At 42.2% G+C, this 72089-nt stretch overlaps 1 protein-coding gene across 2 annotated transcripts; it reads right to left on the bottom strand.

Moving 5' to 3' along the window:
- Nucleotides 1–55934: 55934 nt before the first annotated feature.
- Nucleotides 55935–71571, bottom strand: DYRK2 (dual specificity tyrosine phosphorylation regulated kinase 2). Of its 2 annotated transcripts, XM_068935021.1 has the most exons (4): nucleotides 71450–71571; nucleotides 71109–71165; nucleotides 70229–70365; nucleotides 55935–61757 (listed from the first exon to the last, which is right to left on the bottom strand). In XM_068935021.1, the coding sequence occupies exons 2-4, from the start codon at nucleotides 71158–71160 to the stop codon at nucleotides 60156–60158; spliced, it is 1791 nt and encodes a 596-aa protein (XP_068791122.1). In that variant the 5' UTR covers nucleotides 71161–71165; nucleotides 71450–71571; the 3' UTR covers nucleotides 55935–60155. The 2 variants fall into 2 exon arrangements, with proteins under 2 accessions (XP_068791122.1, XP_068791115.1); XM_068935014.1 differs by lacking the exon at nucleotides 71450–71571 and having other exon boundaries at nucleotides 71109–71415.
- Between the last annotated feature and the right edge of the window lie 518 nt (nucleotides 71572–72089).

Here is a 72089-nt window from a genome sequence, read left to right as displayed (position 1 = left end):
GGGAGCTTAAAAGCTGCTCTCTGTGTGGCTTACATACCCACGTACCTGATTCTCCTTTTTCCCTCCTTGCAACGGCAGCAATGGCTTCTGTGAGCTCTGTGTCTGAGGTCCCACTGCCTGACCACACTCGACAGACTGACTGGGACCATCAGCTCATCCCAGGTTATTATTCTTCCCCAGAAGTACTGTGCACCTCAATTGCTATCGATGAGTAATTGCCAGGACCACTGATAGATGGGCGGTGGTGAGTTTTACAGCCACTGCCAAGCATTACAGTGGGTAAGAATACTAAGAGCCGTTATTTTCTTTTTAATAGCTTGCTCAATATTTTATCACAATGAAAAGGTTCACCACTGAGCAATAATAAGATATAATTAACTCTTGTTACCACCATAATACAGATTGTAAATAGTATGTGACATCCACACATTTCTACGCAACAAGCACATTTAGAAATTTGAGCTGGATGAAGTACTGTTTCTATATGTGATAGCATTAGCCAGAAGTCCTGGGAGATGTATTCCAGATGTGTTACGCTAATAAGATTATTTTATAAGAGTGCAGGCAGATTTTAGGAGCAACACCCTGGTTAAGCAGTTTGCAATCCCTATGAGGCTTCTTTTTTTTTTTTCTTTCCATTTGAATTAGTGGTTCTTTGATCTTAAAGTTAGTTTCTCCCAGTTGTCATAGATCACAAGAGAGAGATCGTTTACTGGCAAGTGACCATTTACTCATTTAGATTCCCAGGTCTCTTAATGCATTCATGCTGGTTCAAAGGAATCTTAGAAGACTCAATGTAGATTATTTATAGGTTAACATAGGGGTCATTGCTGTTTATACAGACTCCTAAATGTCATGCATACACGTACACAGACATACATGAAGTGCATAATTTTGTATGTTTGTTGTTTAGATGTGTGTGAATGTCTACACACCAGTATTACACATGCTAATATTAAAAAGGTATAATAAAGTTGAAGAATGTAAAGGCTAATAAGTCTTGTTTATATTTCATTTTGAAGCTGATGGGTGGATGAGCATGACTTTTCCTTTTAGTTTGTATTTATCCCCAAAGCATATTAAAGAGACAGTTTCCCTTCAATTCCACTTTGAATGTGTCTAGTGCCCTCAAGTGAAATCACTGACTCATACTCCTTCAAAAGCCTCAGGTGATCTTTAATTCAAGAAACTAGATGTAAAAGAAAATACTTGGCTTTGCTCTCTTGGAGCAAGTTAAAATAAAAATCCTTTGCCATAGGACTGTCTTCTCGTAACACAGTCCAAGAACTGACTTTCTTTTTATTTGGCTGGCCTGCAATATTGTGTTGCTGAGTGTTTTTCTCTACATCTACTTCATGGAATTAGAGAAAAGCTGCTGTATGTTACAGACCATGTCAAACGCACCTCGGATGTGGCTTCTACAAAGCACTTCTGCAGGAAAGCCAGACAGACCATATCTTCCAAGTCATACTTGATCTCTTTGATTTCCATCACTCATTTTCCTGACCTTTGTCAGAACTGGAAAGTTGAATTATGCCTTTAATATTCCAAGAGAATACTCTAAGAGAAAAATAATTGACAAGAGTTGAAAAAATACATTATTATTTTTCCAACAATTAAAATAATTTATTCATTTCCTATTTTTACACCAGTTGCAACAACACAGTGGTTTTAGCGTTACAGTGACCTGTGGTTCCCAGTTTGTATTGCTCTCTTGTGTATGAGAAAGAGAGATAAACAAGGAACTACCAAGAATTATCCCTTATTCAAAGTTGTTGCCCATCATTCTGATGGAACTCTTGTTTCAGTGCTAAAACCAGGATTTTCCATGCAAATACTACATCACTTTTCACTTAATGGGGGCAGCAGCATCTTTCCATCTCCTACTTAGACCAGTAATATAGAGGGGCCAATTAAAAAGACTTCCCCTCCTAAGACTAAAGCAGCCTGAACATCGCATCTCATGTATTATCTCATGAAAGTTTGTTAAAAAGACTTAAATTTAGATTCTAAAAAAAGGTTTGAATTTTTTATTTTGTTTTTCTTTTCTAAGGGGTTTTCTTTACATGTATCTCTTTACTACCTAGACAGCCGTCCATATATGGATTGATGCTTTACGGAGAGCCAGTAGAAAACTCAGTATTTTAGCTCATTATTTTTAATTCAATTAATAGAAACCAGATACGAGGTTTGCATTATTTCTCCTGCCTTTCATCATGAAGACAAATGTCTTAAACAGAGATTGGCCATTATACTTTTCCTATGCATGGACAGGAATGCCTAAAAATAGCGTCAGCAGAGAAACATCCTTTTAAAAGCTTGTTTCTTCCAGGCTATGTTTGTTTATTGGATAACAACCCTCTCTGCAGAGTAGCTTGCTGAAATAAAATATACAGATTCCGTGAGCCCTAAAAGAAGACCAACAAAAATGAGTCTCTGTTGGTTCTGCCAGTGTATAAACACAGCAGTGTGCAGCCTGTGCCCTAAAACTTACAGCTTAAATATTCACTAAAGACATAGAATTCCAGAGTGTCAATATAGAAATATAGAGTGTAAAAATAGAATAATCAGCACGATCATGGGAAACATGTTAATTCCAATTTCTTTTGTGCATGTACTGTTTCTACTCAAATAGTACCTTCATTTTCTTTCTTTTCTTTCCCCTGTCAAGATGTAGTGCTGAGAAAACCTAGGGTTTTGTCTTAAAACACTGCGCATGGGAATTATGTTGCCTAACTTCAGACACTGATAATCAAGATATCGACAGCTAGTCACTGCAGCTCCCTTAGTGCTCAAGGGATGGAAACAGGCACACTTCAGGGAGCAATTCATTAGCCTTATTTTAAGCATTAGCTTTAGAGTGAGTGAATCAGACGTTCACATCAGTGAGTTTTTCTCCAGAGGGAACCGAGATGACTAGTTCAGATGGGGACGCCTATATTGAATTTGGTTATTTTTCTCTGTAGGTATCTGCTGCTGCGAAAATCCCCAGGCAGGAGTCCAGGGTGGAGGGACCTTTGATGTGACGCAAAATGGTGATGCCTATATTCTGGGTAGCTCCTACCTTTCCTGCCTACTCTAAAACATTGGCAACCTGTAGTCCACTCCTGGGCAGGCAGCACAGGCATGGGCTCACCCAGAGGCACAGCTGACTGCACTGGCTGTTTTTCTATTTTCTGCCAGCTAATGATTTGGGGTGAGAGGATTAGCTAAAAAGGGAGACAGCAAAGGCACAGGAGGGAGAGGAAGAGTATGGGAGAAACAAGTTACTAGTGTCAACCTTCCCCTAGAGATTCAGACCTGTCATATTTGTCTCCCTAGGCAGAAGTGCCTTGAACATTAGTGCAGAAATTACAAAAAAATACTAAAACAATTGGAATCGTCTATGAAACAGCTGCAATGACAACAGTGGAAAAGAGCTGTTTGGGAAATGCAATGGAAAACCTTGCATTACACTGCCAAATCAAGGGGAACATTTCTGCGGAGACTAAAGCCCTGATAACTCACCCTCGTCACATAATCACATCCTTTCCTTCACTTACTCTTATTACAGAAGGGTATGAATTTGATTATTCTGTCAGCAAATACCCTACATCCTTGAAATAGATGAGTATGACATGTTTTGAAAGATGGAAAATGCCGATAGGTTAAACATAATTCACCTAAAGCTAATAAAAAGAACCAAAATAATTTACATATTAATCACAGAGTTCTAACCTGCCAGAAGACAGCAGGGAGATTGATCTCTCACAAGTCCTTACTGAGAAAGTAGGCTGAAGACTGAACTGAACTGAACTCAAAGACAAGATATGGCATGGCTTTCATCATATGCAGCCTGAATTTAAAAGCTACCAACTTGGTAGGGAGAAATGCATTAGCCACAGTGCATCAGCCCTTGCCCAGTACAAGGAGATTCCATAGCGGCCATGAAGAAATTTTCATTGTCCAGGACAATGAGCTGCTTATAAGCCGATATCTATAATAAATCCCATATAACTTCAGTGAGACTGACTCAAGCTACAGTCATTTTGAAAATGAACAGATAAATTATAGGGTGAGAAGTTAAAGTGCAATTCAGAAATACTAGTTTATCTTGTTCTTGAACTTAATGGTGATTGTACAGTTTATTATAAATGCTCTCAAAATCGTTGTCAACAGCTCTGGCGTTGGACGTTATACTGGACCCTGGACACTGTATTTGTGCATGTGTGTGCATATGTGTGTACATACAGTGGAAAAAGGATGAGCTTAAATTAATGACTGCTTCTGGAATTAAGATTACCAGAGAGGTTAATTACGGCATCCCGTTACTAGGAAGCAGGTATAACGCATGGAGGCATACACAGAAATGTTATTAATTCACCAAAATAAAATATTATATGCAGTGCACACCTCTTCAGGTTATTTAGGCTTGACAGCAGGGAGAGTCTGTCTGTTGGCAGAATATTAATTATGTCACCATTTCAGAAGAAAGGAGGAGTCCTTGACACAAAAGGCAAAATCTGAAAAGTTGGTCATGGCACCTTCCCTCCATCCGTTCACCCAATGCCAACTTTTTTCAGCCAATTCCTACCTTGGAAAATCATTCATGTAAATAAAGTTTCTAAATGCTCTGCAGCATTAAGTCACGTGCTCTAGTTTATAAAACTTGCTTGAGCCTTTAACTGAAGTTTTCCATGTGGATTCAGAGTCTCAAACTACCTGGCTACTTGTTTTTTGAGTTCTATCGAGAGTAGGCTGGCTGTTTCTGAGGGTGGATAAAATAGGGATATTTACTTATTTCAGGGGGAAAAAAGAGATTATGATGATTTCTTTAAAGTGGTTCCATGCTGTATAGGAGACTGAAATTAGCACAGCAATAAGAATTAGCACAGCATCTAATTTTAAGGCTGACCTTTTCTATATGATATACTTTTGACAGAAGTATAACTCCAGTCATCTTTGAAAAGAAACAACCTTAACAAAGTCAGCCAAGGAAAAGCAAGTCTAGTCTACCTTTTTTTCCCTTTGCCTAAGCATGCGCTAGATGAATCAGTGCTATTGAAGGAGCTGCAGTCACTACAGAGAGAAGCAAAGGTGATGCTTAGAAGAGGCAAACCTTACAACAAATCCAATATCCTTAGCGTTAATGTATAGTCCCCCTAGTATAGACAATGCACAGAGATAGAAAGCAGAGCTCTCACTTTATCCTGACTAATATTACCAGTCATGTGTTATCCATCTCAGAGACTTAGCAGCCCACAGAGCTGGCCTTTTCATGCGAATGCCAACCATTCATGGTCATGACCTATGACACATGCAACATACATTTTAATTTCAAATACAGTTTTGAGGCACATCTAACATTGCTCCAGGTCTTTTCATAGTAATGAAGAGACATTTGAAAACAGTTTTTAAAACAGAAACACAACCTCAATGACTGCTTTCTTCCTGGTACTGCTTCACCTGATCAAAGAACAAGGAAGGGGAGAAGGCAGTCTGGAAGGTTGATATAGCTGTTATCACATGCAGGAGTAGGCTGGGACCCCACATACAAAGGAATTGGATTTTATAAGCTGTACAGACATCAACACATACACATGGGCTAGAAAATAACATGTATTTCTTTTGTTACTTGCAGAATGCATAAGCAAGCGTATGCATTGGCAGAGTGAGAAGGTCAAAAGGGACTACTTCAGACCCACTTGTTCTGTGATGGCATGTAGTTTGCAGGAAGGGACTAAATTAAAGATCTCCAGGTTTATTAAGGACTCCTCTTGCTGAGGAGTGTCACACTCCTGCCTCCCTCTGTGGCCTTTAATTTGGAACTATAATACCGATAGGTCAAGGTCCTTGTGTAGTTGCCGTAATGAGAATAGCCATTGCTTCAGGCACTGGTGACATAGACCACTATGGGCCAGGATGTGCTTCGTTTAGTCAAATTATGTTTGGCTGTTTGGCTGCATGAAATTCCACTGAAACAATTTACTGAGCATGAGCCAGGTCAGTGACTTTGGCTAAAAGCGTATAAGAACGTAACGGTGGGAAGGAACAAAGTTCATCAAACGCAGCAGTTTCCAACAGTCTCCAGCACTGGTTGTTTGTGGATACTTAGGAAAGGGCTAAAAACATGGCCTGGAAAGGGTGTTCCTTCTCCTGGAACATCCTCTGGGCTTAACAGTCAGCTACTTCTTGAGCCAATATAAGGTGCAATGATGGAGGGCCAAAGTTTACATTGCACTGCATTTGCGTTGTCTAAAAAAGATCAGTGTTATTCTAAAAAGCTGGACCCGGTTCTGCAGACATTCAAATATCTACCTTTCACTAACATCTGCTGGAGTTACCCACTTAATTCACCTTTAAGGACTGGGGCTCCAGTAGGATTTTGTACTACTCCCAAGCTAAGTCCCTAAAGTAGATTCTGTTATCACCTAGAGCAATTGAAAAGGAGTTTTAAATAATTACAAAATCTAAGTCCTCAGCCCCTCAGAAGATCTGAGGGCGGGAAAAGGAAAGAAGTGTAATTGAAATCAGAAAGTATGTTGAACTCCCATAATTTTGAGGAGTTTGCACAAGCATTGACATAACCTACAGACTGATGAACACTGTCCTTTATTGTCCTGAAGCCCATGTTTGATTGACGCTTAAGACTGTCTAGCATCAGCCATGCTAAAGCAGCCTTGGCAGATTGGAAAACAAAAAGAGCCAACAAGGGGACACAGGAGTTTTATGCAGATTGCCCAGCTCTCTAGAAGACTACTTGATTTCCTCCCACTTCCGAGTCTAAGGAGTGCAAATTGGCCCCTCCATCATGGCTGTCAGTGGAAATTGCACGGCACTGCTCTCTGGGTCCTCGGTTCTCCCTGTTTCCTTGGGGAATGGGGAAGCTGGCCCAAAGCCTCAGTGGTGTCCGTGTCACCCAATGTGTCTGTAAGAGATCTAGTGTCTCCATGCAAGAGACATCAGCTGGGCTTTGAGTGTAGAAGAAAGAGCTGGTGGTGAGAAGGCAGCAAGAGGGATGGAAGCACTCCGCGTATCTCTGGGAAGAGCCGAAGTAAAAAGCAGCAGCTTGTATCCACAGTTTATAATATCTAATCCTGTATCTGTTTATGTGCTGTCTGAGACCAGAAAAGTATTCTGGACAGAGCATTTGGCATGTAAATTAGCGCAGCCCTCAGATGGTGTTGGCCAAGGCAAATTCTGTTTCTGGAAATGAGAAAACGAGCACTTGGCCTCTCCAAACATTTGTCTACAGCTGTCACTCACGGTGGAGGGAAGGAGCCAAGCTGCATCATAGCACATTTTTTGAATAGTTTCTATGCTGTCAACAGCTGGTGACTTCTGTTCGTAGTCTATGGACTGTTGGAGCTGGTCTATTTTGGGTCTGTATTTCTCCCCAGTCAGATCCTGATGGACGTGTAGTCAAGGGCTCAGTTCTGCACACAAGTCTTTGGAGTGAGGATGAATTTGTTTCCAAACAATCCAAGAAAAGGAGGAAGCAGTCAAATAGAATAATCTTCCCTGTGTGCATTTTAGCTCCCTGGGAAAAAAAAACCTTATTCTTCTCCAGAATCAGCCACCTAAGAGCCCTGTTCTTTTATGTTTTCAGGGGCTGTGCTAGGAGCTTTTGTTTGTTCATACCTGAGTGTTCAACTGAAATTTAGGTCTTCTAAGCTTTACCCCAGGGAGTGAAACAGAAAATAGAGGCTTGGCTGAATGAAATTCACCTTATTTTCCACCTGGGTCTGCAGGTGAAGGCTTCTCACTCCCTGTGCTTGTACATGGGCTTTAGCTGTCAATAATGACATTGAGCAGACTCTGCAGAGCCTGTCTATTCAGAGAAGAGTCTTGGATGGAGTAGCACTGCAGCGTGCCCTGCATTATAAAATAATGAGATTTTCTTTTAGAGTCACTTTGCCCATGGGAGAAGTTTGGAAACCTTCCCTCCAGCCTTCCACAGTCACATAACTATGTTATTCTTTCAGGAACAAGAGACTTTCCTATTTTGGCCACCTGGGGACATATACCAGACAGAAGGGACACGCCTCACTACTGAGCCACAAACCGCCCAGCTACTGGAAAGGCGTGAAGCTCAGTCCTGTAAAAAAGAAGCCAGTTAGGCGTTTATGAAGAAGGCAAAGCACCTTTCTCAGGTGACTGTTTACTTTGAGCCCTGTTTCTGATGTGAAGCCTGGTCTTCACCCTTCAGCTCTGCATGACCCACACTCATGAATTTCTAATAAGACCTTGCACACAGCAAGCCCATGCACACAGCAGAGAACTGCAACTTGCTTCGGCCAGATGAGTCCCCAAAAATCTGTGAGGGAAATATGAAATAAGTTTTGAGCAGCATGCACATATTTTCCCATATAAACTGTGATGACTCACTTCCATATGAGACTGTTGAGAGCAGAATAGGTTTAATCTGATTTGACAAGGCTCTTTCCAATGTGAGAGGCTTCATCCCGCTAAACTTAACAGAATGAGACCAGTAAAGAGTTTCCCTGTACTGTGTTTTTCTGAGAACATCTGGGCCTTTATTTCGATAGTGCTTCCTTACTGCACAAGAGTCTATGTTCTGCAACCAGAGACAGTAAATATGGGAGCTTTGGCCTAGGAGATAATGGCTTGGAAGTGCTAAAGCCTCACCTCAGCCTAGTGGAGGTGCAAGGGAGCTGTGAATTCCTTCTGCCACCCCACATGTCAGGAGTGCTCAGGGCAGCGGGGGATGAGGGGGGGCTATGGGGGCTGCAGGACAGAGCTCCAGTTCCTCTCCCCTTAGCTGTCATTGGTGGCCGTAAGAAATACAGACTGTGCCCATGCCAGGGCTGGGGTGATGCAGAGCAGTCCACAACAAGAGAGAGCTGTATATGAGTCTCAGGTGGCCCTTTTCTGTCCTGTCCTGAGCAGGATTCAGCTACAGGTTGACGTTGGGCTTTGTCCCCAGGGACTAGCATTTTGATTTGGAATCTGTGACGTGAAAAGTGTTACATGAAAGACAGTATAGTACTGTGGGAAGCTTTTAACCTAGGGCAAGAACACTTACCCTTATTCTGTCTCTATTCAGTCAACACAACATCACCTATGGATTGCATAGGCGATAAGGTTATGGCACATCATATTTCACATCTGCTTGCTATTCTTGAACCTGACAACTTTCTCTCTGACCAGCACATCTCAGAGCAGATGTGGCTGTGACTTTGCAGGTGCAGTGACCAAGCAGACTCCTGCCTCCAAAGATGACAAACAAGGAAGAGCACATACCAGGTGAGGGACCTGCAAAGATGACAAAATGGCTGGTATCTGCCTGCTCCACTAGGCCTTTCAATGTGTCCCTACCGCTTGAACAGCTAAGATGGCATTAAATCATCTTGCTTGTTACCTTGTCATTTTCCTAGTTATTGGTACCAAAGAGCGTGAGAACCCATCTCTGTTGTTTTGTCAGGACCTCTGGAGAAGCAGACTACAGCTGTGACTTTCAGAAATGCAGATGGACTTTGCTATTTAATCCACATGATAAGATGAAGAAAACGATATCTGATTTAAAAGGCTGTGAGGCTCCTCCATCTTTGCAAATCTCAGCAAGCTTACCTTCCCTCAAGGCCAGATTTGCCCCCAGGGCTAGGTGGCCCTCTGTCAGACAGGGAGGCTGCAGACACAAGCAGCCACAGCCCCCAGGACACCAAAGAGGAGGTGTTTGGGGAGCTGGAAGGAGGAGCTTGGTGTGGGGATCGCCACATTTTGGTAGACAGGGGGATCCAGAAAGAGGACTCCACTGCTGTCTTCCTTTGGGAGGATATGCAGGAAACTCCTGGTCATTCTCCAGGCTGACCTTGTCAGGTCCTTCTGCAGGTGGTGACAGCCTTTAAAAACAAATTGTTCTAATTAGGAACATAGGTATACTTAAAAGCATGCAAGATCTGGCAACATTGCCTGCATATTTCTCTTAAAACTAAATTAAAATTACCAAGAGAATTTCAGTGTATCAACTGAAAAACCTGACTTAGTCCCATCTGGTATATGAAAGCAACATCTCCCGGTATTTTCTCTGGCTTTTGGATATAGGTCTTCCTCAGGACTGCTCCTCTCACTTGGAGCAGTCCTACTGTGGCAGTGGTGGAGCGCTGCATGACATGCAGAGCGGCACCGCTCCCCATGTCCTCCGAGCAAGACAGAGATGCTGACAAGCAGCCAGCCACCTCCTCATTTGTTGCTAAGGGAACATAGGAAGACGTGCTATAATTATACCAATAAAGTGTGAGAGACAGCCAGCAAGAGATGTGGAATGGGCATTCGTGACAGTTCCTTCTTTATTTTTATTTCATTTATTGCTTTATAAATCACCCACAGAAGGCATCCAAAACATTTCACGTGTCGTCAAATAACTGAAATGTGAGTGGGACCTTTTGTGCACAACAATCAGCTGCTTCCTAAAAACAATGCAGTGACAAAAAACAATAAAATATAAAACTTATCACAGACACCACCACCTCCCCACGTGAAACACAAAGAATCCGAAAAGGGGGGAGAAGGAAGGGAGCATTCATGGAATATGAAATTCTTTAGGGCTAGACTGTACCCTAGTCTGCAGAGTGGCCTGAAAAAGGAAAATCTCCTACTTTTATAGCCACCTGGTGTAGCTTTTGCCAAGGGAATGACACTGTTTCAGCCAGGGGTTTCCTAGGGAACTGTCCCTAACTTGGGAGAGTAAAACAGCCTCAAAATGCTAGTGCACCAGAGAGGCAGGGGCAGCAGTGTGCAGGAATAACATGGAAGAAAAGTACTGACATGTTGCTGTCTGATCTCAACAAGGGGAAACAGGTAGGAGCAGCCTCTGAAGCCAGCCCTCAGCGAGCACGTCTGCCGGCCCCCCCTTATGCCGTGAGGTCTGCACGTCTCAGCATTAGGCCCCATTTGGTGCAGGCAACCCCTCCGTTCTGACTGTGGGAGCCCAAGGGTATTTCCCACAGCGGCCCCGGTTGCAGCTTAGGCTACAGGAGAAGGAGAGCAATCATACCGCAGCGCCTCGACCTGTTGCGATATCACCAGGGAATCCAGAGCAGCCTTCTGTTTTATTGAATAAACAATTAATTTCCCAATGCTATTAATCACTATTCAACACTCTTTACAACAGTGTGCTTATCCTCTGATCTTAAACACATCCTTTACAGAAGAATACCATCTATTACTGTAATACCTACCCTTCTGAGCCACTTAACGCAAGTTACAGGGCGACACTGAACCTGGGAACAATCTGAGTCACTCTCACACAGATAGGTGCCTGGATTAGTAGGACTGTAGCAAAGAATGTGCTAAAAGGAAAAAAAAAAAAAAAGGACAGAGAGTTTAGAAGATAATTACAGACATTTAACAATTAGCGGGTTAAATAGGAGCGGCTTTATACCTCACAAAAGGTACAGCTCACAGAAGGCATTATACCTCACAAAAGCAGCGGTTCGATTTGCACTGCGATAGGAACAAAGAACACTTTCAGCATTTGAAAGTCAAGCACAATCCTCTGCTGCGAGGGAATAAATCACCACCATGATTATTACTTGCATTCAGAATTGGGGTAAGAGTAGGTGATGCCATTCACACAGTCTGAGCTCGGCTGCAGCCCTGACTGTGCTCAGCGGCAGCCTTCAAAGCCGGGATACTCTTCTCTGAGCAGCAATGGGCAATGTACACTGGGATCTATTGGACCGATAAACTGGCATACACATTTTTAACACAAGCTACCTGTTTCCTCCACATTAATGAAATGAATATACCGTGCCGCGCAATCCTCCGATGTCATCACGAGGACTGCGGTCCTCACGGAAGGGCTCCAGAAGGAGTTTGAGAGGGTGTGGATGGCCGCAGGAGGAAGGAGCGACAAGATTTTGATGGTTGGGAAAGAGTCCCCTATGATAATCTCGGCTGCCCTGGAAGGTGACGAGGCGAGGTCCGAATGGCAAATACCATCTCCCAGGGTCATCTATTCCTATTCCTAGCAGATGGAGGAAAAAGGAATTAGAGAACTGGGCCAACCTAACATCACAAGGCCGCGGCATTAAAAACTTTGAAAACGGTAACATCAGTAATAATGATTGGTTGGTTCACTACCGGGGCATTCCTCATAGGAAGTTATTAACAGCAATACAACTGTGTGCCAACGTCTATCCCACGCGGGAGTATTTGGCACGTGGACTGGGAGAGGGAGTTCCAAAGGGGTGCAGGCATTGTCCTGCAGAATGGGAAACTTGTTCTCATAGTATCACATATTGCCCTGCTGTTCAGGACGCCAGGATTAAGAGGCACAATATCTTGTGTAGCATGCTGGCTGAGGAGGCTAAAAGACTGGGGTGGGAGGTGTATATTGAGCCCCATCTCAGAGGAAATAACAACGAACCCTTTAAGCCAGATTTGATTGTAGTTAAAGAGGGTCGGGCGAAGGTGGTGGACGTTACTGTCCACTATGAAAGTAACTTGTCATCTTTATGTGATGCAACAGAGGAAAAAGTCCAAAAACATCAACATCTGGAGGAACAAGTGAGAAGTCTGACGAGAGCTGGTGAGATCGAGTTCCTGGGGTTCCCACCTGGAGCAAGAGGGAAGTGGTATAATGGCAATGATAGACTCCTCGCCAACCTTGGACTCTCTGTTAGCCGCATGAAGAAGGTAGCGAGGCTCTTCTCATGAAAAGCCTATCTCCTATCTTCTGCTGACATTTTGCACATCTTTACTAGCAAAGGTAAGATGCTGCAATTTTAATTGTTATATTACTTATTGTGATCTAGTCACAAAGTCCTTCTTTGGAAGGCAAAAGTAAAATTCTTCGCACAGATGACGTGAGCTTGCTCTATCTTCTGTACCGTTGAATTTTGCTCTTGCCCAGCTCCCTTGTGGTCGAGCTGTTTACTTTTGGGACGTGGGATCTTGTCCCCTTATGACTCACTATTATGACACGGACAGACAGGCTGCCTGAAATGCAACCTGGAAAAGGTGCCATAGTTCACTATGGTTCGTTCAAAAGCTACCTGTTTCCTCTATATTAATGAAATGAATATACTACATCAATACCATTCTGATGCTGCTGTGGAGGGGGCAAAGTCAGGATAGTCTGGAAAAAAAAAGACAAAAAATAAACCTCTGTCCTCAGAACAATAATATCTACTGACTATTTGGTCAGACGAAATCTGAGGTCACCAGGTAGAGCCCTGCTATTCTTGCTGAAGTTGTAGATGGCCCACCAGTCTTGCACTATGGCTGTGTTTTCTACCCATGCATATATGTCTGTTATTATTACAGGAAATGAAAGAGGTCAAATTCATCTCTGCTCTAACTCTGCCAAGGCCAAGCAGCACTGCAGTAAAGAAACACAACTCCTTTGGGAGTGAACGTACTTGCTACTGTCCATTTCTCTTATTGTCGAAACACGTATATATGTATACGCACACTACTTAATTACTGGCTTTACTGAAACATGTCAGCACAATGTAGTTCTCCCAAATTCCTTTTAACTTACCCATGCTGAATGCTTGGGGTGAAGCTATTATAAATAGTGTGCATAATTTCATGTGTGCCGTTCCCAGGAAACACTGTGCATTTTAAACAGTGTGAATTGGACCAGAGAGCTGATGAAGTTAAGCAAGGCTGGCAAATGATAAAGGGATGGACATGATTTGGCAGAAATGTCCTGAAAGGACAATATTTATGATGGCAGAAAATCTGCTGCATGTACTGTGGGGAACCTTTCTGCAAACAGATGACTCTGGCTGGCTCTCAGGATTCCAACTACTAATCAAGCCTCTCAAGAAAAGACTTTCCACCACGGACCACCCCTCTACACTTTAAACCTTAGTGTATTGGGGGAGTTCAGATAAGATATGGATACAGTGCGGAAAAATCACATTCGCCAGTGTGATGCCAACAGCCACACCTGAAGGCCGGTGAAAATAATATAGTCATTTCCTTGCTTTTGTAGATTTTTTAAAAATATATGGCCAGCAATAACATCTCATAGGCTCACATTTTCTCAGCAACTTCTTCTACTATCTCTCTTCCCAATTATAAACACAATTCAATATGGTAAAAACTGTCCTGAAGCACCCTGGGCCATTTTGAGCAAAGCAAGTTAACATTGGTTGAAATGAGTCATGGAAGAGAAGAGATTAGTTATATACAATTATTTCAGAGCTCAGACATTTTTCAAATCCCTGCCTGAGTAGGAAACAACTACTATCCAGAATTGCCCTTTCCAAGAGGTCTTCAGGTTGTAGTTATCAAACAGAAGGAGAAATTTTAGATATTGTTTCCTTGGGAGAGAAACAGAAACTGTAATTGCATTTATTCATTTATCTGTGGGGAGAGATCAGATACCAATAGCGATGAAAGTGATACAGGAACCTAGACAAATTAGAGACAGAGATCACACAGAGGAGCAGTGGGACAGCTGACACAAGCAAACACTTCCGAACAAGACAATTTCTGATCCTTTTACTCAATACCCTCAGGAAAGGACAACCGAACAGTGACACGGGAAAGAAACATCCCTAACCTCTCCTTCATATCTCCCTGATTAAGGTTTCTGAAATCCAGGAAATCACTGTGTGCCAGATTAAGGGTTTTCCTGCTCTGGAAGATTTTAGGCCTCTGTTCAGTCTAGTGGATTGAAAGCCAGCTTAACGCACTTGACTGCTAGAAAGTGTTGTCAATGAATTTGCATTTCCAGATACAGGCAATCAACAGATATATGACAACAACTTATTATGAGCTAAGCAGTGTGACTTTGTGTCAAAGGAGAACAGAAAGATACTTGCCATTAGTGTTCCCCTACACAAAGCGATTCTCTCATTGTACATATGCAATTCTAAGCATTTTTTCTTATATAGATTAATTGCTGCAATCAAACATTATTTTCCAATTCATCTGCAACGCAGAAGAGGTGAATAGAAGGGGCTGCTTTTATAAATCTGTGCTTCACTGCTCTAAATATAGCTGCATTAATCCTCCATGTGGCATTGTATTGTGGTAGGGAGGTCTTATGCCTAAAAAGGTATTCGGGATCCATCCATGTTCCCAAATGTGGTGATACCAAATGGTGAGCTGTCACTTTGGTTAGGCGGCTTTTGAGCAGGAGTGATTGTGTCACACAGTGTGCAAGCATATTTCTGTGACCCACCCATAGACTTGAGCTACTCATTATTTCTAGACCTCAAGGACACGGCCTGTAGATTGTTAGCATGACTAACCACCCTTGTCCACCCACTTCCTACCCCTGCAGTATATTTATTTTAGAGGTCTCACTGCTAACAACTGTGTTTAATACTTGCTAAGGTGCTGCAAACTAAAGCTTAAACACCCACTTGCCCTTCGTGACAAATGGGTTAGAAACCCACAGATGGAGATGGACATTTACTGTGTGCTTGAGTGTGTCACAACTTCCATTGTGAGACAGGGCAGTTCAGCTCCCTCAGCTTTCCAGTGTCAGACAATGCTGCATTTGTCACAGACAGACGCACATAAAATTGGCAGCAGTTAGGAAAATTTCAGGACAAGCTCTGGGTATATATTGTATATTTACAGACTGTACTGATGATTGTTTATCTACACACACAGTACATATCCCGTTACAGAGCACAGCATGCATCTGGCAAAGAAGCTAATTTTTGGAACAAAGAATTATTTTCTTTTCTATTTCTCTCCACAGCAGCTTAGAAAGAAGGAAAGTGGACAAGTTGCTAGTAAGGAAAATGAAGCAATCCTTCTTACATGCTTCTTTTTAAAACTGGTTAAAGGTTCTGACTTATGCCAAGCCAATTGCTGGTATTTGATCACTCCTTTTGAAGCTCTGATGTGTCCTCATTGTGTTGCTAAAATTATCTCCAGCTTTTCAGAAACCCTCTATGCTAATATAGCAGTACACCTGTGAAGTGCCATGTAAATAGTGGCGGAAGCCAGAGAAAGGAATTTACAGTAGAAACTTAGCTTTCCCTCAGAAAGCTGGAGCATCTGTCATAGCTAAGAGAGTGTGTGTCCAAGAAAAAAAACCGAAAACTTCTCCTGTGGAGGTACTGTACCTGGTAGTTAAATATTGCACTTCCAAGTGTGGATGAGAATTACCATCATTTCCTGTCATTACTAAATGATTACAATTCTATATGCCTCAGGACGAAACAGGTTTTCATGCATTGCCTAACTTGGGCTGCACACTTTTGCCCACAGCAAGCAGAGTAGGAGCGCTTCTTGGCATCCCAGGCTTGGGACCACTATGTCCTCAAGGAAGTATTGCTCTTGCAATATTGCTATCAAATCATATGCTCATTAAGAGGTACTGCTTGTTACTGAAGAATGAAAAAAAATACAAAAATAGGCAAATTTCACCAAAGGGCATTTGTGGTTATAAAGCAAGTACATAGAGAGGAGCGTATGTGTTTGTATACCATCAAGAAAGTGCAACTACATTGGAATATCACTAAATAAGAACTAAACAAAGGCAGCCTGTCTTTTATGGAGAAAAAAAAAAAATCCAGTCATGTTCACATGGAGAGAGAAGCTGACCAGCCCTGAGAGGAAAACAAGGAATATTGCCTTGAGCTGCACTAAGTTTTCTGGTCTTTTTGCCACTTCTTGCCCTAACCAGATGTTTGCCATGCATGTTGCATATGGGGCTGGAAAGTGAAGCCTTGGTAAATGGGTATAACATTGCTCTGCTGCTGAGAGGCAAAGCCATGGGTCAGAGCATTCGAGCCCCAGAAAAGGAACACAGGTCTCTCTAGAACTTCATTTTTTGCTAGTTACAGGTAAAAATCATCAACTCCTTTTTGGATCATTAAGGGCAAGCTTCTCCCTCTCTCTCCTCTGAGTGTTTTGAGGAAATCTCCATGAGGGACTTTCAACAGAATTTCCCTCCTCAGCCTTCTTCATGGTGATTTGGCCCCACATGCTTTTCCTAGAGATTATCTAGTCGAGTGACTCGCAAATGAGTGGGAGCTAGGGGAATCCTGGTTCTAATTTCAGCTCCTGACTCAGTACCAGACCTTGGAGGAGTCACTTGACCTTCATGGAGAGTACTCAGCTCAGGTGGAAAATGAGGAAAGAAAAAGGCTGAAGAGTGGTCTTGCTGAAAACCGGACTCTGCTTTCCTGGATCCAGAACAGCTGTAGGTAGATATTTGCGTTAAAACGAAGTACGGTTCATCAGATGCATTTGACTGCTGTCACACTAAACCCTTTATTGATTTATTCACTTAGGAGACTTTCTCTTGTTTTACAGTCACTTGATTTGAGGGATTTTGTCTGTTTATAGAAAGGCAAACGCATGCTGATTACAAATGAAAGTCCACCAGCTTCTGACATCACATTCTCACTTTCATATTGGAACTTTTAAAACATAAGGTGCATCTTTCTCTTTTTTCCAAGTAACACTCCATAAAAATAAGAGAACAAAAACACAACAAAATTATTGTTCACATTATAATGGCTACCTTAATTGCATTTAAATGCAATACACATTTGCTGATTAGTTTGCATGCAGCTGAAACATGAGGGTAAATAAACACTTAATGAGGGCTTTATTTTGCTGTGCAGTAATTGCTGTTCATCAGAACTATTGTGGTCGAGGTATACGTCAGCTGAATTGCTTTTCTTTTTATTGCAAAAATAGGAAAACGTAATTAATTTCTGTACAAGACCCTCTAAAGATAGTGCGGCACACAATCTGAGTGCTTCCATCAAGAGTCAAGTGGATTCAAACACATTTCTGCATTCCAGCACCCCCCCCACACACACATACACATTTAAGCTGCTATTCCCATGTGCCCATTGCTAAATATAGCAGCAGCTCTTCAGATTGACAGGAAAGTTCCCGATCCTGGCTTCTGATCTTTGCTTCGTACACTCCTAATATGGAAGAGCACTGCAGCCAAGAGAGTGTCTGGGGAGGATTCGCGAGGGTGAACAGGGTCTGTGGGATCACCCCTCCCGTGCGCACTCCTACCCCCTGCTCCCCGCCCCGAGTTAACCATGCCATGGGAAAGGAGCAGCAACAGCCTTGGAGAAGTTGTGTCATAACCTTTTGGTGTCTTGGCACCGCATCAGCTGTCAGCGAGGCTGACTGACTTCTCACGAAAGTGCACAACTGTGCAATACCAAATGACGCCAACGTCAAGTTGACACGAGCATCGAGTATTCCCACTTGTCCTCTATCTCTCACAGTCACAAAACAGGATACAGAAACGTCTGGTTAGGGCAAGAAGGGACAAAATGCTGACAGTGTTTGCTATGAATATGTTTTAGGCTCATAAATGGAAATGTAAAGCAACAAGAGGGTCATTTTAATCACCCTCCCCTTACTAGTTTCATGAGCAAGACAAATGTTGTACGCAGTGCTGGCTTGCATATCTCTACTGGGCATTAAGCTGTGCCACGGAGGCAGAGCCTGAGAGATTATTGCAAAGAGCAATAGCTGATTTCATCCACAACTATTCACCAATGTTTTTATTACTTATTTTAAAATCTTTCCTGTATGACTGCATTAGTTTAGCAGGAGTCCCTGAAGCCACAAATCCTGGAACTCAAACAACAGAGCTGCAAGGAAGAAATCTGAAATCTGCCTTTGTGCAGAGGGCTTGCTTGAAAAAAGCTATAAACATAGCACAGGCCTTCTGCTGCCCCTGTCCCTCACAATGAGCATTTCCACTCTAGCACCCACTCTCCAAAGTGTTGAGCATCTCTAGCGCATTAGCTGTCTCTGCTCCCTTCAACACACATCTGCAGGCACCAGAGTGAGCTCTACATATACCATTTGGGGCTTGCAGCCCAGGGCACTGGTTACCCAGCCCCTAAAAGCATGTTCCAGGTGTGCAACCGAAGTACTTCCAGCCCTTTTGGGGTTTATAAGGAAATATGCTTCAGAAGTCTATATTGCACAAAATCCAGTTTAAACAGAATGCATGGTGGAAAAGGCATAGAGAAGGCAAGTTTAAACCAGTAGCAAAGTTTGACCAGTCACCAGTATAAAATGGGGCAAGGAGAAGGAGGAAAAATTTATTTGGCACAAAATTTATTCTGTATATGCTTATGATTTATAGCACATTGCATCCACTCTTAAGAGGTCACGAGTACCATTCATTTCACTTTATTGATGGGGCGGGAGGAGGAAATCACGCACAGATAATTGAAGAAATTAACTCAGACTGCAAGGTAGGAGACCAAACACCCCAAATTCTAAAATCTTTCACTAAAGAACCACTCAGTAAGTCTAGTTCTAGTCAGCTCTAATATTTAGGAAAACACTTACATCTTAAAAACATTTCTGTCTTTGTGGGTGTTGTGGGTGGATAAGCTCTTTTAACTCTGGTAGGTAAAGGCACATGGGAACTTCCTGCAGGTACATCTTGCAGTATGTGAGAGCACCATTGAAGCTTATGGCAGAGTTTTCATACTCTCTTTTTAAATCATTTCCACTATCTGTGATGCATGAAGGAAGCTAAAGCTGCTCATAAATAGAAGTTTCCTGTTGCTCAGGTTCCCTCAGCACTAAAAGTGACAAAATACACATTACTTACAGTCAAAATACAGCAGTAGTTATTGCATGTGTTTCTATCGCTGTAAACTAAATAGATTGCTCTACATCACCTGATTAAGCCCCACTGCAGCAAACTCCTCTCTACATATTGATCAACATATCAGCCAGTGTTCATCAATAATAAATCAAATGCATGATCTAAAATATCTGTCTTCTGAAGGCAAACTGAAGTGGGCCACCAGGAAAAAGGTATAGATTAGGTGTATCACTCTGAAACAAAACGCTCTGTCAGTGGCTCTGGAAAATGCACGCCTAGGGAAGATAACCACATCATGTGCTTTAGGGTAATCTAGGTATCCAGTTAGGCAATTCAGAGCATCTAAGTTAGGCAATGCCACTGTCCTCTCACACAAGAGTTTTTTGTTGATCACTGCTTCAGTAAACTTCACCCATTGTGCTGTATGCCGCTAAGGACTTATCTCCTTTTAAATCAAAATGGCTATTTACTCAGGATTACTAGAAAGTTAGAAAAGCCTAACTTTATACCTACATAGCCATACACATAGACACACACACACACACACATATATATATATATATAATATATATATATATAAACTGTATATTTATATATAGTTTCATGTCAGATGCAATGTTTTGTTGGGTTTTGAGGGTTTATCCTCTTTAGAGAAGATCTACATAGATATGAAAAATCAGCTCAAACTATTTTGAGAATGTTGAAGTAGAAACTCTGAGCTTTCCAAGTGTTTCTTTTCATTCTTGCTTCCCCAAAAGAAAAGTTAGACAAAAAAAAGCAAAAAACAAACAAACAAACAAAACCCAAAAGCAAAACCCCAGACCAAAAAAAGATGAAATAAGATGATGTTGCCGAATCCAAGCTTTCCACAGAAAAGTCTAACTTAAACTTCAGCCAGCTCTGTTTGTTTCCAGACCCCAGACTTGGGAAAGTTCGGTCTGGAAAGTTCATTATGTGGGAACGTGAGAGCTGGTAGACTCTGGAAATACTCATGAATGGCCAAGCTCACTGGCAAGGGTGGCACAATCAGGCCGTCATGGTGCAGTCCGAACTTGCAACTGCATCTTAGCTTGCTCCTCTTTGCCAGTCTTCTTGTACCTCAAACAGTCTCTTGTCAGATTCTTTGCCAGCTGATTATCATTCAGACCTCTGTCTTGGCCAGGTTCAGGAAAAGTAAGGAAATTACACCATCTGGATCTGATGAAAAAAGACACAGAGCAGAATGTCACCAGCATACTGATGGAGCAGCAGCCAAACCGCAGCTGCCACGCAAAAATACTCAGCAGGAGCTGTGACAGAGCGAGTCTGGTGGGACGCACCTCTGAGTTTACTGACAAGGGAAAAACTGAGATAATGATTGAATCTTGCCAGAGCCTGTCAGTAAAGGCACTAGGACTCTCTGATCAGCTTCATCCAAAGTTGTTGGCAGAGGAAGTAAAGTCAGCATTGCTGTTTTTGCTTAAACCATCCTTTGTAGCAAGGAGAGTTGCTCAAAGAGCACGGGCACCTCTCTGTTTCAGACATGATTCTGGGAAGACAGAAGAAGCAGATGAACCCTGAGCAGTGCTGCGGTGACCTTCTAGCCTCTCTTGAGCAGGAAGCCTGGAATTGAAGTGGTAATTAGAGCAAGATCAGGACATATTAAGCAAAGGCATAAATAGTGCTTGTTTAACATTTACCTTTCTCATTCACAACAGACACAAGGTGTTCCCAGTTATTTCTTTCTTCTTACAAGGAAAATGCGCTCACCTTGCAGCCGCTGATTCTTCTCACGTCTTTAGTGCTGTAGGTTTAACCTAGCACATCCCAGTGTCAGTGTGGCCACAGACACACACAGATTGGCAGAAGCTAGCCACCAGATGATTTAGCCACCTTCCCAAGTGTAAGCATGCTGCTGCAGCAGAGCCACCCAGCATGTGAGCCTGCCAGATAAAGGCCGAACTGGGCAGCTCTACACAGGGCTACTGCAAAAGAGACAAGCACTGGGCCCTCGTTTGTGAAGTGGCTGAACATTTTGACCCTTTAATTTTATTTCGTTGTTACAGCTGAGGTATAAAAGGCATTCTGTGCTGAAGAGTCCCTAGTGGAGTGAATATTTATATACACACACTCCCATATTCTTACGTTTGGATGTACTGGATGGCTTTTTCCATGCTAGAGACAGGCTGTCCTTGAAAATTAAGGTGATTCATCTCAATTCAATCTATAGTAAGGCACTTTAAAACCACTCATTTACCCTGCATCATACAGACACTTAGCATAGGCACACTATTATTCTTTGTAAGATACAGCGCTCCTTGATTCTTACAGGCCTCCTGGCTTCACTCCTAGAAGTTTTATGTTTTCTAATGGTAGAAGCCTAATGTATTTGTCTCATTTTTCTTTTAAACCCTGAACCCTCAATTGGAGCAATATAACCTAAATCAAAAAAGGGATTTGTATGGACTTTCTTATACTGTGACACAGAAAGCACTCATTGGCCAGTCTTGGATGTAGCAAACAGCCCTACCAGAAAGATGTGGAGCCTGACAGGTAGCTTTCATGCATCCTAGTCCCCACATATTGTAGAAACCTCCCAAACCCAGAAGGTTTCGAGTTGCCAAATGCTCCTTCTACCCCTTCAAATTAACTGAGACTTTTACAGCATTGAAAAAGCATGCAAATACTGTGTTAAAAATGACAGCTCATTTCTGAGGCTACTGTGACCCCTGTGACAGACCTCATCACAGCTCAGATCTCTCCTGCCGTAGCGTGGAGGGCCATAGTGTGTGAGGAAGGCCATGCATGCCCTGCATATGCCTAAGGCAGAGGCCAAGCTCTTTGTGCAGTAGCCCATATGAGAGGCTCACTCTCAGGACACAAGACATGCTTGGCCTGGCATGCTGAGACGCCACACCAGCACCAGCAACACTGTGGAGGAGGGAGCACGCAAGACCCACAGGGACAGCTGACGCTAGGGCCCTACAGGAGGAGTCAGACTTCACAGCTGCCACAAGAAAAGCTGAGCTTTGATTCAGCAGAGATGACTTCCCTTTCTCTCTGGAGCTGCATCCCAAGATCTGCGTTCCTGAAATATCAAGGTTAAGTATATTTTTTAACAAATTGGGCAATTACGCTGACTACAGGAAATGCAGATGCTGTCAGCCAGCTTGAACGTTTTGCGAACAAAGAATGAAGCTCCCAGATGCATTATTTATAACCTTAAGGCTGTAGTGAAAGGCTGTTCAGTCTGAGCAGTGGAAGACATGGAGAAATCCAGTAACAGACCTGGATAGATGAGTTCAGGTACAGATTTACGAGCAGCAAGGGAGCAGAAAGAAGAGGGAATGGTGGCTAGGGAAGCTTTATCAGACAGTCCCTGTCTCTCAGACCCTCTCAGTGCTCTGGGTTGTGCCATCTCTTGTCTGAAAAGATGGAGAAGGAGGAGTAAAGAAGTTAACAACAGGAGACATTTCCAGAGTTTGCTTCTTCCAAAGGCCCGGGAAAGTTTTCCACTTTCCAGGCCAAATGTATTCCTGGTCAGTGAACGCCATTCATTCTGGAACCAACATTTTTCCCTTCCTGAAGTTTACCCCATGGATATATTTTATACAGAGCAGTCCTAACCTAGGACTGGCATTTGGCGTTTGTCTGGCTAGATGGCATAGATTTTGCTAGATTGTACAAGCCAAACTCCAAGTTTCCTCTTATGAGAAAGATTTTCTCCTTCTCCTGGCCATCCCCACTGCCCATCTCTGCACTTGAAGCAGACTGCATTCCTCTTTCCTCACTGACAGAAGTGCTCCATGCCCCAGAGGAAATGTAGCTGTGGCCCCAGTTCTTCCCAGTCTCCACTAGAAATCTCAGCTTCCCTATCTCAATCTCCAGCTGCATCCTAAAATCACATTTGCCTTTGACATGGCTGTGTTGCATTGGCACTTCACAGACCTCCTGTGACTTGTCTCCAACCGTTCCTCTATCTCCAACTCACTTGTTTCCAACTCACGGACTCCCAGTTTGCGGTGGAGAGTTTTGTTATTGGTTTATTGTGCTGTTGAATTTCATCTCATTTCTGGGATTCCAATCCTTAAAGTCATCCAATTCTATCTGGATGACATTCAAAAGGATTCAATGAAAAAACAGGGTCAAAGCTCAAGGCTCTTTGAAGAACTATCCACAGGCTCCAGGGGGTTCTGGATCACCCCACTTGGGTGTTTATTTTCAGGGGCCCTTACTCTCAATCCCTGAAGTGGGCAATGGCCCAGCTGAAGGACTGTATGCACTCAGCTTCATCAGATGGATTAAAAATTTAAACAGCTATCCTAAATTCCTTGTGTCGCAGTTCAGGAAAACTGCAGGTTGAGGTGTGTGACAGTTGAGAGAAGAGAAAACACCTTAGTAAGCTCTCAGCACTATCCTAGTAGAGTCTCTTTTACTTCCTTTCCCGAAATGATTCAGATCCAAGTCAATTTTCTATTAGGTACAGTATCCCTTATTCCTTCTACTCTCATACCACTGACATACATTGACACCCACTACTTCTACTTTTATGCCTCCATTTCTGAGCAGTGCCTACCCTTTAATATTTGTGTTCAAGTCACTTAAGCAGCTCCACCATGCCTCTGTCCTCCCTGTAATAGCTGGTTTCACATCCTGCGCAAGTAGGTCAGGTTCCTCTATTTTGTTGCCTAGGTGCCTGGTGTTTGTATGTGCAAACATTTCCATTGTTTCTTTGTGATCACAGCTGAGCTTGGGTAACAAAAAATTCAGTTGACATGGAAAACTGTTAATTTGTTTCACAAGTGTGATATGTGATTGATGAGGCTAGATAATCCTGCTAGGATAAAAGTGCCTATTTGTATTGTTACTTTCTTAGGGATAAATGGTTTCCTACACTTAGAGCCTGCAGCTGGCAGTCACACTTCTGGAATTCACAAATGTGGAGAAATACAAAGCATTTATTGATGAGGCTCAGCTGGGGTGGGCTGACAGGCACATAATCTTTTATCCAATCACTGTAATTTCAGGTTTCTGGGCCACAAACACAGTGGCTCAAGGAGCTGTATTTGAAGTACGTGGTACGGAGAAGACGACTCGAGCGTGTATGTGTGTATGTGCTTAGGGAGGGAGGTTCAGTGCTATTATCACTGCTCTGTTACACCTGCTTAAAACTCTGTTAAAGATTGAAGTCTGCCAATTTACAGTCAAGACAGAGCATTTCTCTCTTTCACATGCTGCCGTCAGTAAAAGCCCCAAATCATCAGACTATTGTTCTATTTGTGCTCTTTTGAAAAGCATGGCTCTAAGCAGTGCCCATTTTTCTTCCCATACCTGCCAATATGCTTCATTTTCGTCACGGAAAAAACACCTGTGGCAATCAGGAAGTAATCTGACTTGCTCACATATTCATACTCCGGGCACTAGTCCACACTGTAAGATAGGAATTATTCAGCTGTGGCAGGTCTCCTTCCCCCACCTACAAGCATCACCTGTTCGAAGCGTGCCCCAGGGCAGTGAGGCAGGTCACAGGGGCAGGCTGCACTAGGTGACTTCCTGAGGGCCCTTCCAACTGGAATGACTCTGTGTTTCTGTTTTGGGGCAAAACGTAACAGACGAGATTTGTCTCCCTCCCGGATTTTGAAGTAGGAGTGTCTACTAACGGACCCTTTTTTTTTAATCAGAAAGAATGCAGAATTATATGCCCTTTGCTATGAGAACTCATTTTAAGTCTCTCACTCCGTGGTAACACCCTAAACAAGATAGCCATTACTTTGGAAGAGTGAAGGCCTCTGTGGATCTCATTAGAGTCAGGGGAAGGGGTTGCAATGATTTCAGTGTAAAACAAAGCCTAAAATTTCAGCTCAGGATGTTTTGAATGCTCTGCCTAAGTTCCAGCTATATATTTCCATGTGGACAGAGGTAGAATCAAAGGGAACACGAGTAGCAGTTGTATAGTGGGTATGATGCACTGTTGTTTGTGTAAGGATCTGGAGCGCAGGGAATTATATTTTTTGGTTGCTTGTAGATAGGAAAGATTATTTAAAATTGCTCCCCTGAAGTAATCAGCACAATATCACCTTTGTCATCAAAAATGATAACGGGGGCTCATTCCAAAGGTTAGGATTTGCATGTATACGTGACTTAAATTTAATCCCAATGAAAAGCTATCATCTTGCTACTTTATATGTGAACTTAAAGCACTAACAAGCTTACCTCAGACCCACGAAGAGTGGTTTTGATAAGCTCTTCTTAGCTGAGATGTCAAAGTAAAATCCTCCACCAGAATTCCAGGCTGACTGGTGAGATTACCTGAACCACCCTTGAGCCCTGGCACGGGAGCAGCGATGCTCTCCACAGCCAAGACGGGTGGGCAACATGGTCAAGCGTGAGCCCTCACCAGCCTGGCTTTGGCAACTGTGGAAGTGTCTCTCCAATTTCATTTGAAGAGCTAAATGCCGTTCCTCAAAGCTAATATTAAACTCATGTAAACTCCTATGCAAATAGCACTCTCAGAGAAGTTATGTACGTAACCAAGGGCTCAGGGCAAGTGCACAGACAAGCTAGCCTGCTCTCAGCATGTGCCTGTGGCGGTAAAGTGGGGCGATCCCACTACCTCTTTGGCGTATGCTAACACTCTGGGAAGCAAGGCACACCACCCCTACTGCTACTGCTAGAAAAGCAAGTAAACTACTGTCTTTGGGAGTGGTAGCAAAAACTTGGTAATGTGAACCCTGTGGACACGTACCAGAAGACAACCCTGCTTTTAAAAAAGCTGTTATGATCTATAGAGTTGAGGTGTCATTTTTCAATGGTTAGCTTTGGCAATATTGTGACAGAGAAAAGTGGCTGTAATAAAAATGATTGAGATAAGCTTAAAGCATTGGTATAAATACCAGCAATGTAACTGAATGAAAAACAAAGCAATGTGGGATTTTTGGTTATTTTATTCTACTCCCTAAAGAGAACTGATATGAATATAGTGCTTCTCTGTAGTAAGCCACAGATACAACGTTTAGTAGAAGTAATAATTGTTTCCTCTTGCCATGTGGAAAAGTCCCAATGTAACCAAGGCTCTAAGGACCAGAATGCTATTTTTAATCTGTGTTGCAGTAGATGAATCAGTGTAACTACATGGCAGTGAAGGAAATATATTACTTTAACCAGAAGTTTTAGCTTTATTTGATTCAGTTTTAAAAATACCTTTTCATGTGTTTTTCGAAGTGTAGCACAAGGCTATTAAAATTGTTTTCCACAGACTACACAAGCTGTCTTTCTCACACAAAAAATGGGTAATAGCAATATAAATTGGCACTATATCCATGGCTACAAGAACAAAAAATTGAGTATTTGTTGAAGATTGGCTCAGGAAGTGACAGGAAGATTAGAGAAGCTATATTGCAGATAAGAGGCATTTTCTAGATGGTAGCAGAATAAACTTTAAGTTAAGAACCAGCTAAGCAGGACACAGAGTCCAGGATCAAAAAGGAGCAGAAAAGGACACTGTTGGTCTAGCAGTTTTGTGTCATATTTTAGTCAGGCCAAGACGAGTTGAAGGTCAAAATATGACTGACTGAGGAGAGGGATACCTGGGAGTATGAGATCAATAACAAAACAGATAAGGACAATGAAGAATACCATCAGTCAGAGACAAAAGAAGTCAGAAATATCCTTTAGCAGGTGTCACATAGTCCAGATGTAACCGACATGTCAGTCATTAAGCCAGTGCCTCCGACAAGTCCCCAAACATTTCAGTCACAGACCTCATGCATATCTGAGGATAGTCAAGACAGAAAGGCATGTGCAGGCCCTCAAGCAAAGAAGGTACTGACTCACAGGTACAGAAAGGATTCCTCTGTAGAGGAAGATTGCATTTCAGCTGCTGCTGCAAGTTCCTGAGGCTCCAGTTATGCAAGCATGTAAATACTGTGCTTTGAAATCACCACTTCTTTATTTGCATTAGGCATATATTTGAGGGCTGTTTTGGATCAATCCTTAACTTGTTAGAAACTTGTTTTCCCTGAAATAATATGACTTCCTTTTTTCTCCCATTTTGCATGGCTGTCCTTTCAATGCGGAGATTGGGGTCACAAGATTTCAGGTACAGCTACATGTAGTGAAGACACAACCCTCTCCCCCTAACTCTTTAGTCATAGGTTGTAGGTTTCCCCCTGATAGCGATGCCCAGAAGAAAATACCACTTTGCCTGGCAAGTAGCAAAAATTAGAACAAAGGTGGAAAGCTCTAGAGAAAAAAAAAATCACTTTTTTGCATAATACTATAGGACAATTTGCACTCCCAGGAATTCTGAAGTGGAATTTTTTCTCTTTGTGGGAACAAATTCTAACATGCAAAATCTTGTGCAAAGAGTCCTTGAAATTGTCTGGCTCTCTGGATACTTTTTGCACTAGTAGCAATATACTATAAGAGGAAAACAAAAACACAAAAGAATAGGGCAAAAAGAAAACTTGGAGAAAGAGCTTCTGAACACCTGCAGAAAGCTTAAGGACATATAGCCACTAGGAGACAGGTTCTTGCTACCCAGCTCCCTCCTTACACAAGCCACTGTCCATAGAGCTAACCTATTGTGCCCACACAGTTGGATATGGCAATTAAAATGAGCTCTTCTTTTGTATGGGTTGGAAACGGACTTTCTTTGCAAAGTAGTTACCTTCATGGCAATCATTTCCCAGTGCTTTCCAACAACCCCCTGTCACATTCCCCGGAAAAGCAGAGAAATATGGTGCACTGAGAAGGGACTGGTGAGCGGCTCTCCCCTCCTGCACCAACAGCAGTGGGACACCCTCGCGGGAGGCAAAGGGACAGTGCTACCTTGAGAGATGGCCTGCAGCAGAGCCTGCCTAGCCAAGAGGGTGCATTGGAAATTTGGGGCACCCACAATGGCCAGGGCTTGGTTTCTTTCACAGTTAGCTTCTCCATTCCCACTCCTACCCCCCTTTTCTTGTGATTTCTCAGAGGAAAAATAGTGACTCGTCTCCCTCACTGATGGATGCATTGTACTGGAATACAATATTCTGTTTTCTTGCTTCTTCTCATTACGCTGCCATTCCCAGAGTGGGAACTAAACTAGAGGCCCTCTTTACTACAAACAAAGCAGCTTTTAAAACAATTTAGGAGGAGATCAAAATTAAAAAACAATTAAGAAAGAACTAGTCTGTTTTTCTTTAAAGGCTGTGATATCATTACAGAGAGATCTGGACACAGCTCTGGAAATCTTTTTACCAGAAATATTTTCTAGGACGTTAAAAAAGAATAGCCCAAAATGTCAAGCTTTTTTTCTTTTCTCCCCAAAGGGCTCCACTTATGATGAAAATGCTTTGAAAGAGTCTGCAGTTCCCCCACTCAGCTTTTCATTGTTAGTCAGCTTTGTCCCCATAAAGGACAATTATTCCTTACTGTTCATATCCCAGTAATTTTGCTTAATGGATGCTGCCTCTAAAGTGAAACACGCTCAGATGAAGCCACCTCCAGACAGCACAATCACATCTTCAGTGATCTCAACCCTGATACGGATTTTTAGGCTTAGTCACTTCAGCATTTATTTCATCCACCCTTTAGCCAGATGCAGTCTGCTCAACGAACTGTCTGCTTTCCAGTATATGTACTTGTAAATGCCTGAGTGCATCTGAGCTGATAGTTTGTGCTCTCTTGAAACTTGACATCTCATTCTGTAGCAGCCCCAAACCAACCCAGCCATGCAAGATGCCTCAGTCATATTCACAGCAGCAAAAGATCATCAGGAAATTCTTGCTTCTGTTTCTCTTTCATCACTGACCCTCAGCACCCAAAACCAGCTGTGTTCATTTTTTGCAATGCTATTTCTCTTCCGTTGCAGGCTACTGCTTTCCAGGACTGTTTATCAAGTCACACATCCATCCTTGTTAAACTGTTATGTTGTGTCCCTCACACAGCTGCTGTCAAACAATTTTTTTGGTTGGCCTGAAACAGCCCTCTTTGGCAAGCACACTGCTGCAAATGGCATCACCATTTCATTGCTTTCAAGCCAGGCCTTGAGGGAGTGGGTGGGAGCCCACACACTTAGATCAATGAGCAGACCAAATACAGCAGTAACAGACGTCCTTGCCAAAGTATTGCAAACATACTTACAGAAAGTACCTTTCCTTATAAGCAAAATACGTCCTTCTGACCCAAGCTTGTCCCCTGGGTTCAAGCAGGGCGGAAGCTCTTGCCTGGTACTGGTGTCCCCCTTGTCTGCTGGTTCACTCACTGGCCACATGCTGCACAGGTATCCCTGACTCAGTCTTCTGGGATGGGTGCTGGCACTGCACGCTGTGTTCACATGGGGCCTCTGGGAGCTCCCGCAATAGAAATAGTCACCTACCCCTAAATCCATACATTGAGGAAATGTGGCAGATATTTAATTCCCCCTTTCTCTGAAGAGGCTGTTGTAAAGATATAATTTGTGACAGCCTACCAGAAAATAGACCATGTACATCAGGATCACAGGCTACCTGCACGATCACAACAAAGTACTATCGCTCTTCACCTCCTATGCCCTCCTTTTTTACTTCTGACTCAGCTGTCCACTGACTATCTCAGTGCTTTCTGCTGGAAATGGTGATGCCCCTTTCACGGAATGATTTTCCCCTTCCCCTTTGGGCCCCCCAATCCCCCTCTGAAGAACATTGTATTCTCAGATGGCTGGACTGTGAGAGAGGGATTGGAAACAGCATTTTACTACACCCGTACTCGCATGCTGGATTGCCACATGCATGCTCTGCCTCTTGCCTTAGGAGAGCTTGATTAAACCAGGAGCATTTCTCTGCACACAGGGAGGAATAGAGACTTTCTTCCTACTCCCACAGTCACACATTTAAGAATGGGTAACATCGCTGAAAGAAAGAAGGCAGAAATATGAATCACTTCTATTTCCTCCTTTCATACCTTCCTGAAGAGAAAAACCACGAAAGAGTACAGTCCCAGTCACCAATATTTTTATACACTCACTGGCATAGGCTGGCAGCTGCCTTACATGTTAGTAGCTGCATTTCAGTGGGTTCATATGAATTCATTGATTTATGGGGAACTCCAAGGAAAAAACATAAATGCAAAATGAGCCACCAGTCGCCCCTTTAATGAGTGACCAATTACACACTCTTCCTTTTTTAAGATTATTAGTAATACGACATTTAGAAAGGTATTTAACTGGGTAGTTTCATCTAAAAGATCACAGGAGATAAAGGAACAACTTCTAAATAAAAAGCCTGTTTCACTATTTAGTGATGGCTTTCAGAAAGTAGGGGAAACTCTTCTGAGGCTGGCTCTTCTCTGCAAGTTGCTATTTGTAGCCTGCTCTACAAGTGGTCTTGCAAGCCTGTTATTAAGTGTTGTGAAAAACAGGCAGTGCTAGGCAACGAAGAAGACAACGCACGGGGAGCCAGCCCCCAGGCTGGAGCAGACTTCGAGTTGCAAACTCAACCTTTCCAAACTTTCAAGGAGCTCAGAATTTACTCACACAAGGATTAGTAACCAAGTATTATTCTTAAAATGGCTTAAAGCTAGCAAAGCTCAATCTGAAGGTCTTTGATGCCGAAACAGAGCTTTCCTTCCCATCCACAGCTGTGCATGCAAAAGATGGTAAATTAAATTAGCTATTGTTTCTCCAACTGTTTGCTGGGAGTCAGAGTGATTTTCTTAAAAAAATAGAATTCAGCAATGAAACAAAACCAGCCCCATTTCAATATTTGTGTATATAAATTGAAAACAAGCATTCACTTCCATTTGTGCATTGTTCCCTCCCTATTCCCATTCCAATTAATGAATACACATCAAATAGCTGAATGATCTGCTGTCCAAGGCTCTGGGTTTTTGGCTTAGCGCTGATATGCTTGGCATGGATCACACTAATTTAGAACTTATTTGGATGTTCTAGCTTGCCATTATTCGATTATCTTTTAAAGTGAAATCCCAACCAATTATTAACGCTCCAAGGAGAGGCTGAATTGCCTTAACCATCTGACCAAATAACACAAAGACAGTGAGACTGTGGCACTCTAAAGAGAGGAGCTCACAATGCCCTTGCCAAGGCCTGTTTTCCTGGGAAGAAGTGCGCATCGAAGACACTGAACTGGAAAGTTTGTCCCCATTGCTCGGTTCCTGGGCTCTCTGCTCCCACTCTAGTGGGCTGATTCGGAGGTGGAAAGTGCAAAGAAAGAAACCTCAGCTTTGCTACTTCAGCTCGAAGACACTGGAGACCCAGCAAATTGCTCCTACAAGTCAGAGCACTGTCCCAGGGGACAGAGTTAGAACAATAAAACCACTGTGAAAATTGTCCTTAGTAAGGAGAACAGCAAGATAGCCAAAAGCCATAAAAGATCATCGTTGATGGGCCCAGCATTGACTACCCTACAACGACAAGCCCCTGCAGAAAGACTGCAGAACAGATTAAGGCTGGGAACCTCTCTCAACTTGGTGGAGGACAGTCCCTTTTCCAGGGGTCTGGCCATGGACCCATAGCCCCCATCACATCTGCAAGAGGACCCCACATCTCACACAAACCTTAGATATATCTCCCAGTCCAGTTTTCTCCTGCAGGAGGGATACAACTAGTTCTTTCCTTATATTTTTGGCAGGAAGACTTGCTTCCTAAGGAAATTTGAAAGAAGAGACAGATGCTCTCCTCCTTCTGCACATAACAAAAGCAAATAGCATAATCAGAGATTGATTATAAGAGTGTTTTCTGCTCTGTAATTTAAATCATGGTGCAGGTAGTGGTGTATATTGCACGTGATGTGCCATAGCATGTGTGCTGATCATTCCATGACATAACCTTGGCTCCTCGAAGGCAAGGTTTTTTCAATAGCATTTCTCATTTCTAGGCAAAATCTCTTAAGCATATAAGAGGTGGAATAATGTCCTTATTCTGCCTGCAACAAAATGCATATTCTGCATATATAATCCACAGTCCAAAGACTTAGGAGATCAGAAACCCAGGAGGAGTAGGCAATTTCCTCATATCTGGTGTGAAAATGTCAGCAGTCGCACAGTTTGTTCCAATGGTAGTAAGCCCAAGCAGGATGTTTAAATATAGCAATTTAATCACCCAAACGATAACTCTCATTATATTGTGTAAACTTTCGCACAAGTTACACTATTGCAAGAGCAGAAAGGATATCAGAAAGGGAGAATAACTAAAGCTATGTTTTATTTAAATATCATCCTGAGCAAAGAAAGTCAAAAACCAAGGAGCCGTTTGAAGGGGAAGTATCTGGGGTTACTGAGTGGGAAATAATGAACAAAATATAACCTGAGCATAACGCTGGCCTGTCACAGCGGCATCACACTTTGAACCCAGGTAAGTCAAACCAAACAGCTGGTTCATCCCTGGAGTGCCACCAGTGTGCCCCGTGCAGCCTGACAGAGGGACCTGGGTGAAAGGCAAAGGAGCTTCTGTAAGAAGAAGAAATGCGCCAGGCAGAGAGGCTGAGGTTGGTAATCAATGTAAAGATAAATAAGTACTACTTAGAAAGAAAAGTTTTGGGGGTTTGTTATATTTTTAGACATTTAGCACTACGATAATGTAGGACCCAGACCACAGATCTTTAGCGTCACTCTTAACTTTTCAGGTACAAAAGGTCTTGGCAAGGTGTATGTCCTTTAGCATCTCTGCTTTTCCGTTGTCATGGCAGGAGCAGCATGTGAGCTGTCTCTCAGACCCGTGTTCTGCTTTCATCTTCAGCTTGTCTCTTCCACTGGAACCTTGTATTCAGGCCAGCCCTTACAGTTATTGCTTCTTCCTGTGTAACTCCAAAATCGTCTCTCCTCATCCTGCTGAATTTTCACTCTTTCCACATTCTCGACTCTTCCATATCTCCTCCTCTCTGGTAACTATTCTGGAAGCATTGCTGTCACTTCTTTTGACATCATGACCACCACCAGCATAAAAAATGGTAAATATAGAAAATATTGTTGCTAAAGCCATTTTTACACTCTCTACCCACTATATTTCTTCCCTCACTCTTTCAAGTCACGCCACTGATTTCACTTCCCGCCACATCAAGCACCAGCTCTCAGTCCGCTCTCTCAAAACCCCTTGGGATACAATTCCCATCATATTATCTTACTTAGAGAAGAATTGCTACTGTCACTCCACTACCAGGAGCAGCCTCAGTCACCTGAATCCCCATTTCTCCCACAAGCCCATTTTCATTTTCTCCTAATTGTCCCCTTACAGTGGACAAAATCCCATTCATAGCAGCAACCTTCACCCACCCACCTTTCATTTACCCCTTAAAACTTGCTTTCACCACAAACTATCTGGAAGGCAACAATGAGAGGAAGGATGGTCATGCAGAGAGCTGGCTTTTCTACTCCTAAGGGAGGAAAAAAGGATTCATGCTACCCCTCTTCCTGCTTCCTTTTGTTTTGCAGATTGCAAATACTTGAATACTAGCACTAACACTTAGCAGAACAAAATTTCTGCCTTGACTGGCTTCAGGTAAATACCACTAAGTGAAAATATTACTATTAGTGAATTTTTAGAATGAGACTTAGGTTAGGAAGAAGCATCCCCTACCCTTTTCCTTCATCTTGCAACTGTGATCTAAATCAGATTAAGAATAAATACTTGATATTTTGTTCAACTAGTGTCTGTAAAAGACTTGAGAATTTGGGATCACAACCCACACTGTCATATGCCAATGGCATGTGTGAGTATGCCCTTGTATATATGCATAAACACCCTTAATATTTAGTCTCCTTGATTAAAAAATAAGATTGGGTTTTAATAAAGATTTCTCATCAGAATTCTCCAAGATCATGTATTGATTTTAATATCTAGTTGAAAGGACTGTGACCTTTTAGAGACTCACTCAAGGACTATTACATTTTTCTCACCAAAAGGATTTTGCTTTAATTTTAAAGGTTTATTGTTGTTACAAAGATGAGGAATGTGAGGGTATAGTCAATTGTAATATGGCAGAATGCAATAAATACAGTGAGTGTAGAGACTGAACAAAGTGACCCATCTATTTACAACACAAAATGGAAGCAAATGTTTTAAAAAAATAGGAATAACAATTTGCAGAATGCTTCTAGTAAGTGAAAGAACTGGGGAAGGCGTGTTATGAATACTGAACTTCCTTCTTTATTGCCCTCCAGAAAGCTAATAAGGGAACGGAAAGGTAAAGGATTCATATCAGGATATCCTGTGGAAGCAATACTACAGGAAGCGATAGACATGACACCAGTTTAAGTAAGCTTTATGGACGTCCTAGTATCAGCATGCCCCAGGTGTGTTTGTGTCTGCACTAGCAAATTAGTGTGCGCACTGAAGTGTTTCATTAGATTTACAAAAATGGTTTGACAATTATTTTTTAAAATTCAATTTTGTTTCCCCTTTCTTTCAAAACACAGGATCCTAGGAGGTCTAAGACAAGCTGGCAGAAAGCCAGTTAGGTTCCTGGCTGTGCTTTGGCAGAAATTTGCTAATACGTTTCTGCAGAACATTAAACATTTCTGTTTTCTTGCAATGTTGCTGGGTGGCTGTAATGCCAGCTTCTCACTTCCTTCATTGCTACCCCTGGATATTCAGATCCCTTTGGAAATAGAGAGGGACCATATACTCATTTGAGAGCAGGGACTTTCTGACTGTGGAAAAAAATCCTTTTTGGCGGAAAAAGCACCTACACCTCCTGAGAAGTCGCTATTGTCCCTGGGATCAGGCTGGCCCTGAGTGATACCTTGTCCTCACCTCCGGCTCTTTCTGTCAGCACAGCAGCTGCAGCCTCCTTGGGGCAGAGGGAACGCTTCCACTGCAGATTTTCCGTACTTAAGAGCTGCAAGCATATCTGTTTGCTGAATACTAATAATCTCCATGTGTTATGCATCTTGTCTTTCTGGTGTCAGTGCTCATTCAGTACGGAAGATAATAACTTGCAGGGAAGAGGGTCACCCTTGCCAAATCTAAGAATCAGAGTTTCACTTCCTTTTCTATACCGCAAGCACAATCCCACATTTTAAAAATCTTTTCTATCAGGATATTTGCCACATTCTGTGTTCATCACCAAGGCTCCCGAGCACTCACTTATCAAAGCATTTGTCTGTAAAGTAGTAAAGAGAGATCCATTTAATTCTGACCTTTAAGGAAAGGGAGGGAAATGCTTAAGTGGCAGACTGGATTGTTAGCAGGACAGAGAGCCTTTGCCCTTTGGACTGCCATCTAAAATGAGTGGCTTGCAGAGCTTTTTGGTGAACTCAGATCTCCAGTAGACGGTTGTCTGGATTGCATTGGGCATATTGCACTAGCTATGAAAAGATTGTAACTCATCTCTCCCTTATTCCTCAGGAGGGACTGTCCCAAGCTGATCTGAGATCGTACGGCTAAGCTGGGCTACACCTCCAATGCAAGGGGGCAGACAGAACCCATTGAAAAGCTGGAAGGTAACAGCATTTGAAAAACAGAGTTGGGGCTTTTCTATTTACTTTCCGGAGCTCAGCCTGGGAGTCAAGGCACTCGAAGGGACATTGCGATAAACAACTTATTGCCAGAATTGTTCATGCATTCTTCCATTTCAAAGCATGAACCTTTTCCTCATATCTGTGCTATAATTTCATAGTATCTGGCACTCTGTGGCATCTGTTGATAAATAAATAACTAATTAGATAATACTTTCTTTATCTGAGAGAACCAAAGTCTTCTGAAGGCAGGCTCAAAGCAGAGCTAAGACTGCATGAGTTGTATAATGTGCTCTTGGCTTTTGAAGGAAAGCCAGGCCAAATCCTGTAGTGCTTTGCCTACTGGAGGCATATTTTTCCAAAAAAAAATCAAAGCTGAAGTTAGATTTCTGAGTCTGAATTTCAGCTTCAGAAATGCAGCTGGATTTTCAACCTACCAACACCCTTGAAGCCAGCGTATGTTCCGAGGATGCTGGAAGTCAGATGAATTATGTAGGAGCCAGCGTCTGACAGGGTGGCCAAGATGTCCAAAATGCTCTTCAGTGTTTCAGAGCCAGGCAAGATGTTTGACTTAAAAATCCTAGCCAAGACATGGGCAACCATCATGTTTTTCTTCCCTTCCCTAATAAAAGAAGCACTTCAGTGAAAACAGTTGTACAACTTTCTTGTGCCCTTGTTGCCCTCAGGAATGTCCATCTCTGCTGCTAGTTAGAATATCGGTTTTATTCTCTGTTTTACTTAAAGTACCTATACTTGACCCTGGGACGTTAAGAATGGAGAATGTGTGGGGAAGAGAAGAGATAGAAAAGCATCAGCTAAAGCAAAGAACTAGAAAACAAATCTAATTGATACAAAGGCAAGATTAGCCACATATTTATGTGTTAGAGAAGTTTCTTTTTTCTCCAAAAAAACAGAATTGAGGAGACCTACCGTGGATTATATGTCCTCTCCGTTGTCAGAAAACACGACACCCAGTAAGGAGAAAAAGTCAAAAAAAAAAAAGAAAGACGGTATTTCTTCTCGAGAAAAAAATAATCCTGGTTACTTTTGTGAGTTGTAGATTGAGAGAGCTGCACCTGGGCCTCTCTTTGGTCTTTAAAAACAGGCCTATGATAACAGGAAGGCCTGAAAACTTGGGTACTTTTTCCCTCTGTTTCTCTCTCAGCTCTCAGCTGTGAACACAAATCAAATGGTATGAGAGCTACTGGCCAGAGATATTTGAAAGGATCCAGAGGTGAGAGAGAGTTTCCAATCAAACTACAAAGACCACTTTTCATGCTGGGATCAGCAGGTTTCGGTAAAGGCCAGAGACGTTCCTACAAAGAGCAAGCAGCAGAGAGATATCCTGCATCTTCAGTGCAAAATTTGTGTTCTCAGAGCTTACTCTACAAAACTATCCAGGATCATGCCTTATGGATAAGAGTTTTACAGCTGAATAGACAGAAATCTTTCTGGTCAGTCTCAATCTATTCTGGATGAGAAGGTTATCTCTACTAGATTTACTTCTGTCTGTAAACAAAACATTTACTCAGCAATGACATCCCTGTGTGCCTGGTGTACTGCAGTAGCTGTTGGCATGCTACCTTCTCATCTCCCTTGAATGTTTCCTACGGAATTTGTTGTTTTCTAGCACTGTGATGATGAGCGGGTCCCCTCCCTTGTGTTTCCCATTTTATGCCACTCAGGGGTTTTTTGCCATCATAAAGCACAACAAAGTTAACAGTCAAAGCAATGAGAACAGAATCTTTGCCACAGCAAAAATAAAAATACAGTATGACGAACAAGTCGAATAGAGCTGAACTGCGGTCTGCATTGCTATCTGATTCAGAGGAGTTTGTAGGGACCTCACATGTCCGGATGGTTAAGCTGAAAATTTTAGGATAAAATTTAGGCCAAGTAGGCAGGCCCACCCTGCAATAATCTATGGGATTAAATCGGTCCAATGGCTAAAATGGGCCAAAAATCTGATGGTGTGTGGTTCATGCCACTCCACAGGACAGCAAATGAGAACACTCATGCTTTGCACAAGGTGGGCCGGTGGGTAGATGGGTTTCATACCAGGACTGCAACTGTTCTTCTGTTCCAGTCACTGCACAGAGGTGTGTGTGACAGGATGCAGAGTGTAATTGCCAATATCACTCTAGCTTAGGGCTAGTGTTAGGCCTGATGGATGAGACAGATGGGCTGGGAGAACAGGCCATGTCACGGAGCACTAGTTTGGCAACAGTCCCTGGAGTTCGATGAGTGCAGAGAGCCACTCTCTGGTGTTCACAGAAGGTGGTGTAATGACTCCGCTGGCAAAAGGGAGGCCCATCTACTTAGCAAGAGATGAAACTCAGGGCAGGCAGCAACAAAGCATTGGTGGCTACTCGTCAGCATCCCTTAAGCCTGTCTGGAAAGAGTGCCATTGGGCATGAAGGGGCGGGCTTTTTTTGCTTGTCTTCTCAGCCGTTATCTTCTTTGTTCAGTCTGCTTGAAAGGTTGACAAGCTGTTCAAATGACCTTGGCAGCTCTCTGACACAGGTGCCATTACTGGACTGAGACCAACAACTGATTTCAAATAGTCCAAGTAGCCTTCGCCGTAAAAGAACTTCTAACTTAGCTGAAAGCTTGCTTTTAGTGAGTGGTTTTAGCTTTTACTACTAACTTCCCATTTCTCCAACTCCTGCTTTCATAATTTGTATGTCTACATTCTGTAAAATTTCTTGCATAGTGACTGAGAATATCTCAATTCATTCCACCCCACTGCAAAAGTCTTCAGATTCAGGGTGACCTACACCCTGAACGCAAGCAGAGTCCAGCTGCCAGCCCATGTCCTGATTTACCCCCCTCTCCCCCCCCTCCTGACATTTCCATCCAGTCCATAGTCTTTTTCCCCATTCAGGGAATTCAGGAAGCCAAGGCAATCCAGATACTTCCTCCAAGGCCTGCTCACAGACCAACACAGAGGTGAAAGTTTGCCAAAGGTATGAGAAACTGGGAAAAGGAGCTGCTCTTGGGTGAAAGGGGTAAAGGGAGCCTATACTCAGGGGTGAAGGGTGACGAGAGTTTCCAAATCCTAATTCAGCCCCTATGGATGCCCAGAGTGAACCATCTGGCTTGTATCACAATGGCATGGACAACAAATAGAGCCTGATGTCCCGGTGCTTGGAGATCCTCCATCTAACAAGTTTATCCAGACAGTGGACACAATTTGCAACAAGAGAAATTCCCGTTAGACTTTAAGAAAAAATATTCATCATGAGGGTAAACAAACACCGGACCAGGTGCCCAGAAAGCCTGTGGGGAGATATTCAAAATCCAGCCAGACACAGCCCTGAGCAAAGTCATCCAAGTTAGCTCAGCTCTGAGCAGAGGACTGGATCAGATAATATCCAGAGGTCCCGTGCAACCTGAGGTATTCTGTGACTCTGTAATCGGTCCATAATTTTTTGAAGACTCATGATAAAATTATCCAGGCTTAAAGTAGCCTGGGGATATTGAGGCTTTCCTATACTCCTTTTGTTAGGCTCAGATATCTTGTCTGAGTTACAGAATGCTCATCCAGCCCAAAGTGAGTTACATGATAAGAAAAAGGTCCTAGAAAGTTAATTTCTCCCTAACAGGTGAAAGGTGATGTCAAGCAGAGTGAGTTTTAATATCTTCATTTGAAGCACTTAGACAGACTTGGCCCTTGTCAGGATCCATCCAGGCAGGTCTCCCCCTTCCTTGGCACTGCCTCTGCTGTAGAGCTCTCAGCATCTTCTGGAAAACCAAGAAGGCAATTCAGACCCTGAGGAAAAACAGTAAAAAGAACAGAGATGCACCACGAATGCTGCCAAATTGGCATGGTGGTGGAGCAGCTCCATCGTCACCCCTGGGATGACAGGCTGTAGAGCCCCGGTATACAGATATGGGCCATACAGGGGCAGGCAGAAGCGAGGGCAGCCTCTCCCCCTTGCATCAGATGCCAGGGCAGACAGAGAACATCACACACTTCTCGTTTCTGTAGGGACCGGGGACAAGTACTACACCATGAATTGGTGGATGCAGGACACCATAACAGTAGCAGAAATGCAGACTTCACAGTGCTTTGAAGCTTTTATATTGTTCTTTCCAAACCAAGCTGAGTTTTGCACTGCTTTTAGTATCACAGAGACAAGATCTGAGTACACTAGGAACAGCTGAATAAAAAGCATCAGCTCCACACCACTGTGGTAAAACAAATAGAAATGATGCCACATGGGAGAATCAAGAATTAAAATTTGTTAAAATACGCTATTAGACACAGACTGTGGATGCTGATCGGACATTGCCTAGAGTGGTGTATTCATTGTGTAAGTCACTGCACAAGGGGAATAGAACGGAGAGAGTCGCAAGAGCATGAAAATTACTTCAGACATTGCATTTGGGACAGTAAGATGAGATGCCACATGAAAGGAGATTTAAAAAGCCTCCCACAAAACCAGGGTGTACATGTCCCACTCCCACACTGAGGCGTTTGCTTGTCAAAAATTTTGACCTAGCGCAGATTCTGCCAAAATGTGGTTATTCAGCACCTGGGGAAAATTAGTATCTTGAACTATTTAGTTTGGAGAAGAGCTAAGGGAATATAACAACAGTCACTGATATTTTCCGTTTTCCACATTAACAGAGGGGAGAGAGAAGGAAACGTTCAAAATGGCAGAGGGACATAATAAGATTTCTAAAAAGCCTTGACATGGAGTAACCAGCCTATTGACCTCTCTTGCGGAATATGATTAGCGAGATTGAAAGGAGGAGTAGGATTTATTTTTCAAAGGTGCCATTTCAATCAAAACAAATGATATAATTGGTCCAAATCTCTGCACACAAATATCACAATTTATAGTCATGAAGGAGCATCCTGTGCAGAAAGCACTGCAAAATGCCATACAGTTTTGACCAAAAGGATTTTTTTATGTCCACTACCCATTGCTCTATGCTCCTCAGGGTCAATATATCCCATCTCCAAAGTTAAGGATCTGCAGTGCAATCATTATAATAATGTACGTGAAATTGCATACAAGACTTACAGAGTCACAGTTACTAAATGCCTTGATTACAAAACACAGCATGAACAATCACCAGATGACTGAAATCCATTCCAGCAGATTTGTGCAAGACAGCCAACTGGGACCTTGATCTGAGCAGTTAGAGCAAACCGCAACATTGTTTTCCTATGCTCACCACCCTCAAAAGATTCAGTGCAGTTCCTAAAATGATTGCAGTGCTCAAAGGTTAAGAGATTTCTTTTTCTGCAGTTAAAGGAGTCTTAAAAACAAAAGTTACTCTGTGCCACTGTCTCACATACTGTTCCAATTCCACCCACTATTCACTATTAATATCTTCATTAAGCTATATCAACATTAAACTATATTAATCCCGGAAGTAGATTTAAAGTTCCATTCAAAATTTGTTGGGTAAGTGAAAACACTTGACACAGTCAACTTCATCATTATATGCCATTCTTAAAAGATTATTTCCATATAATGACTTCTGAAAACAAGATATTCCAAGTACACATATAAATAGGAATTCTTGGTAACACAATGCCATCATATTTGGGGTTTGTTGGGTTTGTTGTTCTTGACAGTACATTCATGTTGTACTGGTCCATGGCAAGACATTATATCCACCAGTATGAAGGCCCAAGCTAGGTGAAAGACAACTTTTCAGATGTATTCTTGCACGCAAATTCTAATTCATATAAATTCATTCTAATTCATTCTAAAATCATGCAAAATCTGTGTGCATTTCAGTCATTCAGAGAGGGCTATTGTTTTATTCATGTTGATTCCCTAATGTTTTAAAATACTTTCCACGCAAAAATACAAAGTAGATTGTGAAAGTGTGGTTACATAAACTTTATAACTTTTAACGGAATAACTGTGCCACATTTTCCAAATGATACCGCTAAACAATTAGATAACAGAATGATTGACAGGTGTCCTGCTTGCCAGGCACAGAGTTATATTCCATGTGAGGTCTTTCTGTGCCAGCCTTATCATCAAAGCATCTAAAAAAGTGATTAACGTGAATGCTTTTGCTCTCCTTTTTCTTTTTCCCTCCTAAGGCAGAATTACATTTACTTTATAGGACTTTATTCTAATGATGATTATTTTTATGACTTCTATTGTTGTTTTATGCTTCCTCTCTTTCTGACATAGCCTGGTCTGTATTTATGTTGGAGAAGAAAAAGTCACTTGGAGTAACTTGAGATAGCTCTGCCTCAGCTGGGTTTGACAGGATTCGGGGAAGATGACGGGAAATTCTTGGATTTGGAGTGTTGCCGGAACAAGTGATGGTTATTCAAGTTCTTGTGCACTCTGTCAGCCCGGGGCAGTGAACACCATGGAGTCCAAACTGGGTGGTAATACTAGAAGAGATGAAGACAGATGTAAGAGTCGTTGGATGTTACATAACCATAGCTTCACACGAAGTCATTTCTTTCCACATTGAAAATATATACATAAGGAGCATGACATCTGCAGAAGACACTAATTTAACAGATTCTTAAAAATGGTTCAACATAAGACATTAGAATAATGCTTGTAATGCTCTGAGAAGCAATTTGAATCTTAAACCCTAGGCACCTTTTGCTTTGCAGAATGACGTGCAAAGTGCCTGAAGTACGTATCAAACAGCCCTGGGGGAAAAAAGTGTCATCAGCTGACTGCTGTTTGGTGGGGGGGTGTGGGTGTGGGTGTGGGTGTGTATGTTCAGTTCACCTAAGCTGGCATGCTAGCATTTTGCATGGCACTCCAAGAAGCTCACCTAGTTTCAGATAAAATGTAGCACATTGCAAGAAGGATTTTATTGTCTCAGGTTTCAGATGCAGCAGGAGGCACGAGAGACTGCAGTACAGTTAAAAGCACTCAGTATCTAATAGAGCACTTTATTAGATCTTTCCTTATGGGAATCTTCTGTTAAACATTTGAAATATAATGTACTGCTTTGGATGAATATGCAACAGGAATTGGGAGTTATTAATGTGTCATAAAAATTCTATTCCAGCAAGAGCAGTTACCTTGTTAATTAGGAATAGCAATCCTGAAGATGCAGTTATTTATATGATTTTAATTTAGTTCCAGTTCTAAACGAAAGTTTAAATATAATTGCATCTAATTCACCCAGAGGATGAAAGGGACCATTTAACAAAGGGCATTCTGGCTTCATTAAATGATTGCAAAGGAAACTAGGAACTGATGGTATTTTACAACACTGTTTCAAATCCCAGGGGATTTGTATCAGACATGCTACATACATTTAAGGAAATCAATTCTGGAACCCCAGTAAATGAATCCATAAATTACGCTTTAATATCTCAAAGTGCTGCCTTCCTCAGATGGAATTTGTCACTCCCAGGATCGATACAGACACTACACTGTTGGATGCGCTTTATGGAGGGCAATTCACAAGACTGCATCACTGTATTATATTTCCATGTGTCACATTGGAAATGCATCCCTTCTTAAACTAGCAGGCACCTCTGTCTTGGACTGAAGTCTGTATGTAAGAATTTGCCACAGGTTAATCCTCCGTTTCACAGGAGATAATAGGAAATTCCCTCCCTTCAAAGGCATTGCACTCGAGCAATGCTAATAACTAGGATGGGGACAGCGGGACCCACCCCCACCTCTACGCTGACACTGAAAGGAGGACAGCAAGAAGTCCTAGCTGAAAATAATACAAGTTAAATCATGCGCCGCAGCTATGGAGCGACGATATACGTCCACATGCCTTGGCGTGATCCTGAAAAGGAATGAACAGCAACATATTGCAGAGTTACGTATTTAGGACTCGATTTTTAGACCAGCCTCCATCTCTGTATTCCTCAGTGGTAACTGATGCGTGTTACAGAAACTCAGCAAAACCCACGAGGTATTTCCACAGCTGCCAGCCCCGGCCTGCCCAGCTCGGTCCCGCCGTGCATCAGGCGGTTACTCCTGTGATTTCGGCCCCGTCGCGGGCGGCTGAGGTGCGCTTTCTTCTGGGAAAACCCCCTTTTTCTCCTCTGGCTCAAGTTCCTGACCTATTTCTGCTTGTCAGGGTTTTGCTCGCTTAGGAGTTTCGGCGACCCGGAAAGCTCACTGGCCAAACCAAGGTGCAGGAGAGATGGGTACAGTGTTTTTAATCTTGTGGCACCTCAGGGGGCACCTCCGCCCCCTGCCCAGACCTTACTGAGCCCCGATCCTGCCACCCGCCCTGGTGCACAGGGCGGCACCGGGATTTCTAACCTCGTCCCTCGTTCCTCAAAGGGGGAACAGACTAATGGGGGCAGGCAGCGATAAATGCCGCTGAGGACCACGGCAGATGAGGGGCGAAAGCCGGTGTCACGGCACCCAGCGGGAGCAGCGACAGAGCTGAAAGTTTCCATTCTTCGCCCTCCAGCGCATCTGCAAAATTGTCCGTCAATGCTGGGTTTGTTGCACAAGAAGACGTGAGGGAAGAGCCCGCTGCTGCGTCCCCAGCAGACGGCCTTGGGCGCCCGCTCTGCTTCTCGCCGCGTGTAACGTGCTCAGTCAGGAAAACGCATCCTTCTGCGAAAGCAGACATCCCTCATGCTTGGGTTGAACATCCTAAAACTTAAAGGCTCTGTCTTCTCTTTCCCTCTTCCCTTCTGAAAAGTAGTACAGGAGCTTTTCCTGCTTCCTTATTTTCCGGGCTGTAGCTCCATGAAAGCTGTGCCCACTATCGTAAGCAGATTTTACCTTGCGTATTAAAAGGAATGATATTGAAGTATCCAGAATAAAAGGGGTTGATTGGTTGTTTTGGCTGTAGAAATGGCCTGGGCAGATGCCAGCATCCAGCCACTAGCCAGTCCTATCATGTGTCACAGGGCATTTATTTATAATGCTATTGTTTCTGTTCTGGCTCTAGAAATTGCGGTATAACAGGCGTGAGAAGCATGCTCTTTTGTCTTAAAGAAAAAAACCTTCAGAGTCCCTTGTGTTTTTCAGCTACCTGCACCCAGCAGGCATTCAGCAATTAGAGGCAGCATTAATCCTGAGATCACCACAGTTCACCGGGGTATTCTATTTGTTTTTGGAAACTGGTACATTGCCACAAGCATATCATTTTTCCTAAATCACCATGAAACCTCTGTAGATGAGACAGAACAACCCATTTCAACTTATTAGCAGATCAGAGAAGGAGAAATGCCTCCTTATGAGAAGGGGCAAGGAAGGGGAAACCATGGTGAAAAAGTGATAAACTCCTTGCTTTTTGCACAGCTAGTGTAATAAAATATTTTAACATTGTTAACATTGTAAGTTCTGATTGATTATTCTTCTCCCAGTTTCCCCCATCCCGTTATACTCAAAGGAGATTTCCTCTCGTTTCCTCAGCTACATAGGAGTAAGAAGTACCAAACTGAACTTTTGTCAAGTGGCATCAAGTACAATGCCAGCTAATAGCCAGCCAGTTGCTGAAAGAGCAGCCACTGAAATATTCCTCTTGCAGCTCAACAGTAAACAGACACGGGCGTTTTGTAATAAGGGATGATCCTTCCCCTGTAGCTGTTTACTTTAAAATAATTAAAGGATCTCTCCTTTTATTCTCATGGCTGTAGTCTGCAAGTGGTTATACAGGAAACTGCAACGATCTTGTTTTTGTTTTTTTGATTTGTTTTGAGTCTGGATGGGAAGGAGACTTTTGCATGTGAGGCTATATCAGAGTTTCTGGAAAAGAATGTTTTCCACATTTAGAGAGCACAAAATTTACAATATGGAAAGTGTTTTATCTTGGAGAGCCGGTAGTTCTCAGACAATGACAAAATAAGAATCTAGAATAGCACAAAGCCAGGGCTGCTCTATGCATCATCTTGGGGAAGCTATTCTTGGGACTGTAAAGTATACATGCTCAGACTTGTGGGCAGGCAGTACCTCTGTAAGTCAGCCTCAGGGTAACTAAATTTGGATACCCAAAATTAGAGGCCATTTTTGAAAATACGAGCCTGGGTGGAAAATTTCACACTGCACGTAAGTAACATGCCATTTACCCATGCTTATAACAACTTATTCCTAAGTCCGTGTTTCTTCAAATATGGCAAAACCCACCCCTGTTCAGTCAGGATAAAGTTATTGGAATAGTCAGAGTTTACAAACTAAAGCAAACATAAAACTTAGGCACAAATAGTTGCAGAATTGTAGTCCAGTACATGAAATAATAGTCACCTTGTGCTAGGAGATCTCAAAAAGAGCTTCAGAAAGAAATGTCTTTGAAAGTAGCTTCAGAAAAATAGACCTTAAATTTTCTCCACGCAAATGTTGTTGTTTTTCCTCAGGAAACTCTGAGCTGAAATGCAGAATGGCGCATGATGGATCAGGCCCGGCTTTCCTTGTCCTTGAAAACTGTCCTCCAAGGACATTTTTGGAGGCTGAAGGCCACACCACAGAGAGCCTTTCATTTTGGGATGCAGCCCCAGCACGGCCTGAGGCAATGCGGAGTGTGACTTAGCAAGGGGCACAGCCAGCAGGGCATCACTTCAGCCACCCCTGGAGGCAGCGGGTGAGCTCCTAGCAGGTGTCATCTGTGGGAGCCACAGAGAAATCCCATACCAGCGCTTCTGTCCTTCCCACGGAGGCAGTCAGGCAGCGTTTTATTGCTCATGTGCATAAAATGTTTGGGGAAGATTAATCAGCTCCAAAATATGGTTTAGTTACCAGGCTGATAACTAAGAAAACACACTTCTATAAGACTCTGTAATATACACTGTGTGACAGTATGGACTTGTCATAACTCACTTTATTGTTCCTATTACCATTATCTAGTATCTCACCGGCCAGGGTTTGATGGTACCGCTCAGCTCAGGGTCTGACAGTACATATACCACAGCTGAGACTGACACTGTTCAAAAAGTAGCCCCCTTGTTGTCCAGCAAGAGTTTCAGTTATTGAGGCTTCCTTAATCATCTTTCTTTCTGTTTGTTGTTGTTGTTGTTGTTGTGTCTCTGGTTGCTTTGGTTCCTGGTAATAGGAGCAGTGTCATTTTCTTCATTTACATTTAATTTGCCTGTATTTCCCCTCCACACAGTTTGTACAAAAACAATTTGTCAATTCCTCCCTCAGAGAGTTAACACTCAGGCTGCCTTCTATTTCTTTTGACCCCTACTACAAAATTCATTTTAATGAATTATTTATGTATTGAGCTCCCCAAGGAATTATCATTTGTATCTTCTATAGTTTCTGCCTGTCACTGACTATTACTGAATTACATCAGTTGGACAGCAGCTGCCAGTAATCAAATCATATCCCTTTTCTACTATGGGTTTTTGTATCACCCAATAGATGCAAATCAACCAACTCCTGTAGCAGGCCATTTTACAAGTGCACCCCCTTGCTTCTTTTGGAGGTTAAAGTCAGGTTGATTTTATTTCCTAATAGTCCTGGTATGAAAGGCAACAAAAAAGAAAAAAACAGATGTTACTACTTGTATAAGTAGTATACATTCGCTTTGGATCAGCGAATGTTAATGTCAAAACTAAAACTTACCCAGGCTCAGATCAGAGTATAGTTTTATCTAACCGTGCGCATTGTTTCAATCAGATAGAAAACACTGCAGTCTCCTAGACTGACTTAATTCAAACATCATCTTTAGAAAGCAGATATACCACTAAGGTCTCTAAGCCCTCCCTAAAAATAAAGTAAATACTTAGTTGTGAATATTTATCTGACTATCCAGTGATGAGCCTTGGATGTCATTTCTTCTGTCATTTAGCCAAAGCCAGACCTTAACATTGTCGTATCTTCTAGTGACCAAAGGAACTGAGCTCTTCTGGGCTTTCTAAACATCCTTAATGTTAGATTAAAAGCCTCACAGAGGCACTTTGAACACGACTTCTAACCTGCCCCAGCAACAATAAATATTCATGTGTATTAAGCTAAACAGGTACTAAAATCTTCGCAGTATTGGAGGGCTGGAGGACTTAGTCAGCTAAAATGTCTGTGTTTGCAAAATCCAAACCTAGACCTGGTTCTGTCCAAACCTAGACCTGGTTCTGTTTTTTTTTTAACTGAATATTTTTTCAGTGAATTTTTTGTGTGTCTCAAAATCAAAGCTCTATCCAAAATTTTTGCAGTATTTTCAGTTTCACATTTAAATTGGTTTCCTCTGGTTTCTTTCATTTTTGCTCTTGTGGCAAAGCAAGTAAGTGAAGAAAAGGAAAGGAAGACAAAGTCGTGAAGCATAGGAAGAAAAATAAAAGGAAAAACTAACATTTAAAAATTCAATCTTTTGAAAATTTTTCAAAATAAACAGTGATAATGTGTTTGAAAAATGTTTCCTCCAGCTTTAAAGTAACCATCCATAATACTTACTTGCCCTTCCATGCTCTGTATTCTCTTAGCCTGTCCAGGAAACTTTGCATTAAAGGAAAGCACAGAAAGAATCCCAAGCACAAGCCCTTCTTTGCAAAAAAGCCTTGTACTTCTTTGTGGGAAGGAGTTCACTGTTGTACAGAATAGAAAAGATATACAATGAAGACTTACACTGAGGATTCCTTCCTAGTCATCAGTGTGGGCTTTGCTTTTTTTGAGAGAATTCTCTAAATCTGAAATGCACATTATGCAGAACAGCTGGCATTATGGGTCAATATATGGGTCAAGATGTACATGCAAAACTTGACTTAAGGTCACTGATGAATCTTACTGTAGACAGCATGTTGACACATCTATTCCCTGTCATCAGCTGCTATCCCTTTTTGAGTGATGTAGAAGTGGGAATTGGCAGAGGAAGGGGACAGCTTGTATCTCACTTTCTCATAAGCGTGAACACGCCCCATGAAGTTCAGCCTTGTTACTTCCTCATAGTCACTAAATTCATCCCAGGCAATTTTAAGTACTCCTTCCTTTCCACAACTTCTTTACTACCGTCATCTATATTTTCTTTGTGCATTTGCACAAGAATAAGAAGAATGAACTCAAGTGCTTGGTGTAAGACATTTTGATGAAAGATGGCCAGTTAAGGTGCAACAGTACCACTACATTTGGCTTGATATCTCTCCATGAAGCAGCTCTCATTTAAGTACCTAGAAAAACAGCATTTTGACTTCGAAGCCTGCTATTTCACATGCCATTGATGGCACTGAGGACTCTGAACATTTAGAAAACCTTAGCAATGTTCATACTTGCCATGTAAATTGGAGTGAAGGGTTTAAATCTGCTTTCTTTTTTTAAACTGTTCATAGGAATTGTTCTATGGATTTTGGGTTTACAGCATATTTCTTTTCAGATATAGCTCTGAGACTAGAAACTTTGGTTTCTGTAAAAGGGCAGAAAATATGACTGGATAATAATAGGATTCTATGAGCTAGAACTTAAGAGAAAACATCAATTGAAATCATGAGACCTGGCAGCAACATAATCAAAACATTTGTGCTGTTTTTTTTGGTGTAACAACACCTTCATTCTTCGATGATGATTACAGCCAACTACATCACATCCTGAAACATATCTTTGACAGTTGTATGCTGAATATGATGTTTTTATTAGTTACATCATTTCTTGTATTTTTCTAAAAGTCCCAGCTTCTCAAATAATGTATACTCATGAGAATCTCAAGGTTTCATTTCTTACAATAAGTCATGGAAATTTAATAGTACAAGGTCAAGCAGTTAGATACCAGCCAAGAGAAATTTTGCTGTAACTTGTATCTCGTCAATTGCAAGCGACAGCACAGAGGAGAGACATGGATGTATGAAAATGACTGTGAGCTACTTGCAGGACACAGATGTGAAAAATCCTGGGATGTACTGGATGAAGTATTGTAGTAGACAGGGAGAGGTATTCTTACTGTACATGTCCCTGGTGGGATCGCAACCAGAATGTTGTGCAGAGCTCTCACAAGCTGCATTCAGGAAAGCTGAATTCACACTAGAACAGGTGCACAGATCTAGTAGGATGGGAATGGGGAACTAGTTTTATAGATGAGAAAAATATAGCTTAATGGGATTAGCCTAGCAAAATAAAAGCTGGGGAAGATACAATTACACTTTATAAATACTTTTGTAAATACCAGGAAGGCTGAAGGATCATTTGAGCTATAAGACAATGTCGGCACAAGAACAAATAGTGTGAAAAAAGTCATCAACTATTTTAAGCTAAAAGCACATTTCTAACCATCAGAGAAATGCTGTTTTGGAACAACCTTCCAGCAAGCTAACTACTTTTATAGCAGAAAAATATTAAATTTATGTAAGAGATATTATGACATGGTAACTGCTATAATTGGGTCATGACAGTGGGTGTCCCTCAGTCTTTATGCTCCTAAAAAGTTTATGGCTGTCATGGCTGGAGGAAAAAAAGCTAGATAGATGGAAACTCTGAAAGCTGAGATCCTTGAAGGCAATTAAACAGCAGACCACATGTACCTTTTTTAAAAATATCCTGAATTTATATGGCTTGCATTCTTTTTTTTTTAATACCTAGAGTGACTATGGCCCAAGCAGATGATTGTTTATTGATATGCAAGTCCTATGCAAGAGTGAGAAACCAGGGAGAGGAAAAAAACGACCTCCGGTTTACTGCCCATTGCCATTCCTTTGCAACCACCATGCTTCACGTGTTTCTTATCTGCTCATTTACAGGGAGGCAGGCTCAAGAGGATTTCCTCAGTTTTGGCCAAAAAGGAAAGTTGGTCTGCCCAGCAGTGACAGACCTGTCTCAGCCAAAGGAAAATCAAAAAAAGTGAGAATGAGCAGCTGTGTCTTCTCAAAGTCCCATAGCCATCTCTTTCTCCTGTTTCCAGTATTGTCTAAGTGAGTCCAGTCCAGAAAGCCTTCTTTTCAGCTAGCAGACCAAGTGGCTTCTACTAGGAGGGGAAAGGTTTCTACTTCACGTCCCTCAATGATGGAGGCATGCTTCCCTTCATTTCATGCATACCTCCTTCACAGACCTCAAAAGTCAATGCCACTACTTCTACATAATTGGTCATAAATAGTTGATTTGGTAAGTATTTTACTGAAGGTGGTCAGAGTGCAACCCAATAGCTCACTAGCCACAAAGATAATTTGTCTGAGTCAGTACCAGAGGAAGGAAGAAATTTGGGGTTGAAAGGTATCTGATGCGAGAACACATTGGCATGCCTTTCTGGCAGCTCTGCCTACACTGATTTGCTGCAGGCAATTCTCAATCAACATGTGAAGAGCACTGGCAGGAGCTACCTCCTAATTATAAATCATTTAGTCAATCAGAATATAGCTCCTCAGCTAGGCAAAGATCTCATTTCATCTCAAGAGCCTTACATGGAAAGAAAAATGAAAACACTGTACCAAGAGGAGGGAAAAGCTTTATTTAAAAGTGACAACAAAAATGAAAGCTTCAAGATCCCATTTGTGGTGTAGCTTACAGCAACTTAGGTACTTGTCAAAGATAATTAAGGCAGGCCATCTGCAAATGCTTATGAGTGGAAACGTTATCCCCAATTTCAGCAGTACAATGTGTTACAGCCTCCTCACATCCCATCCTGCTAAGCACTCAGCTGCTTTGCTTGTTGCTTCCAGGCCTCTGGTAGCACTTTCCTCTTCCTGCAGCAAGAGCGCGCGAGAGCTTTGCCTGAGCTTCACCCTTCCTTTCTGCCATGCAGAAAGGGAAAGCATCTCCCTGCTCAGGGTTAGGGACGGAAGCACCCCAAGAGGAGCCAGGCCTGGTGTCACTCTCGCACAAGGGCACAACTCCCGGACACCGCCTGTCCTCTGGCCTGCTCCCACACACAGGGCAAGGAGACCCATGCACTGCTTTTAATATAAAAATGTTTACTTTCTCCTTAGCAACATATTTCTTTTTGTCCATGAAGTTTTCGTTGTATCCTGAGGAAGCCAAAATTGCTCAAAGCTCATAAAAAGCACCAGCCGCACCGTTGTAGGCAGAGCCACAAGCTTTCTATTGCCCACCAACAGCCAGCTATCCTGGGCAAAACTGTCTCTACGTAGATTTCTGAAAATGTCTTTCAAAATTTGGGAAGGGACACATTTGGACATGACAAATACTAGGATCTTTAGAAATCCATTTTTATTGTTGTTGTGGGCTTTACAAACTCTGTACTGACTGATTTCTTTCTCTGCTTATTGACCCAGTATACGTGCTTAGATTCAGGCTTTAATCAAAAAGAAATCTCATTTGCCAAGCAAAGTAAGCTACCAAACAGCTCTCCAGTTGGTGAATGTCCACTTCAGAAATAGTGACTAGGACCTCCTGTCCTTGGGACAATGTCTAGCTCCGGCTCACCAAAAACTCTACTTCGAGCAAAAATAGGTGAAATGCATTCTGCACATTCTGCCAGCTAAACAGGGATTCCAGCAGTGAGAGTTTGCTTTGACATGCACATAATGCAAAGATGTTGTGCTTACACTGAACCTTCAAAGAAGGTAGGGGAAAATGAAGCCGTGTCTCTTCTCTTTGTAAAGCACTCCAAAGAATGCCCAGGATTTCTGGTTTTGTTTTTAAATTAAGAATCTTATATATAAATATACACACACATGCACACATGTACTTTTAAGTTCAGACCTTGCTCACCTGGTAGAATATAACGTTAGAATAGACCCCTATACTGAAATAGCTTGAGTAAAGTATACTTGTAGTGTCTGCAGGCCCATCACACTTGGAAAGGAAAAAATATTCAATGTGGAATTTGTACTGCCTCAAATTGGCTGAAATAAAAGTAAATCTCACTATTTGTATCTTTCTGTTCAGAATATTTTTAAAGAGCCCACAAACTTTTATTTCTTCAAAGTAAATACATCAAATACTACAATATTTAGCAAACATTCAGGTTTTTACCATCATACCTACCGAGAGAATCACTCCAGATTTACACTAGTGTACTTGAAAATTGAATTTGGCCCAAAGTCTTTAGAATACAATTGTCAATTGTGCTTCTTTTTCCGCCAAGTGGACACTTCTCTCATGTATTATGTTTAAATAAGGTTAAATGCTTCACTGCACCCTCATTTTCTAGTGCTTTGCATTTAGACAGTCTTACATCTATACGGACTCTGCCTTTGCATGCTATGCCCGGGGCACTGCCAAGTCAGACCGTCTCTTAATGAGAATCTCTGGTTTTCCAAGAGCCAGTGCTAGTTATAAAGTAATACCTCTCCTTTGCAATGTAATACTTCACATTTGCAACTACTCCAGACAGTAGTTCTAGGTATATTAGGTATGCATGGTCACGTCCAGCTTACAGATAACCAGAACAAAGCAAAGAAACGAAACTGCCGCCTACAGACAGGAGGAGGCAGTCCTCTCTCTGTCAGCTGGACCAGTGCAGTTGCCATCCCCCAGGGCTGCACACAGAGCTTTCAGTTCAAGAACATCTCAGCAAAGCCTCGCCTTAACTCCAGCCATATCCAAACTTGCTGTGAGAATACGTCATGACCTTGCTTTAGTAGTCCCCTCTTTCCCTCAAAGTGATGGACACAGGCCATTTCATTCCTCAACACTTAGCATTTCTGCTGACTTCCTGCAGAGATCTGGACACTGAACCAGGTCGGAGGCTGGTTTGGACACTGGAACCCAACAGTTGGAGATGAACATGCATTCCCTGTATTTGGAATATGGTAGTAACCCTCATTTTCTGTTTACTGTTGGGAAAATGCTTAAGAAATACTATTTTTACAGTACTGTCTATCTCAGATTCCAAAGGGCCGGAGAGTCGGCAGAGATCCAGGACTCGCCACAGTCAGAGGCTGGAAAGCACTTCTTAAAAACAAACAAATGAACAAGCAAACAAAAAACAGACACAAATCCAAATACGGAAAACGATACACAGAAATCCCAGTTCCAAGAGTCATGGAGGATTTCTGTGAAGGAACAGAAACCAGTTCTATCAATGCCATTTTTATTCTGATCTAGCATATTTGATGGCAAGGAGAAATCTAGTACCTGTACCCAACACAAAGAATGCTTTTCCTCTGAGAAACTTTAAAATATGAAACACAAAATTATGCTAGCAGTCTAATCATATGATTAAGTTTTTAAATTATATTTTTAAATGAAAACTATGTCTTTATAGTTCTACCTAGCAAAAAAGACCCTTTAGTATTATCCTTTAATTATCAATATAGAGTTTAAAATGACAAGCCTCCAAAGAAAAATACGGCTAATTTTAAAGGTATTTTTCCCATTGAAATAATAAGTTATTCATTGATAGCTTCTAGACAGTGAGATGCATTTAAGACTTATCCAGTCTCAACCTGATCTTGCCATAATTCTTGAACCTTCCACTGAACTCAGGGAAGATCATGCTTACCTCAGACTTGGCCCTCTTCTTCTTACAGATAGCTTTTTTTCCTCTGAATACCTCCTGGCCATTGATAGCCCTGTACAGATGCTTCCCTTAACATTTACCTATTTTTCATGTTTCAAACTCTGATGAAGAATAAAATTCATGCTGAATCTTTCAGTAAGGGCATATTAAAAATATGGGAAATGGGATTTTTCAGAAAAGCAGCAGCACCTCGAACTGAAGAACATGATACCTGATCACAAATATTACAGTTCTTGTATTCTTTGATTTTCTGTGGTAGAAAAAGAAATGGAGATGCACAGCGGATAGCCAGAACAAGCCACGATCACCTTGCAAAAGGAAGCACTGTGGAGATAACAGCAACTGCAGAAAATCACTCAAGGTGGGATGCTGAGCACCTCATTTCAGATAGGCATCTACACGGGGTTAGTCATGCCGGTCCTCTCTGTTAGAAACTGGGGAAGGAGCAGCGCTGGCAGAGAGCATCACAACTGCCTCATCAGCCACCTGGAAAGTCTCAGCAAGTGGCCTAAGGTAAAAGCCCAACTCCCAGATGATTGAAATCAGGTGAGATGACCCCTGCCCTAAGCCCTAACTCAGCAACTAAAACACCACATGCCTTTACACTCACTGTCTCATGACTTTATTTTTGCCCCTCTCACTTTTAGCACTTTCCTAGTGCTGTCCAAATGCTACTTACTGACTTGTCAGATATCTTTTTCTTCATAGGATGTACAGGAGTTGGCAAGAGTGATACGTGGCTGGATGAGGAGAGGCTGACAGAGAGATTAGAAGGAAAAAAAAACCTTAAAACAAACAAACAAAAAATAGGCCTTTGATCTCAGAAGAACATGGTAATTAACAAATAGGCTTTAATCTATGAATTTTTGGCTTGCTGCTCCTTTGGGGCTGTACACTGTATTTCTCTATATTTAATCTTGATTTTTTTTGTGTTATGTTGTGGAATCTCTCCAACTATGCTGAACAGGAGACAATGAAGTTATGTTAAAATCCATTGATTTCGGCCTATACTCACTTGAACCAGAAAGCTTTTCAATGAAGGTGCTCTGGATTTACACTGCTGTTACCAAGAAGAGAATGTATCCAATTACTTGTGAGGTAGTTTTGCACTAAGCAGTGAAATTACTCTAGATTTGTATGTCAACAGAATTTAGCCCAATTTAGCTGACTAGCTTTCTGCAATACATTCTAATTATCCTGAGACTTCACAATGTCTGACAAGGATGGAAAAGTCACAAATCTGTGCAGAGATCTGGGGTTTTTATAGGCAGTTTTGAAAAAAAAAATATATATGCACACACAGAATCATTCTCAATCAAATACTTCTTACAAAACAAGACCTACTGCTATTTTTGAAATTTTAAAAAGCAACTAAAAAAACCTTTAAAAACACCTAGGCAGGCAAAATTGCTGCTAAGGATGGTTTTCTCTGGAGTATGAGTCAAAGAAAAATACAAAATACAAACATTGCATTCTAAGTCCTGAGAAGAACTTTAGAAACTTCAGGGCAAAAGCAGCCTTTGGGCAACATTCATCAAGGCTGTCAAGAGACAGAAAAGTTATCCTCCAGCAATGTGTAAATACCATATACAGATACCAGCAAGCATTTTGGGGGAAACGGCAATGCTGGCATTGACAGGTTGCTAAGATAAGGCCTCTCCCCATTTAAGAAATGCCAGCACTCCAAGGGCTCTTTATGATCATAAAAGACCCAAACTACAGTGGGGAGAAGTAAAGTAGGACATAAAATTTTATTCTGAAATGATCTCTGGCCACAACAATAAAATGTAACAAATATTCACTAGAACAGTCTTAACTCCTGTCATCAGCTGTACAATACATACAGTATCATAAAACTGGCCACTAGGATTAAAACCCACTACAACATCTTTAATGTTAAGTGGCAACAGCAGCATCTCACAGAAAATTATACATACATATATACACAGTCCACATTCAATCATTTTTCACATGTTTTCAGTACACACAGTTGCAGCATATTACAGTCACGTGTCTAAGTCGTTGCCCAATAAAAACCCAAGCTACTGCTTAGACGTAATTGTAGCAGTTGAACTGAGTAATTACAATTTGTAGCAGAGATGTACAAGCCCCTAGAAACAATAATTCACAAATGTTTTATTTAAATGCTACCATAGCATTAACTTGGACAATATTATAATCTTTGTTGACTGGAAAAAGAAAAAAAAAAAAGAGTTATTTTTGTACTTATCACAAATATTATTGATGGAAAAATACTAAAAAATGGAGAGCATTAAATAATGCACACCTTTTCCTAAAGATTCTAATATTGCCCAATGCTACTTATGTCTAAAGTGTTTTCAACATTCCCACGAAGTCATTTATAACTCCAAACCACCCACCAAGTTAAAAGTGGCTTAAGTGCCTTGCACCCAAATTGTAAAAATCCCTGGCCACCTTTATAAGAGCCAGGCACATATAAAAGGAATGCACTTTGGTTCATACCAAATGCCCTGGGATTAAATCACACTATAAAACTAAAGAGTTTGAGGTAAATTTTTACAAATACAGTTGATTTCTGTCTAGTGTCACCTTAACAAAAATTTATTCAAAAAAAATCAATTTGATGTTAAAGTACAACCGATGAGGAAGGGCCATCTTTAACCCCTTAATGAGACTTACTGCAAGAACAGAGCGTCCTCTCCACCCAGAAGTGTGATTGCCTTATTGTTTCTATTAAGGCCTCAAAAATCTACAGGATGTTTTAAGACAGGTATAGCATTTAAAAATAGATTTCATCCTTACTATCCTATATTCAAAGGGTTAAAGAGGCCAAGATGCATGCCCTACCACATGGCATTTGTAACAAAAGGCACATTGTTAACACCAAGGGCACAATTAATCCTCTATTGTTAATCTACACATCTTGCATCACTCTGTTGTTCCAATACACTTAAGTGGTAATGAACACTCCAGTGGTGCAAGAAACTGAGCCAAGTGAGACTGCAACCAAAGACAAGACAACACTGTGCTATTACTAAATCTGAAAATAGCTCAGACATCCCCAGACAATGGTAACATGTGAGACTAAGCACTGTTTCCAAGCCAACTTCTATCAGCCTAATTATCAGAGCCCTTATAATAAAATCACATCAAAGCAAGAGGCAACATCCTTTCCCCCCTCCCTCCTTTTTTACAGGTATAAATAAGCTACAATAAAAAGCAGCTCTATCACTTAAAAACCTTAATGTAGCTGCTTCTTTTGAGTATAGAGGAAGTTCCACTGTATCTGGGTTAAAAAAATAGCTCTGCACACTATATTTTGGCCTTAAAGTTTCCGGTAGCATTTATGAAGAATGTCAGTCATAAATGCATTATTGGCATTAAGAACTGGTTACATGAAAAAGAAAATGTAGTGGTTTTAGCCCATTAATGACCCATGAACATTACGAATGTTTTCACCTTAAATTTTCATGAAAAGTAGGAATAAGTATCAGTGTTTTCTTTGAAATATATTAAGGGGGAAAATTCTTTTGCCACCCCTAATATAAGCATTCCTATTTCTTAACTTTCGTAGAAATAGCTAAGGAGAAAATAAGTGGTAAAGCCAAGTAGTTGGTGAAGGAACTAAAGAATCCCAGTTACTGCAAAAAAAAATACACAGTATTGTATTCCCACAGTCATGAGAGTCTCATCAGTTAATTTTATACGAAAATTAATATATTTCTTTTCCAGACTTAGAATTTACCGACCATCAGTTAATGGACATTTGTAGTCCAAAAGCCACTTTTCTTAGCTGTATCACTATATTTCATTTTTAACATGATTCCATACATGTTTACATATTGCACTTACATACATTGTACAAAATTGTGAACATTTAACATCTAAATAATTTAATTTGACTAGAGGCAGGAAATGATATTTAAAAAGAATAAGAAAAATGGTTGATTGATGCTCTATTGTTTACAGTTATCAATCAACAAATACCTTTCTCTACTCAGAAATTATTTTTGGAGCTTCTTTACATGTTGACTTTTTGGCAAGAAGTTGAGCGATATGTTTCCTGAGAATTCTGTCATTTCTTATTTATATCCCTCCCCCAGTCTTACATTAAATTAAAAACAAACCAAACACAGACAAACAAACAAAATTAAGCTGTAAGTGGTAAATATTAATGAACATGAAGGAGAACTTAACCGGAAACTTTCTTGGCCTCTCAGGGGACCATGCTTTAAGTATTTTTTGTAATTTGTAAAAGTAATTATTAAAATCTGTGCATATATGTTGTTTATACCAGAGTCACTGAGGTTTTATGCAATCCATTCTAGTCTCTCTTGTTCTCACATCCACAAATCCTTCCAGATTATGCTCCACTTTGTTGAAAATTCCCTTTTCGCATGCTTTTATACATCCAATGTAGACCACAGTCATTGCATGTGATAAAATACTGATCTCAGATTTCAAACTTTTTCCTGTTGAAAATACGCTACAATGCAGGAAAATACTTCTCACGTAGGTCTAGATATTATTCCCTAGTAAAGACCATCTTTCTTCCATGAGTCTAGTTAAAATTAAAAATGAAAACCCAAGCATATGCACACATACACATGCAAACAAATCTACATGTATCTCTAACTGTTCCTTCAGAGTCATTTTCAGCTACAAATGCTGAAGATTAATTCAAACGCCAATCACTTAACTTTCCTTTGATATTTCTCTCTTAGTAAGTATCTAGAATAGTGTCTGCTAACTGAAAAGCTTTCCACAGAGGAGCTTTCCATCTTCAGTCATGCTCTCTAACAAGAAGTACTTTTCCACAAAGAGCAATATAGTAACATAGTGTTTACCCCGCCTGCAGATTTGATCTGAAGTGTAAATATACCAGAGAAATCACAATCCATCAGATAGACATTTTCAGGAGAAATAAACAGTCTGTGAAATCCACGTAGCATTAACAGTCTGGAAGTTACAGTATTAAAGTGACAGAACAAGCATTTCTGCCTATGTGATTTAGGGAGGCCAAGCTCCACATTAAGAGAGAAAAGAAACCACGAGAGGAGAAGGAAAAAAAAAAAAAAAAAGAGAGAGACCCAGTGTGAATGCTTTCTGCTATAAACCTGAAACGAAGTCCAGAACATTTTGCTTTTACGTGACTTCAGCTTTAAAAAACAACTCATCTGTCACTTTCATATTTAGAGGAACACATATACTTCCACCTCCGTTCTTTCCCAGACTGCCTGTTCCTTTCACTCTACCACATGCATGAAAGCTAAGAGAATCGTTTTAGCCCTGTAAGTTCTTCCTTTTTTGCATTTATATTTAAACGCTCATTTTAATCAATAACATTGTTTTCAGATCGAGAAAGCATTCCATAGGAGGTGACTGTATCATTACTAAGTGATACCACTTTCTCTGGGCTCCTATATAGAAAATGACAATATTGCATGCTATGGCTCTATTTCAAATAACAGTTTTACAGGTCTTAACTGTACTTATTTGAGTATTCTCTCTGGAGTCAACTTAGGCACAGGCATGAGTGTTTGCAGGATCAAGACCTGTATCTGTAAACTCCAGAAGGTAGAGTTAAACAAAATTATCCCAAGTGAAATCTAATATGAACCATGGAAGAAAAAGGTTAATACCTTTGACACCACGTTGTAATGCATGACAGTCATGTTGAAACCAGTGGCCTGCCACTGATGTTTATTACTGTGTCACACTGTGTTACAGTAAGGCTAGTTGTACTATAGAAGACAAACATTTTAAAAAATAAGTATAAAAACTTAAAGCATTGTCCCCATATTTTTATAAAAACAAAAATCAACATTTCTTACATTTAAAATGAGTGCTGAAAGATACAAATGAATAAAGTTATTGAGCAAATAAAAATGTAAATCTGAGCTACTTTTTCATACAAATAAGGCTCAGCCACATTGTATCTCTCATATTAACAGCATTGGGTTTTTCAAACTCAGCTAACGAGTTTTGGCAACACTGTTCTCTGCTGAATATTCCCATTGGCATCTGTCATCTGTGCCAAATTAGTCCTCAGTTTTGAAGCTGAGCTTGAAGTCGGAGGTAACTTGGAAATCGACGTTATAGCACCAGTGCTCTCTGTTATTCTCTTTGCCGAGGCCTTCTCCCCAGTTGGAGGCTTTGGCAACCGTCTCCTTAGCCAGGGGTGACGCAAAGCCTGGCTAGGTGTCATGCGGATAGCAGGATCCCATTCTAAACACTGTTTTAAGAAGTCAAGGAACAGGGGATCATCACATCCCTTTAATGCATTACCCCATTCTCTGCTCTCTGGTGGGCCACGTAATTTTCCCCTTCGAGAGCGTCCACCATTGAGTATTACAGAACCGTCAGACAAGGTTGTGATGCTGCAATAGCGGGGATAACCCTTAGAGCTCACAAAGTTTTTGGCTCGCTTGGATGAATCTAGGAGTTTTGGAGAAGGCATGCCCAATAGCTCAATCATACAAGCCAGCTGGTCTCCTTCATCTTCTCCAGGTAAAAGTGGATAACCAGTGAGAAGCTCTGCTAGAATACAGCCCAAGCTCCACATATCTATGGGCATTCCATAACGAGCACCAAGGATGACTTCAGGCGCACGGTAAAAACGTGACTGAATGTAAGTGTAGACACGCTGATGCTCATAACAACTTGAGCCAAAATCAATCACTTTAATACCACTTCTACCCTGTTGCTTCAACAGAATGTTCTCTGGTTTAAGGTCACAGTGAATGATTCTATTTTTGTGCAAAGCATCCAAGCACTGCAAAATTGAGTGGGCAAACTTGCGGACCAAAGGCAGGCTGAAGCCCTGAAACTTGTTTTTCTTTATTAATTCATAGAGGTTCATGCTCAGCAATTCAAATGTCATGCAGATATGGTTGCGGAATGTGAAGTTTTCCAACATGTGAATAACATTCATGTTGTTATCCTTATCTTGTTTCCGGAGATGCTCCAGGATCCTAATTTCTTCCGCAGCTTGGCGGTGGAAACGTTTTTCATTCCTCACCATTTTTAGTGCCACATGCTGATGCATCTTGTGATCGTAGGCCTTCACCACCTGCCCAAAGCTTCCTTTCCCTATAACTTTCAGGACTTCATACCTGTATGCAATATGATCGTGGGGTACTTGCACGTAAGACCCCTGGTCATCATCATACCCGCAATTGTTTGGACCACCAACCACACCTTGCCGCTTCTTTGCATTTGGACCCAAAAAGTATATTTCAGGGTAGCCGAAAATTTCATGATGCTCGAAAGCTGTTAATTTTTGCATGTATTGCTTCATTGCCTGCTCTGGTGTCATAACAGAGGCTTTCACTTTCCCCGTTCCATCTGTAGATTTTAAAGAGCTGGAGCTCCCTTGTCGTCTGTGAGAACTCTCCGACTGTCTGTCTTGAACCACCGGCAATCCAGATTTGCCAAGTGTTGTAAGTCCATTTGGCTGCGTTGTCAGAACTGTCCTTTTGTTACTATTATCTTCGAACAGCTGTTGAACCTGGATTTGTCCGTGGCTACCAACATGGAGGTGCTCATTCATTGTGTGCTTATTGCCTCCGATCTAAAATTGAAAATAAACACATTTCCAGTTAACAAGAAGGGCATGAACTCTACATTACATCATGCATTTTGCAACCCACCATCCTACCTAAACCGCCTCAAAAACTAAACATTTTCTTAGAAGTCAGTTGCCTACAGCTAATTTTAAAAAATAGAGAACTAATTTTAAAAATGCAGCAAATATACTATGATATTGCTAGCTGTCATTATATTTTTAAGATCCTTGTATTTCAAATGCCACTTTCACGACTCTCTGAGTAAAATATTCACAACAAGACAATCACAGATTTGCTACTATCATAAGCTAACAAGTTCTCCAAGGAATCTGCAAGGCAACAGTCCCTTACATCAAGAAGTAAGCTGGAAGGATATTAAAGTCGACTTTACTGAATAAAGTAGCAGCTCTACTTAGGCGTGAGAGCTATACATAATGCCCGAAGAACTTTTACAGCTAAAGCTCTCCTAGTCACCTGTTCCTAGAAATCAAGGTTTTAACTAGTTCCAAAATTTGCTGTACATCAGAACTGCCATATACAATTTCAAGGCACAAGGAAAGTGCTATGATATGTACAAAGAGAAAAAGAACCTGGACGTTTCTTAAGCTCAAGAGATGCCATTTGCTGCTTGCTATTGAGATGGTCACTATACAGCAAAGTATTCACATCAATGAAACACAAGTATATCCTTTAGCACTTTGCCAAAGCAGTCTTATAACAACTTTTACCAAGATTAGATTTGGGGCCTGATACAGACTTGACAGAAAAGAAAATCTCTGCCTTGAAGACCATACAAACAACTTCATTTTAAGCGAGGGAAAAGGATTAGTTTATTTTAGAAATCATGTTTGTTCTTGGCAGTTTTCACAAGGGAATAGACAGAAGCATTCAGCATTTTCAATCAATGAAACACTGAAAGTACTGGAGTGCAAAAACAACTATTCCACAAAACTTGTTATTTTTAAGGAGAAACAAGAAATTTACCAACACATACCTGCCACTAAAATGGTTATCTTTAGAATTCCTCATTTGCTCTAAAGTAGAGGATAATAATTGTCTTTTCTGCCTGGTTTTATACAAACGTGGGAAGACTTCCCCTGCTGTCTCTCCACCTGATTCACCAGCCTTAATATTTATGCCAAATTACTAACCAAAAGTTCACTGATATTGTCAGATAGATGATGAAGCCAGCATGGAGACTACTTTTAATCTGAACCTTATTTTCTCTGTGTGTCTAAAGAAAATATACTCATTGTTCACTAAAATTTACTGAAATGAAGTCAGGAAATGACAGTCATGGGCTCTGATATCAGGCAATGAACTCTGTGCTGCAACTGTAGAAGCGCTTCCTAATGAGAAAGTCAGCACATGCAATGCAGACTCTAGCATACTTTATGCTTCTATTAAGGTATCACTCTGATACAGCAAAAATAATGTTTTTCTAAATTCAGTAACTTGTTCCCAAGGAACAGCCAGTTGGACACCAGCTTTAGCTTTGAATAGTATTTTGAAACTTGTAGCTTACACAACGTAAGAACCAGAGCTGTCACATATTATCTCTGCTGAGTTCACTGCTCTTCTGATTCCATTTTGACTCAGGTTGAATAACTGGTCCATTTTATTTCATCATCGTAGTTTGACTGCATATGTTTATTTGCAGAGCAATTTGGGCTCATGCTATCAAATTTGCTCGATCTCATAAAAAGGGCTTCTACACACTGTTAATTCAGAGCAAAAGGGCTTGTAACATTTAAGCACAGTGAAGATATATAGGATATTGACACTAATTTGTGTTGCTGGTTTGATATCTCAAAAGCACCAGGAATTAAATCATCAAGGGGGCTTAACGAGCCTATCATGCCTACAAGGAATTCCTTCAGGTCAAATTTGAAGTGCACTGCTGCAGCAGTTTCCTGAAGGTTGCTCTGATCCTCTACTTGCAGCATTCCTTTACTGAACAAAAGAGAACTTGGTCCCAAGAGCTGCCACAGGACTCATCTCAGAAGAAATGATCTAGTTAGTAAGATGTGTTGGAAGGCTCAGCATATGCAGAATTGCAAAACTGCGTAAGTGAGAAACACACAACGAAGCAGCAGAGTAACTGTAAAGACTGCAAGCACTCAAGTCGGCAAATTCCAGGAACGAAGGTTTATTCTGCAGCATTGGTTCAACAACAAAGCAGAACACACCTGCAGAAACTGGGATTAGACAATACCAACATAAGGCAGTGAGGAAGCAAGAGCACAAGGGAAAAAAACATCTTTCAGAATTTCTTAACCCAAGTTATAATTGCCACAATTTAAAACTTGAATTAATTTTATTTTTTCACTTGAGTCACCTGTTTTCAGAGTAAACTATTTTCTGCCCTTTCTAAGTAGTGAATGCTTCAATAGATGCACTAGGGAATTCTTCAAACCTCAGTTATTTGCATTGTATCAGGGCTTCAAAAAAAAACCACATTTATCCACTCTTAAGAGGGACTAAAGATTTATTTTTCCTAAGAACAAGTTTGCAAACAAATGTCCAAAACCTAAACAATGTAGCTCTGCTTCCTGTACCTTCAGGCAGCCTCCCTGTTTCTCTTGCTGCTCACGGTGTTCCCCCCACCACCACGCAAGCAGCACAATGAAGTCATCAGCACTATTCCAGCTTCACCCAAATCCAAAGTGACTGGGTTTTGCCAGTGACCGGTTCAGTCAGCTGCTGCTTAGGAATGCAAATGCAGATGCAGACAGTAGCACTAGATTCCTTTGTGGGAGAAAAGACACCAAATTAGCACAGGCCCTATTCCAAGAGCAGCAGAGGAGAAGAGAGCTCACTCTTCCTCTGAAAACTCCAACAGAGTTTCAGATGTAGTAGACACATCACAACCAGAAAGTGAATATGAAAAATGAAGTTTCCCCCTCTCAGGGTACCGCCTGCACAAGAATCACAACCTCTCCTATTTCCATTTGGGATGAGCAGAGATTTGGATTCTCACCAGCCCATTGCTGCGCCTATCTACTTCTGAGTACTGGGCGTCTGAGATTGCCATCAAGTCCAGGCTTGCACTGCTTACAAACTTCACAAGCTTCACCAGGGGCATTTGTGGTTTCCCTGCACCACAGCTAATGGACCTGGGAAGCTACAAAGGTCTGTAGCCTTCCTAGTCCAGTACCAAACTGTTTATAGTACGCACAAGCTCCATCAGCCTTTCATCTGAAACCATAAGCCCTAGAGAGGTTTATAAACCATCTCCCTGGGGCTTCTGCAGATGGGCCTGTAAACTCCAGAACTGAAGACCTACACAGCTAACAACATGCACGCACTTATGCTCATTTACACCTTCTGAGATTTACATATCTTTATAGCACACATCTGCAAAAACTTACTGAAGCACACATGGCTCACTAAAACATACTGAAATACCAGATAAGCTTGAACTCAAACCTTCTTGAATCATCTGGCAACATCAATTATAAAACAGCAAGTGTTACAGCATTTTTTTCTCTCTCTGTAGTCTTTCATAACTTCAAAATGGCTGCTATGATTTTGCTTGAACTTTTGCTTGCTCAGTTTATGTAAGTAGATGGTTACGCCAAAAACATTCACCTATACTTTAAATTAGAGACACCAGGGAAAAAAATAACCCAAAATAAAAGGATTTTTTTTCACAAATATGTTTAGGGACAGAGGTAGAACAGTAACTTACTATACTTAGACTACAGAGTTGCCGCAGCATAGCAGTAGCATAAAATTGAGTCCATCCTGCTAAAAAGAAAGTAAACTGATTGACAATCCATTTCACATGTAGAGATAACCCCAGCTAATATGGAGATCTATTTCAAGGCCCACGACTATAGGATTCATAACCACAAAAGCATATACCTGTTCTCAACTGTATTTCCCAAAAGCAGTAAAACATGATGTAGTTGTTCTACGCTCCATCTTTGCTGTAAAAGCTCGCATGATGCTAGCACCCAACACAACTATCCAAGACAGGGATGAGCTCCAGTTACAGTTTATTATTTTATTTTGAGCAAAACCCTAGAAAACAGATTTTGCTGTCAGCCAGAATCTAAAATTATTTATAAAATGAATCCTAATAATAAAGGAATGACAAAGATGGACTGTTTAAATAGCACACAGGAAGGAATAAGATGTCTTTATCCGGTCTTACTTCTCATAGATGAGGAGAAATATTGTGCCAAAACAGTAACTTAATTACCCCCCCCCAAAAAAAAAAAGAAAAACCTTACACCATATATCCTTTCTTTAGAATATTTCTGGGTATGCCAATTTCAGCCCTGCGGTGTCTAACACGCTAGAGGCATACAGTATCAGGTGTAGCATGCTTCATTGCTTATTTTGTTGACTACAGCCTGAGCATATGTACAAAAGGCCTTTTTTCCTTGATAAATGAACTCAGCAGCATTCCTGTGTTCAGCACTAAAAATAGCTGCTAATTAGCACAATAACAATAATGCAGGATTATCGTGATGGTTTTATTATTAGTATGGGTTTTACACACCTAAAAAGACTAAGTCCTTGCCCTAAAGAGCTTGTGCTCAACAAGAGATGCAGAAAAAACACATCATTTGGATTTTTTGCTGCTGGCATACCTGGTGTACATTAAGTTTATTTTTGAAAAGTTATCTTTGACTTTATATTGCAAATATTTTCAGAGACAGAACCGTGTATCAGTAGTGATACAGTTTCTCAAATATTTCTGCTGCTATCAGGATTATGTCGTGCATGTGCAGTGAGTTTCAATACTTCTGGGACACCCTGCATCTATTACACACGCTGAAATCAAAGAGCACTGTCAATGCACACCAAATCCAGCTGAGGAAGCTGATGTGCACATATATGAGAGACGTGTCCAGATGTACTACAGCTCCCATAACACTGTTACTCCAACAGTTGGAGCTCCATATTCCAGAAACCTTGAGAAATATTGACTAGCTTTATATTCCCCCTATACAAAATTTTTAGGTAATAAAAAAGGAAACATCCAAAAAAGCCTAGGCCCAGGTCACAACAGTATAGCTATTTCCACTTGTGTCATAGCATTTTTATGGCAACAATTACAATGTGAAAACACCACAGTAGGAAGATATTTTCTTTGTTTTTAGCTGCTTTAAAGTAGCTGCACACAGTAAAAACTTGTAGCATGTGACCCACTAGATCTTCCGGTGACAAAGTCTAGGAGTCTCTGTTCTATTATAATGCAAGTTAATGTTTTAAAATTATTTCATTTTAAGATTAAGACTGAATGACTGATGCAAAAGCATATGGGTAGACACTCACACCTAGTGGCAAGAGAACATAGACCTGTGTAGGGAAATTTTCAAGCCCTAAAAGGGCTTGAAGGAGTGCACTGAATCACGCACTGTAAAAGGGATGTTGCTACAGTCATAGGCAGGAGGAGAAAAAGATTGCAACTGTTTTATTGCAGAAGAAACAGGAAGACTGCTGAGTGCAGGGATACATGCCAACTAAGCAAGAGCGGAGATGGAGGTGGGCAGAAGACAGAGACAAGAAAGAGTCTGGGAGAGGGATTCACAGATGGGTGGGGATTTACATGACCAGAGCAGCAGGCGAGCAAGATAATCTCTGCAGCAACATGGCAAGAAGGAACAAAGATGAAACAAGGGAGAGCGAGTAGAAAAAGGTTCCGTTCATTAAGGCAAAACTTGAGGCTTCAGAAGAAAAAGCAATCATTTCAGAGAGGAAAATGAGGAGGACAAGGGTTCGGAAATGAGTTCATGTTTTCCATCATGAGCATCCAAAAAGATAAAGTCAGGGATGGAAATGGACAAAAAAGAAAGACTGGATGAAGCCACAGATTTTTAAAAATAAACAAAACCTTTCCGTGGTACAATATACAACAGCCTGCTTAGCAACAAAGGTTGCTGTGACTGCAGAGCCTGCAGCCAAAACCTCTGCCGTGTTATATGAAGCCTGTGTAAGAGAGCATCTCTCCCATTCTCCCAATGCTACTATATTCCACCAAACAATGAAACTTCACTGGAAAGTAGGAGACAGCCGTTTCACTAGAGTAGAGGCTAGATGACGTAACTCACTCTGCAAGAAATAAAACAGTGGTTTTCTTCTCTATCGGAATTAAAAGAAAAACTCTCTACCTTAATACAAAACTCTCTTCAACTTCACTCTCTCTTCCCAGTTCATGTATATGCAATGCACACACCGTACAGTTAGCCACAGGAAAGCTCTATTGGTTAAGCACATTATACCTTCTGCAAGTTTGAAAGACAAAAGAGAAAGACTGTTTTCATTTTTAGCTATTATAGAGGTCATATAGATACAACAGTGATGGAAACAATAAGTAAATGAATACAAAGAAGGACAATGATTCAAGAAAACTGAAATGTTCCATTTTAAACAGTCCTGATCAGAAGAAATGTAAAACTACGGGATGTAAAACTAGTGCTTTCAATCAGTGAGTGTCAGCTGAGGTCACTATGCCTCAAGTTCACAGAATGATCACATAACAGACATAAACAATCTTTTTAAGGTTAAAATCCACCATTCTGATGTCACATCTGATCCTTACCACAAAAACTTACGTTAGCCAACCACAACATATTAACTTACAAAAATCAGAGAGGCAGTCTGAGGTATTTCTGTAATTGTACTCAAGGCTAAATAAATATTGTATAACAGAATCTGCATCACAAAGGAAAGGCAGAGTTTGTAACAACTAGAATATAGAGGGACTTGAAATAGAGCAGTATAATGCTTCATAACCCTTGTGTGCTTTCATAAATATATTATCTCTATATATGTATATTATACATACACATGCTTAAAAATATATATACATAAAAATATACACAAAATACTTGAAACACAGCAATATAATGCTTGATCATCCTTATGTGCTTTCATAAAAATTTTGTCTCTATATATATGTACATCAATACACACATGTACACATTAGATATAAATATATATACACACACATGGATGTATAAAAATATCAAGGTTCTGTACTTTCAAAATTAGTAAGTAGCCCCACACATACAGCTGGACCACTTTCACAAAACCTGAATCAAGTCTGGGCTCTGTTACTGGTGGGCCCATCTGCATGTGCAGGCAGTTTCATGATGAGTGCCCAAGCTGTTTGTATCATGCCTATTTTCCGTTTTTAAAGAAAAATTAAACTGCCTTCCCTTTTCTAAAATCAACCAACACTTAACCGATACGCAAATATGACAAATTCAGCCTTTGGCATTAATGAATAATACAGATATATACCACAGCTACATAAATAGATATATACCATAACTACACAAATACATAGTGATGATGACACTGAGCGTGCAGATGCACCTTGAATTTGCAGAATATTCGCTGTTCCTTCTGAAAACATTCTACGTATACTCTGACTTCTTTTTTTAATTTAAGCCAATTCTTTCTATAAATGGATTTGAATAAGATACTTTTACCCCTGAAGCTACATAGAAAGTCACTGAAACACTAATATCTAAATGCATAGTTTCACCTTCCACTAGCCCATAATCACATTACAATTTAAAGCTCTGCCATATGTTTACCAAGATAGTAAGTGAGCATCCATGAAGAACTCATTAATTCTAAGAAAAGCATGCCATCGATGCCTTTCAGGGCCAGTATGAAATCTTTCATAATTTAAAAGGAAATGTATGCAATAAAAATTTCAGATATTTAATGTTAACATGACAGCATATAGACCCATCTCTCTACCCTGTCATGCCTTCAGGACAGAGATACCCTTTCTCATCCATATATAGTGGCATACTTGGGAAGTTTCATTCCTACTAGATTAACTAGGAGTGGGAGATAATGTGAGATAGGACAGGACAGGAAAATAAGATCCTTTTCATGCCATTAGTGCTGCTTATTTCTTTAGGTAAACTCCACTGCAGCAATAAAGTCGGATTCATCCAATCATTGTCCCTGAGTACAGTGATAGCTGTTTCCAGGGAAGACAGCCATGGGCCTGAGCTAATCAGACAAACAGGGAAAGAGCAGCCTTCATTTCTCACCAGAGTTCACACACCCCTTTAATCACAGTGACTAACCTCATTGCCAAAACAACGTCATCTCAAAAATGCATTTACCAGAACAGCTCCTCCATGCAAGTACGGAAGATCTAATTTGTCACTAAAAATGAGACATAAAATCGGACCGGGGCGGGTAAGAAAGCTGCATCTCGGCGCAGTCCCCGCCCCCCTCCCCCCGCCTCACAACAGCCACGCACAATCAACCGGAGTTTGCAAAATTAAAAGCACTCTGCAGACACGAGGAGCCCCGCCGGGCGCGTCCCGTCCGTCCCGGCGCTGCCGCCGCCCGCCCCTCCCCGCTGCGCCGGGGCAGAGCCGTGGCCGCTGGCGGCGCGGGGGGCGGCCGGCTCCGCGCCAGCCGGAGCGCCGTCCTGTGTCCCCCCCCCCCCCCCCCCCCCGCCTCCACCCGGCCCCGTGCCCGGGCTCACCGTGTGGGAGGGGTTGCTGGCCCTGAGCGGCGGCAATGCGAGGGGTGACGGCGGGCCGGTCCCAGCTCCTGCCCGGGAGATCCCGGCTCCGGTGCCCGGGGAAGACTGCAGCGGGCGGCCGCTGTCCCCGGCCCTGCCTGCGGAGAGCAGAGGGGTGAGCGCGGAGGGTCGGCCCGGCCCCGGCCCCGCCGCCCCGTCTGGCGAGGGGGCAGAGACAGGAGCCACGCAAAGCCGGGCAGCGGCGCGCACGGAGCTGGCTAATCGGGCGGGCGGCTGCCAGCCAAGTTAAACCCTCCATCCCGGATTAACCCGCGGCCGTTAGGCACGTCAGTTGGGAAAACGAGCTGGATTTGCCCGGCACAGGCGCCGGGGCTGGACACCCCCCCCCCCCGTCTGCCCCAGGAGAATCGCTCCGCCGCCGCGTCCCCGGCAGCGCCGAGGGGGACGTCCCCGCCAAGAGTTCACGAGTCCCCGGCGGGCAGAGCCGCCTCTGCCCTGCCCGTGCGGCCCGCCGCCTCTCCGGCAGACGCAGCAATTCACGATTTTCCCTCTTTTTTTTTTTTTTTTTTCTTTTTTTAAGAACCACCCCCCCCGCCCCAACCTTTTTCCTTCCCTTAGGCGAACTCACCGCCCTGCACAACCCCCGCACGGCCGAGCCGAAAGGGCCGGCTGTCCCCCGGCCCCCCGCCGCGGCGCCCGGGGGGCCGCTCCCCAGCCGGGCGGGCGGGGGGGGGGAGGGGGGAGCGCTCATTGTTTAAGCGGGAACAGCCCCGGGGCGGCGGCAGCTGCCAGGCCGCGGCGGCAGCCAGCCCCCCCGTCCCCGTCCCCCGGCGCGGAGCCGTGCGCGCTCCTCCGCGCAGCGCCCTGCCGCTCTGCTTACCGCCTGGGTAGGCAGCACCGGCGGCGCTCGCAGAGGGTTTCCTGGTTAACATGGCCGCTGGAGAGGAGGGAGAGGAAAATGCATGTCAGGGTGGCTCTCCTCCGCCGCTCCTCGGCCTCGCCGCTCGGCCGCTGCCTTTCTTCTCCAATCAGCTACACCCAGACCCAGGCATGTCCTGCGGCGCATCCCCCTGGCCCCGGGCCCGCCGGACAGACCCTCCAACGCTCCGCCGTCTCCTCCCGCCGCCGCCGCCGTCCGCCGCAGCCGCAGCCCCCGGCCCAAGCACATCACCTCCCCGCCCTCCTCCCCCTCCGCCGCCTCGGTCGCCCCGGTCCCCTCACGCGGAGGAGGGGGCAGCAGCGGGCGGCCGGGCAGGGCCCTCCTCCTCCTCCTCCTCCTCCTCCTCCTCGCCCGGGCGGAATAGGAACAAGCCGCGCTCCGCAGGGGCAATCCCCGCCCCTCCTCCCTCCGTCCCCTCCCCGCCGCCGCCGCCTCCCTGCCCTCCGCACGCGGCGGCGGCGGCGGCCGCGCACCGGCACTTTCACTCGGCGAGCCCGGCCGGCGCCGCCCGCCCAACGGCCGCCTGCCGCGCGCCCCGGGCCGCGCGGCCGCCTCGTGCCGCGCCGCGCCCTGGGCGCGAGGGGAGGCGGCGGCTGGGCGGCCTGGCCGGGTGGCCGCCGGCCCCGCGCGCCTGCCCGACCGTTGGTCACCCGCCGGGCTCATAACGGCCATCTTGGCGGCCTGAAGCGCCCCGCGCCGGGCCCTGTGGGGCGGCGGGCACAGGCCCCAGGTCCGGCCCCCCTGAGGCAACTCGGAGGGATCACTTCTGTCAAACCGGGAAGGGGGGGGGGAACAAAGGTGCCGTTGTAGGAGGAAGGGTAAATAACTTGAAACATATAATGGGATGGAAACTTGAAAATAAATAAATACATGGCACTGAGGGAAAAGAGCTTTTGGACATGTCCCAGAGAAATAAGTGCC

This window comes from Struthio camelus, chromosome 1 (genome assembly GCF_040807025.1).
Source record: "Struthio camelus isolate bStrCam1 chromosome 1, bStrCam1.hap1, whole genome shotgun sequence".
NCBI lineage: Eukaryota > Metazoa > Chordata > Aves > Struthioniformes > Struthionidae > Struthio > Struthio camelus.
This window is presented reverse-complemented; position numbering and strand designations above follow the sequence as displayed.

What these genes read in the sequence shown, in the direction of transcription:
- DYRK2 (XM_068935021.1), bottom strand. Translation starts at nt 71,160, where the DNA reads ATGTTAACCAGGAAACCCTCTGCGAGCGCCGCCGGTGCTGCCTACCCA. An exon ending in CGGTGCTGCCTACCCAGGCG is followed by an intron (nt 70,366 to 71,108) that starts GTAAGCAGAGCG and finishes TGCTCTCCGCAG; the next exon opens with GCAGGGCCGGGGACAGCGGC. An exon ending in CCAGCAACCCCTCCCACACG is followed by an intron (nt 61,758 to 70,228) that starts GTGAGCCCGGGC and finishes TTTCAATTTTAG; the next exon opens with ATCGGAGGCAATAAGCACAC.